The 72,089-nt window shown below is 40.5% G+C and overlaps 1 protein-coding gene across 2 annotated transcripts; it reads left to right on the forward strand.

Annotated features, from left to right (window-relative positions):
- The first annotated feature begins 5,070 nt into the window (after window positions 1-5,070).
- On the forward strand, window positions 5,071-44,341 carry Mfap3l (microfibril associated protein 3 like). 2 transcript variants are annotated; one of them, XM_027927009.2, is made up of 3 exons: window positions 5,071-5,131; window positions 26,742-27,168; window positions 40,153-44,341. In XM_027927009.2, exons 2-3 carry the CDS (start codon window positions 26,871-26,873, stop codon window positions 41,082-41,084), a joined length of 1,230 nt encoding a protein of 409 aa, XP_027782810.1. In that variant the 5' UTR covers window positions 5,071-5,131; window positions 26,742-26,870; the 3' UTR covers window positions 41,085-44,341. The 2 variants fall into 2 exon arrangements, with proteins under 2 accessions (XP_027782810.1, XP_027782809.1); XM_027927008.2 differs by lacking the exon at window positions 5,071-5,131 and adding an exon at window positions 5,142-5,313.
- The last annotated feature ends 27,748 nt before the right edge of the window (window positions 44,342-72,089 follow it).

Raw genomic sequence — 72,089 nt, forward strand, 5'->3', positions numbered from 1 at the left:
TCTTTACAAATGGGTCTCCTCCAGAGCTCAGCCATCTCCCTAGTCAGGATCTCCAGGGCTCTGTTCCATACTTCTATCACTAAAAGGAGCCTTATTCTAACCAGCCCATGCAAATATCCACCCAGTTCTCAGGAAAACCTGCCCTACAAGTGGAAGATGAAGTACTAAATGCATCCCTTCTCCTGCCAATAATTCGTGTCCCTATATCAATGAAGTCTGAGGCAGGGGAGCTCTACCGTGATAGCTGTTAGTGTCCAGGCTAGCAAACTGGCTAGGAGGGAAGGGCTTTGGTGTGATCTTAGAGGGAGGACAGGAAGGGTGTGACCCTTCAAGCTGGGTCTTCTGCCCCTCATGAGTTGCAGGCATGCCATTTGACCTCTTGATTTTACAGCTGGAGAGAACTGGTTAGACCACACACACACACACACACACACACACACACACAATCCCTCTTAAGGACCAACCTTGATACACAGTCTAAACTGCTAACAAGGAAGGAAATATTTTCCTAACACTGACTCAGGCGTTTCAAGAGGCTTTGTTCCTCTGAGCCAGCAAGTCATAAGACTAAAGAGAAAAGTGTTTGCTTCCTTCAATTCCTCCCCCAGAAAACCCCTTCCTAAATATGCTCTTTCAGACTTCCAGGGAAGAATCATACTCCTCAGTACTTTCTTCCAGGGGGGTTCAAAACTTCCTTCCTGCCCTGTTCACTCTCCATGGAAGGAGACAGAGTTTAGGAAGGATGTGCTGAAGAGTAATATTTGGCCTCTATCAGTCACCAGGTAAAATTCCTGTGTGGTTCTACAAGTAAATAAAAAATAAGAAGCTACTTCATTAGGTTATGCTTCTATCCTACAGACTCTCTTAATAAAAGCTAAAATTAATCAAAAATTACAAATATGGATAGTACTTTTTTAAAAATGGACTCATACTCCTGCTAGGCATATACAGCTCTCTACCAAAGTAAACCAAAATAGGGACTTTTTGACGTTTTGAACTAATAATTATTATTATTTCTTTTATCTACATGATGTAGAACTGCTTCTCAAATAGAGTTTACAGAATCACCTGGAGGGGCTTATTGAAGTCACTGCATCCTGGACCACTCTATCCAGGAGGTCTAGAATGGGTTCATCATCCCCAGGGGGATTCTGAAGCAGGTGATTGTCCCTCACAATTAGTTCTAGGTGTTGGCTGACAACATGAGCTGAGAGAATTGTAAAAATTATATTCATTCCTAAATAGTTAATCTGCCGCCCTGTAGTGCCACTCTTTCAACAGAAAAAAAACAATTACTCTGAGGAGTAACCACATAATTAGGAGGTTATAACTACATTGCAGAAGGAAGCATAGTGATAGAGAACAAAGGAATTTGTGGATTAATTAGCAATACAATACTGAACTTCATGCAATTACAGGCCAATTAGACAAGTACTTCAGATTGGTCACAAAACACTCCCTGATTTCTGAAGGTGAAGAAAATGCTTGGATTTAATGGAGTCAAACCTGAGATCTCACTTCTATTACTCAAAGGAGCACAATCACTCAGCAGGTTGCATCTGATGTAACAGGTTCTTGTATTTTTTTTCTTTGCAATATACTTACAATTCTCAAAAAGAAGTTTTAAAATTAAAAAAAACTTAAAATTTTATATGTGTACATATGTCTATCATTGATTTGTTAAGAAAAGTTCTATTGAGACTGAGAATTGAAATACAATTGTGACATAGCCTACAAGTGGCTTACACCATGGTGGAGGAGATGAAGGAAATCAAATTAAGGTCAGGGGCCATAATGGTGACACAGTACAGGGCATAAGTGAGGTCTTCAAGAAGGAGTCACCGCAGAAAGGTCAGGGAGACATGCAGTCTGAACTCATTCCTGAAGACTTAACATTAGCCAGGTGAACTGGAAAAGAGAGACAAAAGAGCAACCAGTACACAGAGGTATGGATTCACACATCAGGTAATTTGGCTTGGCCAAATTAGGGAACACCTGCAGGCAGCTAATCTAGAGAGGAAAGCAAGAGCCAGTTCATACTTAAAACGTGGACTTTATACTGAAGGCACTGTGAATTCACTTACGGAATTTTAGCAGACATACAGTAATATAGTTTGGTCAAAAAGAAAAGTCTAAGGAGGCATGAGGATGGGTGGGAGAAGACACAGAGAGGATCCACTTAGGAGATTCTTGCTCTGTGATTGATAGGGAAGATGGTGGGGATTTAAGAGGGTAGTGTAGGTGGTGACATGAGGGAGGGGAGGCATTCAGAGGTTGTGACATGGGGAGGGGAGGCATTCAGAGGTGCCTAAGTGCAAAACTGGTAATGCCAGGGACAGAGGAAAACCAGATAAATAATCTAGAAATATCCAGATTGGTGATCACCTGGTGGGATAGATGGAGGTACCAGAAACCAAACTAGGAAATACAGGCAGAAAAGCAAATCACAGCTGATGAGTTCTGTTTGAGGCATATTGGATTCACATTTCCTAAAAGTTCACACCAGTTATTTGGTAGCTTACATATAAAGAAAATGTGGAGAGGAAAATATGGTTTGGGATAAAGATAACATACAAAATATTAATAAGAAGTATGGACAAACAATAGACACTGACTAATCAGAACCGGTGCCTTATCAGCCAGAAAGGATTCCAGTAATAAACACAGCCATAAAGATACACAGCAACTAATGCCACCTTGGCACTGTCAATCATCAGAGGGATGAGAGACCACAGGGAAACAGAAGGGAAGAAACCAAAGAACACCTACAATGGCATGGTGCAAAGGAAGAGTTTGTGGAGAAAAAGGATGAGAGGGATAGTCAGACTGGAGAATCAAGAAAGGTCCTGGGGAGCAGAAAGCTCCAGACAGAGCACGGTGACAGGCCATTAAGAGATTATCCTCCCAACCCTTTCCCAGGCTGAAATAGGGCTGGTCTAAGATGAGAGAGGCTGAAATGAAGGGCAATTCACCCTGAGGATATTTTCTACTCTCTCACCAATCCTCACTGGGCAGCTGATCTGCCTGCTTGGACAAAACTAATCCCATTCACTTTCCTTGTCCAATAAAAGACCCTCTGGTAACTCTCTGAGTTTACTAAATTCATGTCGGTAAAATCTTTTCCCTATAACCTTTCTCCACTTTAGTATTTTCTTCTGTACCTGAAGATTAAAGGCAAGTTCTCTGCCCTGGTGGAGCATGCCTCCTATCCCAGGGGAGGCTGAGGAAGGAGCACCTCAAGGTCAAGGCCAGCCTCAGCAATTTAGAGAGGCCCCAAGAAACTAAGCAAGACCCTGACTCTAAATAAAACATAAAAAGGGCTAGGGATGTGGTTCAATCCCTGGTACCAAAAAAAAAAAAAAAAAAAAAAAATTAAATAAAAATAAAAAATAAAACAAAACCCCCACAAGCTCTCCACACTTACTGCAAGTGTTTCTAAGATACCGAAAGCATTCTGCAGTTTCTTTGAGATTCAAAGGGAAAGGGAGGAAAGAAAATACGTCTGAGTGAATGCATTAATATCTAAGAGGAAAAAAGAATATAATGCTACAGAATTATTTGAGAGCGGGGACATTGATTTAATTTAGGGCTTTAGTGCAATTGTAAAGAATACCTATTGAATAACTTGAAAAGAAAGATTAGGTTTCTTGAAAGAAAGCCCATGAAGTTTTTTGAGCTAAAACGTGTTGTTATTCGAGATGCTATAAAATAATGCTACAATGATCTCTAATCACAATCATCAGGTTTTGATTCGCTTGAATGTCAGATCCCGCGCACCCTCCCCACCAACAGGGACCCGGACATGGGTGACCTGTCCACGTGCCGATGTATTACAAATCTTTAAAGCTCTGCTTCCCACCTCCTGAGCTTCAATGTACTACATCACCCTTGGACAAGCAGAGGCAGCCGCGTGCGGCAGTTTGGCACTGCCCGGAGCATGCTCAGTTGAATCCCGACCCACTTCTGCAGGTGTGAACTCCGGAGTGCGTGGGTTTATTTTGTCAAGGACAGAGAGAAAGAGAGAAACCGAGTTGTTTAAAGCCTCATCTCTTTTTAACAGCAATCCCTGACCTGACGGCAGAACCTACCCAGTCTGGCTGCAGAAGCCATCATACGCTTTAGTTTGCAAAATCCACCTCTCCGCATTTTCACAGCAACCTACCGCCAAGAGGGAGGCGCTGGAGTAAAAGGGCCGGTTTGGGGCGTGACCAAGAGGCGGGCAAAGAAGAGCCGGGAAGGAGGAGCCTGGTCCTCGCCCCCAAATTCACTTGCTCTCTCACGTCTTTAAAAAATAAAAATAAAGTCACCAACGTTGCAGGATCGTACAGGCAAGAAACTTCTATAGACGTGTAAAAAAATTTAGAATTATTCTTAAAAAAAAAAAAACAATTGTTCTTTTGAGAAGATATAGAAACCACAAATAGAAATAAGGAAGAAGCAAATGAAAAAAATAAAAAATCCCTCGGAACCCCAACTCTCAGCAGTCACCAGTGGATGTCTGCCGTGTTTTCTTACAGCCTCTTCTGTGTGCAGGCTTTGCTATAAATAGCGTTTATTAATAGACAGCGCACAGCCGGGAAGGCCTGAGAAGCTTCCGATTGCCAGGTGGCAGGGCGGACTTGGAGGCTGGCTAGGTTTGGGAGTGTGTTCGTTGAACACCCTCTTCCCTTAGCGTCCACCATGGCACTCTAAGAATCTTAGCCTTTTCCGGGGTGTCCTTGAACACCAGTGAGTGCGACGCTCAAAAAAGTTGCTGTGGAAGCCCAGGTGGCGCCCTGCCCCCCGAAAATTACCAGTCACGCTGCCCAAGCACGACAGCGCCTAAAATAAGTGCCCTCCGCTGGGGTAAATAACCCTCGGCGTGCTGGTGCGGAGCCCTAGGGCCACTGAGCCCCGCCCAGAGGCTGCGCTCGCTGAATGAGGGACTCCGGGGCGCACAACAGCCTCTCCGTGGTCCTCTGCGGGTGGATGCAGCGGTTCCCACTGGCTCGCCCCGCGCCCCGCCCCCGCCCCCGGCCGCGGCTGCAGCGAAAACCCGGCGGCGACACCCCGCGCGGCCCCGCGCCTCCGCGCCGCCCGGCTAGCCGCACTGGGCATGCTCGGCACCGGCCGGCTCCGGCTCCTGTAGTTGGTAAGCTCCGCACTCCCGGTCGCCGGTGGCGCAGCCCGCGTAGCTGCGAGGCGCCGGCGGAGGCGGCTTGACCGCACTAGGCACCCCCGGGCATCGGGCTCAGAGAGCGGCGCAGCGGCAGCTTTCCAGCTGGCCATGGCGAGGGGTGCACGGCTACCACCTGAGTGGCGCAGCGGTGTCAGGTTAGCGGGAGCACCCGGAGTGCTGGAGCGGTGGGGCACGGGTGGGAGGGAGCCCCGCATCGGGTCAGCGGCCGAGCAGTCGCCGGAGCTGCGGAACTTTCGGGCGCCTGGTCTGGCAGAGCCGGAGGCGGAGACTGCTCGCTCCCTAAAGGCTCAGCGAGGTCCCAGCAGCCGGCTACTGAGGGTCTCAGGATGCTCGAGATCTGTTAGGGGCGGGGGCTGGCGGGCTGGGAACAGCCTCTCCTAGGCTTCTACTGTAACCTTCTGAGGGCAGGGAACGCGTTGTCCACTGTGCGCTGCCCAGGTCTCCTGGGGCAAGTGGACGCCGAGCAGAAACGGGGGACATCATCGGGCTCTGCATCACTCGGGTCACGGTGCCTCAGTTTACCCCGCACAGGGAGGAGAGTGAACTGGCTGTGGCACTGAAGGTGGTGCGTGCGGATTGTGCTTTAGGGGCCGAGAGGGCGCAGCGTCCTGGTGCTGCAGGAGTGCGGGAAACCGTGCGCGTGCCGCCGCCTCGCGACTGGAGCTCTCAGAGTTTGTCGCATTTGACACCACAGCAAGTTGACATCGAACTGCTTCATGGCCTAGAATGGGGAAACGTGCTTCCTTGGCTTAAAAAACTAAATATTAGCCAAACTGATTTATTGTGAACGTGAGCATTAACCTGCCTCCTCTAAAAAAAATATTATGCTTGAAAGTCGCGAGGTTTATAAAGCAAATTAGCATGAAAAACAAAAGAATGCAGATCCATTATCTGTTCACGTTGTAGAAAATAATCTATAACAGTTCAATGTCATTGTTTTTAAAGACACTTGTTAAGTTTGGTTACTGTAGCAGTCTTTATTTTGCCTTATCTTGGCATTATATGAAAAACTTGGAAACCTAGCACTGCAGAACTGTAATGTTTTTTGAAGTTTTCTCACGTTTGTTTCTAGATGAAACACATTTTTCCCAGTTACTACTATGCTAAACATAGTAAAATTGTTCAAGATGAAATACAAGATGGGAAAAGATTTCTTTTCAGGAGAGAGTAAGTTAGAACAATATAGTTTTGACGTTTTACTAATACAGAAAATGCAATTTGTAGACCCCACTGGGGCTTCTACAGTTGGTTCTTCCTAAAACCCCCACTGTTAGCCCTGTTGGTTCTAACCAGAGCAAGGTAAACAGTCTTTGTCCTACTGAGAACTAGTTTTACCTCTGCTTAAACCTAAATGCTCAAGCCTGTTTCCCTAAGTACTACTTAGTGGTTCAGTTGTTTATTTATTAAGCCTATTACAAATTTCTTGTTCACAGCCTTAATAGACCTTTAAAATGCATTGATATTTCATTGAGCTGTAAATAGCCTTTAAGGTAGGTTCTTGTTTATAATCTTGAGATGACTAGGACTCCGATTCCAGGTAATGTCTCCAAGTTGGCTGTATGTTATATTTATACATAAATGAGATGTAATAGCAGGAAAGACCTTGAATGCCTGGACAAGAGTAGCAAAATGATCACCATTTGCACAGACTAGACCATGGGTTCTCTACTTTAGCCAAGTGATGTTGATTATTCCTAAATGTATTTCCTGCTGCTTCTGTAGAAAAACTTAGAAAACCCCAACACAAATATTGAATAATTCTGCTTCCCTTTTCTATGAAAATGCACCAAGGTTAAAATCTGCTATGATGTAACTTACCCTGTACATCAGTTTTTATATTCTCGGTCTGAATTCCCAAGTGGAAGAAGGGAGAGTCTCCCCTTAGCCTTGTGCTCCTCCTGATCTGTAGGAATCAGCTGAACCTAATTTACCTTTTAGGAATGTGAAGTTTAATACAGATCCATAGGCCCACTACTGTATCTAAAAATCCTAAGTATTTTCTCAGTGCTAAGGGGGAAAAAAAAATGAAGTCTAACCAAAAGCTTATTTACATACTACCGTTGGCTTCAAAAATCCCGTGTGTTCTAACATAAAACTAATAAAATGAACAAAAGTTAGGTTAAAGAGAGGTTTAATTATTGCTAATGAAGACAAAATAACAAAGCAAACTTTGTGTTCAAGTTAAAAGACGGGTAATAATCTCTTCTTCTTTGTACTTAACTGTTGGGTTTTAAAGTTCAACTGCTAGGCACCTCATTTTTAGGTGACTTCCATGCGTTTGGATTTCTGTATTATTTGGTGTTAATATGCTTTCATAGCAAACCATTGACTTTTAAAATAGATCTTTTGTCCTTAATTTATTGAACTGCTTCTTTGGCTTGCAATTTATGTATTTGAGGCTACTTAAATTTTGCTTAATTTGGTTTTTTAATAATTTTTGTGTAAGAACTTCCAGATACTGAAATGTTAAATAAATATTGTAGCCAAATTATTTTTATCCTCTGACCAGCCCAGTGAGATTTGTTAGGCAGTGTTTTGTTTTTGATTCTTAATTCAGAAATCTTGTATATGATATCACTTCTCTGACTTGTCATTTGACCTAGCACTTGGGGTGCAAGTTACCTTTTCTAGCCAAATCCAGGGGGACACTTAAAACTTCTACAATATTTTGTAATCCACAGCAAATCACATTAAAGTTAGAAATAGACTTAGAATACAAATGGTTGATTTTTAAGTTTGCTGTAATACCTCTTTGGAATGGTTTAAATATTTAGGGGTTTGATTGATTATGTGATAATAAGCAATTCAGAGCTGTCAGAAGTAGTTTATAAGTCATACTCCCTAACAGAAGTTCTGCAGATATTTTATTGGTCTTGCCTCTACCTCCACTGAAGTTCTTTACCCATTAAAATATCACATTAATTTTTCTTCTCCACAAACTTTTATAGTTAGGCCTCTGAGGCTGCAAAATGAGTAAGACTGGGTGACTCATGATCTGATTCAGTGATATGCTTGAGGACAAATAAATTACAGTACCAGTGCTTCAGTCTGCATGCATGCAGGCCTGAGAAGGAGGAGAGGAGAGGGCCTCATAGAAGTGGTTACATTTCCACAGGATCTTAAGGAATGCCTGAGGACTGGGTCAGAGTCTTCAAGCACAGAAGTGGATCCTCTGGGCAGAAGGAACACAGTTATGGCAGGCAGAAAAATGACTCCCCGGGATGTCCACTCTGAGAGTTTGCAGATATGGTAAAGGATCTCAGGATGGGAAGGTTATTCTGGATCATCCAGCTGGGCCTACTGTAATCAGAAGTGTCCTTAGTGAAGGAGGGAAGCAGAAGCTAGTGTCACAGTACTGCCACGTGGGAAAGACTCGCCATCACTGGCTTTGAAGATGAGAAGGGGCTGCAAAATAAAGAATGAGGGCCTCCTCTAGGAGCTGGTGAAGACCAGGACGAGGATCCTTACCTTACCAACTCCTTGATTTTAGCCCATTAAGACTTGACAATAGGGAATGAAAGGAAGCAGGGGAGGGGGAAGACAGTGGAATGAACTTGACCGAACTTTCCTATGTACATATATGAATATACCATGGTGAATCTCACTATCATGTACATCCACAAGAAATTAATTAGAAAAAATAACTATGGGTAAAAAGCAGATCAGTAGAGGGCAGGGAGCAGGGGGTGGGGGAAGGAAGGGGAAGGAGAGGTACTAGGGACTAAATTCAAACAAGATATATTCCATGCTTTTGTAATTTTGTCAAAATGAGACTACTGTCATATATAACAAAAAGAACCAATTTTTTTTTTTAAAAAGACACATGTTAAACTTCTAAGCCTCATAACTGCAAGATCATAAATTAGTGTCATTTTAAGTCACTAAATTTGTGGTATTTGCCAAAGAAAGCAAACACAACCATATACAAAGAAAGATTTGGAAATGATGAAATAAGGGGCAGGGGCAGTATGAGAGGAGTAAAGTAGTCCTTTTGTGGTGATGAACTCAACCTCATATATGTGAGTTTGTATTTTATCCCATTATATGTAAATAATGACAAACCCATGAAGGATTTTTAAATAGCAATGCAAAATGGACAGGCTGCTGCCAGATTTGTTTTTCTAAAAAAGAATGTATGGCTAAACTCCAAATTTCACAGGCAGTCTGGTAAGGGGAGCCTAACCAGAGACAGTCAGTGGCAAATAGAGATCTGGAACCAGCCTATTATAATTCACATCTTTGAGATGATCTGAAATGATGTGTGGGAGTGTGTGTGTGTGTGTGTGTGTGTGTGTAATTAAAAGTTTTAAGAAGACTTTAATTCACAATTCCTAATAGAAGAAGGGCATAAAATTAAAACAGAAGGACCAAATCATATTTCAACCACAAATGGCCCCTGATTTAGAATGGTTGAATTTAGGATTTTTCAATTCAGAGTGAGTTATTGGAACTTGTCAGTTAGAGGGTCCTCAATACTTTGTTTTGGCTCATTGTCATCCTGGCCATAGTCATCTGTCCTGATGTCTACATCCATTGCCATGTGAGCAGGGAGCTGTGAAAGCTCAAATTTAACATAATTAACTTGAAAATGATGAGATTTCACACAGGCCCACTCTGACCAGTTGGTAATAGCTACTAGGTAGTCATGGGCTTGCCTCGGCTCAGCTGGAAGAACACCACAGTCAATTAGCCCTGTTTGCCTTGGGCTCTGTGTTTGGTGGGGGATGGGTGGCAGCTTTAAATACTAGATCATCTAATTTCCAAGCTTAAATATTGGAAATTTGGTCATTCTTCTGAAACATACACATTCAATCTCTTTTATGGACAAATCCTCAATATCTGCCCTCTAAACATTTAAAGTCTGCTTGAGTTGTTGTCTCTCTGTGTTGGGAAAATCTAAACTCAAGAAATCTTCTACTTTAATATTACAAGAGTAGCTCCAAATTGATACTGTAAGAAGAAAATTAGTACAGGAACACACAGTTTTCAGACAGTGTGGTAAAGCAAGTGCTGGGCTAGCAATATCTCATACTGAAAACAATGGTAAAATTTGATTAAAATTTATCTTAATAAAAATAAAATTTATTTATATTGCACAACTTTCATTTGCATAAATTCATAAGATTTTTACCCAAGTGTTCTTATAAAATGTGCAATAATTTTTGTTTACCTCTGTGGTGCACTAGCTCAGTATAAATCTGTCAAACTAAAAAAAAAAAAAAAAGAATAGTCTACAAAGAATTATGATATTTATTTGGGAATAGCAGAACCTCATAATGGGAATACACGAGCCATAGACAATCATGTGTATATTCAGAGAGATTGAAGCAAGGGAAGGTTTTTAAGGGCAAAAATGAGGATTATGTCAGGTATTTTGCAACAGTAATCTTCATCACAGTGACTCAAGAGCAGCATCAGAGGTTGAACAGATAGCTGCTTGTAGAGTTATTGCATGTAAGTTGTGCTGGCCTCTGTGCACACTGATGGCTCTGGCAGAGTCTTCTGTGATCATTACTATTAGGCAATCATGTGTAAGACCCCTTCTTTCATAACTTCCTAGCTTTTCACATATTTTGTTGTTGTTAAGGGTGACACAGTTACTCCATTATGACTCTTTCACATTTCCACAACAAACCATACTCTCGTTTTTTAATCTCCTCTGCTTTGATCATTGAGATACTGAGTCCTTGACTATTCTGCGGTCTTTTTTCCTAGCCCTTTCTCTGAGGGTTCATCCTCTGCTTTCCCAGCATTCTACCCTGGTCTTGTTTTGTAGCCCACTGTGTTCTTTCTGGGTGATTAGTTTTCCCCAGGACTGCATCAGTCACCCATGCACTAATGTCTCCAAGTGTGTGTTTCAAACCAGCGTCTCTCAAGTCCATATTCCACCCATTCATAATTCACTGATTCATTCAACAAATGTTGATAGAACCCAAGATCTAACAATCTAATGAAAGACAGATGTGCAAAAAGACAGTTGCAGTGAAAATATGAATATATTCTGAAAACCAGTGACAAGAGAGTGTCCCGGCTGCCAGAGAAGTCCTGGAGGCTTCTGGCCAAGACTTAAAAACTAAGTAGGGGCTTGCCTGATGTGTAAGGTAAGGAAGGCAGCAGAAGAGGGATGGAGGTGCTTGGGAGCCACTAGGACTAGGTAAGGATACCGGGTAGGTGGGGGGAGGGGAATCTGCAGAGGCAACATTAAAGGGGTGGTTAGACCATGAAGGATCAAGTGTGTCCTACATGATTAACGGAATGAATACATGGAATATGTTTCAGAACTTTTTAGGATCAGCCTACTTTAGCAACAACATGGCATGTGGGTTGTATGCAGGCAAGACTGGAGGCTAGTTAAGAAGGATGGTGGTGCCAGTTAGAGATGATGAGCACCAGGGGGAAACCAGGGACATCTTGGCCAGATAGTTAGAAGTGAGAATCACTAGAACTTGGTGACTGATTTACGCATGAGTCAAGGAAGGAAATGAGGCATTTTAAACAACTCTCACATAATTAATTAGATTATCCGTATCAGGTGCTACAGAAATGCAGAAGACACCCGACTTGAGGAAGTGTGGGCTTAGGGAAGCTCTCAGGTGCTCTCCTACCCAGGGTAAGACTTTGTAGGTCCAGAGAGACCAATTTCTAGTATGTACATGTACCCCAAAGGAATTAAAGCAAGAAGGGGCAATAAAGCCCATCCCCAGAGTCATGCGCAGGGAGGTTGGAACCTTACATTGCCAAGCACAGACTTTGAAAGAAAAGCATAAAAGAAAGGAATTAATTCCCTTATAGTTTTCCAACCTCTAGATGGAAGCATTTGAAGCTTGCTGATGAGACTGAAAGAAAATTGATGTGGGGTGGACTTCTCTAATTGTAGATTGGAGAACAACTTACTTAAAGGATGGTCTGAAATTGACTCTGTAATCAGTGGGAAAGAGGAAAGTTTCTTGAATAGCTGTGTAAATATAATCTTAGCCCATTTCTTCTTTAGAGGACTTGAGTTTGCTGATGGTGGGAGGAAGAGGATAAAGGAAGGGTTTGCTCCTTGAGAAAATAAATAGGTTGGAGTAAATGCTCCAGAATTTTCCATTGATGGGGACCACCCAGTTCTGACAGCGCTGGAGGGTACAGGCTGGGGCTACTTCAGACTGTTCTCTTTGGCTCATTAAAGCAGTACATGATGGGACACATCTCTTCTAGCAGCTGCCCCCTTTATGTACATTCTTGAAATTACCAAGGGCTCTAAATTTGTAGCACTAAGGACCATGCCAATGAGACCAGCTAACACTTTTCTTCCCCAAAGGCAAGATTCCCCTGGAAAGGATAAGGTGGACAAATAATGACTAGTGAAAAAACATGCAAATGCATTTTCCCTGGTCTTTAGAGAGGAAGGTATATGAGTGAAGCCTGAGTTGGTTTTTGGCCACTGGTTTAACTCAGGACTTCCCTAGAGGTCTTGATAGCCTAGGATGACTATGGGTAGCTTAAACTTCCAGTGACCTTTGAGCATTTTTGCTTGTCAGCTGCTGTTTTAATCTCATTTTGCAAACTTGTCCTTTGCTACTAAACTCGGGCACCGGGTGCCTTGTCCTGCTACTGGCCAGGCTGACTTCCGCTCTTACCCAACTTTCCACCATTTTTCCTGGCAGCCCCAAATTGGGGGGGAGGGTTTGGTCTTGTTTCTTCTTCAAGGTTTGGACAACCCTAGATTACTTGGTGTCCGAGTTTAGCTCTCATTAGACTTCCCAAAGGTAACCTTATTTTCTCCATTTCAAAAACACTTTTGAAGAGTTTAAAGTTAATTTCCAGAAAACATGTATTTACCAGTCCTTTGCCTTGCTGGGAGCTCAGCATTTCTCTGTGCACTTGTGTACCCAGAAGCTACTGAGGGCTTTTGATTCCCTCTTGAGTTTGTAGGGTACCTCATCTCTACCTCCACATTATGGCTACCCCCTCTTCTTTCACCAGTGTATTCCTAATACCCCCAAGTTCTCTAGATGTGCACACACAGCAGATGCAGTACATGAACCTCGCAAAAACATTAAGTGTCTATAGTGTTTATTTCTTCCCTTACTTGTCTCAACTAAGCCATTACCCCTGCTGGGAAAACTGTCTTGTCTCCCTTATTCACCCTTCAGGACATGGCCACAGGGAACATTGTGACCTTTTCAGACTCTTTCTGAACTCTCCTATGAGTTCCTGTGGTGTTTTACCTAGTGCAGATTTATTGCTTTGTATGCAACTAAAATGTATGTCACTAAAATGCTGAACACCTTTAGGGTAAAGAACTTTTTTGAATCCCCACAGCAATTGGTACTAAACTGATAATAGTGACTTCATAAATACTTGGAGTTCCATTTAATTGATATGTTTGGCTCCTAATTGTTTTATCACTCAAAGAAAGCTGACTGCCCAGCTGAGAAATCATTGGGAACATCTGTAAAGTATGCTCAGCCTAGCAGGGACTTTCCCCATCAAAGCTGGGAGAAAAGCAAAGTTTCTTCCTGTATAAATTCCTTATGGAAATCAGTGAATCCCCATTTTAAGCTATGATCTGGTTTAAAACACGACTGTGATCTTGCTTAATTATGATAAATTTGCCATCTTATCACACTGAAAAACATGCAGCTGGTGGAAAAATGATTTTCAGATGTATACTACTGTCAGTTGGGTTATTCAGATTCAACCAAATTCTGAAAAGTATTGCTCTTACGTATATAATTTTAAAATAACAATTACCTGGACATGATGATAATTTAGACAGTTTAGCATTTAGTTTGCCCAAGCTGGGGCGTGCACTCACTGATCACTGTGTAGGGATTACAAGAGCTGTGGGTTCTTCAAGGGGATCCAGGCATGGGCCAGCAGCTTGGCCCTGCTTTTTTTTTTTAATTAATTAATTTATTCTAATTTGTTATACATGACAGCAGAATGCATTTCAATTCATTGTACACATATAGTGCACAATTTTTCTTGTCCCTGGTTGTACACAAAGTAGAGTCACACCATTCATGTCTTCATACATGTACTTAGGGTAATGATGTCCATCCCATTCCGTCTTTCTTACCCTCATGCCCCCTCCCTTCCCCTCGCCTTATCTAAAGTTCCTCCATTCCTCCAATGCTCCCCGCCCAATCCCCATTATGGGTCAGCACCCTTATATCAGAGAAAACATTCAACATTTATTTTTTTTTTTGGATTGGCTTACTTCATTTATCATAATATTCTCCAACTCCATCCATTTACCTGCAAATGCCATGATTTTATTCTCTTTTAATGCAGAGTAGTATTCCATTGTGTATATATACCACATTTTCTTTATCCATTCATCTGCTGAAGGGCATCTAGGTTGGTTCCACAATTTATCTATTGTGAATTGTGCTGCTATAAACTCCTCAAATTATTTCATGAAATAGAAAAAGAGGGAACACTTCCAGACTCATTCTATGAGGCCAATATCACCCGATTCCAAAACTAGACAAAGAGACTTCAAAGAAAGAAAACTTCAGACCAATATCTCTAATGAACATAAGTACAAAACTTCTTAATAAAATTCTGGCAAGTTGAATACAAAAACATATCAAAAAAAAAAAATTGTGCACCACAATCAAGTGGGGTTCATCCCAGGGATGCAAAGTTGGTTCAATATGCGAAAATCAGTGAATGTAATTCATCACATTAATAGACTAAAGAACCATATGATCATCTCAATAGATGCAAAAAAAAAAAAAAGCATTCAACAAAATACAGCACCCCTTCAAGTTCAAAACACTAGAAAAACAAGAGATAACAGGAACATATCTCAACATTGTAAAAGCTATCTATGCTAAGCTTGTTGCAAGGCCAAAATCACAGAGGCCTGCCCTTATCTTAGAGTGCAGCGAGGGGATAACGCCTAAGTGTGACAGTGTTTTATACACCATAAATGCTAGGTGCCCATAAAGGAAATTATTGTCATGCTCTTAATACGAATTCAAACATGTGGAGTTTGAATGGCAGGATCTCCTCTGATCTGTTTTTCACTGAGATCCAGTTCTCACCGAACATCATAAAATTACTTCCCATGTGGGACCCAGAGGAATGCTGGTTATGCAGTTCCGCTTTGTGATAATGAGCTGGTAAGCAGGGAGAGAGCAAAAGCTATTAAACTGCCCTCTCCACTTATTGAGCACTCTTTTTTTTTTAAATAGACAAAATTTTATTCTGTTGAAAGAAGAAACCATAGTTGATCCAGCTCCTATGCTGTGAATCTGAATGAATAGCTTTAATCAAACAACCAAAGAACAGGGAGAGAGGGATGCTTGACATTTTGAAATGTAAATTAAGAACCTATGTGTCAGGCATAGAGAATGACCCTCATCAGCTTGACTCATCTTTCCACTGCCACCTCCTTCCACATCACCTTGAACCTCTGCCACCAGCAGGGCCACCTTCATAGTGCACCAGCCTCATAAGTTTCACTGAAAGGAAAAGATACTTTTCTGAAGACCTACTTTTAAGACATCTTAATTTATATTTTAAAGTTAGTTCTGTGGTGAAGATTAGACATATACGTAAAACTTATAAGAAATTGATAGAATTTGCAGAAAATTCAAGGTCTAGATGACCAGTAAATCAGCAGTAGTTCTGATTTTTTAAAGTAATAAATCTAATCTCAGCTGGGAGCCCAGTGGCATGTTCTTGATTCTGGCTGCCTCTTGGAACACAGGATATGTTCCTATTAGAAGTTACAGTGTCCTGATTGGATACTATTAATACTGTTCTTCTCCTAATGAGTTCCAGAGCTTTATTATGGGCTGTCACACTGCAAAATAATCAGCCACCCTTTGTAAGATCCTGTGGGAAACTGCACTCCAAGTTCCAGGCCAATGAGTTACCTTTGCCCAGCTGTGTGTGTACACAAAGGCTCTTTTACTATCAAGGCCTTAAGAATTAACAAAGTATCCAGAAGCAGCCAAAAAAAAAAAAAAAAAGTAAACTTTACAGTTGCTTCAGGCCCTGCATCATATTTAGGAAAGTGCATTGAGAATGTTGCTTTCTGATTTATAGACACTGTGCTTTGCAGGCTGCATGGGGAACATGGGTTCACCTCCATCCAGGCATAGTGCTGGGCAGCCTGGACTCATGGACAGGAAGCTAGGAGTCAGTGCTTCAGTAAAATACCCCCTGACCTATGGGATCCTCCAACGATTTTTCCAGGCCCTGAGAAGTGTCCTGATTCACTGATATATGTAGGCTTCCAGATACTCATAATCTCCTTCCTGGCTTCACTCTTAATATAGGAGCTTATATACTAAATATATCACAAACTTCTTGGGAAATGGGCTTGAGATCTAATTTAAAACATTAAGTGAAAATGGGCAGAAGTAGTGTTATAGTTTAGCAGAGGACATAAGAAATTACTGGGACTCGAAGGAAATTTTAATTCTCCCTATGTACATATTCCAGATGAGTGTTCAAAGGACACAATTGTTTTTCAAGGGGGAAATGCAGATAATAATATTCTCATGGTAGAGAGAGGCAGAGAAAATCAGAAAACAGAGGTGCTTCTGAACCACTTTAGGTTCAATATGGAATATGGCAAGAATTTTGTCAGAGGTTAAAAAAAATGCTAAAACAGAAGCCAAGTTTTTAAAAAAATCTACATCATAACCTGCTTGGGGGATTGAATTGGCTTGAAGGCACCATTGGCCTGTGTATCCATCCTGTTTGTAGTCAGTGCCTAGGTTTGGTTTATTCCCTATCATCAGATATCTGTAGAAGTGTATTTTGGTCAGTTAAGGATTTTCATTAATTGAGCCCTCAATTTTTTATCCCATTTATTTGGAAGGAGAATTTATGGAAGTTAAAGATGTGCTAAAACACCAGTAAGCTCTTCTAAAATATATGTGTATGCTGGGCACAGTGGCACACGCCTGTAATCCCAGTGGCTAGGAAGGCTAAAGCAGGCAGATCATGAGTTCAAAGCCAGCCTCAGCAAAAGCCAGGCACTAAGCAACTCAGTGAGACCCTGTCTCCAAATAAAATACAAATAGGGCTGGGGATGTGACTAGTGGTTGAGTGCCCCTGAGTTTAATCCCTGGTACTCCCCCCACCAAATAAAATAAGATATTCATGTATGATTGGAATACCTTTCATCACTCTGGAACAACTTAAAAATTGCCTTTCTAGAACTAAGAGATTTTAACATACTCCCAAGCCTGTCTAGGTATGAGCAGTCACAGACTTTTTATTCTGGTTCTAAGCCACTAAATTAATTGCATGACCTGGGGAAATCACTTACCTTCTCTGGATGTCCATTTCACATATAAAGAAAAGACATCCAAGTTTTTGAAAAGACATACAAGTTTTTCCAGGTCATGTGTTTCCAGGTCTAGTAATTATAGAGGAAAACTTTTAATAGAATATTTTTCTCTTCCTCCTAATAAAGTTTTCTGATTTTTCTTCTCTATAAAAGACTGTAGTAACAGATCCCTTGAGCATGTCCCTTTCTGAGGAACAATCTTAACTGCCATTTGCTTTTAGTTGGATACCCAACAATAGCTCACCTCCTTATTAAAGTGATTTTTTTTAAATGATTGTATGACCCTGGATAACTTAAGCCTTATATTTCTAAGACATTTATTTTGTATCATTCTTATCTTTTAATCAGAACAATATACCATGTGGGGAAAAAAAATGTGATAAAGATCCAAGAATGATTTCCTAACATGCACCATTAAAGTATCAAAAAGGTGGCATCTGGGTCTGTAGTTCATTTATTAGTTTGAAAAACAGTAATTTAAAACTTCATTTTTTAAAAAAAAATATAAACTTTTGTGTATCAAAACAACTAACATAGTATCAAACTCTCTATAGGCTGTTAATATTAGTGTAGTTGGTAGAGTACTGAGACCCTATGTTTTTCCCTGGCCATCTGGTAAATCTTCACAGCAGCCCAGCAAGTTGGGGTATGTATTTTATTCTACCCAACAAGTGGCTGGAAATTATCCTAACTCTGCACAATTAATAAGTAAATGGCATACCAACAATGCCACGAGGTTGCTCCTTGGTCTCTTTTTCTTCCTATGTTCTGAGTACTCAATAACATAGACCCTGAAATTTCTCATGATGTGCTGCCATATAGCCCTCATTTTGTGACAGTTCAACCATGTGAGTGTCACTACTGCTATTTGTCCTTGCAACATCCTCCATCAGGCAGGTTTTCAGAAAGAAGACACCAGTGAAGTGAACGTGGATGTGAGGGGACCAGGCTGGAGCTACTGTGGACGCTGCATGGCTACTGCTAGCACCCAGGCCTTCTCCCAAGTGTGGAGCCAGTAGATGGTGCTGCCCAAGGGGGTTGTAGTTGAACGGTGTCATTCACATATTCATGTGCATTCCACTAATAGCCCCAGGCTTTGGTTTTTGGCAAATGAGACATTCCTAAGAGAATTATTGGTATAATTCCAGACACTGCTGCTTGGGAAGTCTGATGTAAATCCTGTATATTCTAACTCCTGGGTCTCTTTTTCTTTCTTTCCTCTTCCGCTCTACTTTTAGTTCTGGGTCCTGCTTGGTATTTCTCTTCTCTTCTTCTTCTTCTTCTTCTTCTTCTTTTTTTTTTTTTTGTATTAGGAATTGAACCCAAGGGTGTTTTATTATTTCTTTGTTTGCTGAGGCTGACCTCAAACTTGTAATCCTCCTGCCTCAGCCTCCATAGTCACTGAGATTACAGGAGTACACCACACCTGACTCTCTTCTTTCCTTCCTGGATACTGTAGCAATTTCCTAGCATTGTCAGCCGCACTGACCTTCACAGGGTGTTGTATCTAAGCGGAACTAGACATATCTCAGCCTCCTTGCAAAGCCTGTGCGTGAACCACATGCATGTGACATCCATCATTATCTCCACCAGCCTACTTCCTCCTCTATTCTCCCACACACCATTGAGTGATGCCTAATGATACACTTCTCTAGTTGCACCAACTTCTCCCTAATCACCATTTCTTTGAATATATTGTTCCTCTTTGGGGGCAACTTCTCTCTCTCAGCCCATTTGGTGACTCCTTTATAATTAAAGTGTCAATTCTAAAAGGTTTTCCTGGCTCTTCCAGACTACTTTGGTCTCTCCACTATGCTCCAGTGGATCCTAGACACCCCTCTGATGAGGCAGATGTCTCACCATCCTATAATTGTTGACTAGATTTTCAGATGACCAGGGCTGAGGACTGGTTTACCTTGTGCTTTTGATCCCTGGGGTGTGCCTGGCACAAAGCCCTTTCTCATTTGGTGTGTGTTGATTTTGATTGAATTGATCCCCTTTCTGTGCTTCTAGAAGGGACCTAAAAGCAGTGCACTTCCTTCCTACCATCTTAAGACCAGTGATGATACCAACATTGAAATAAAACACGATCAGGTCCTTGTTCCCTTGGTGTTGAGATTGAACAACCTGGAAAGGCCACGGCAAGAGCAACAAGTTTTAGTTAAAGGATAGAACAGAGAGAGGAGAGAGACAGAGACAGAGACTCCTCCACAGAAGAGGGGGTCCAAAGCTGGTACCCGAGGGAGTAGGAGTATCCTGCCCCTTTTATCCTTTCTTTCCATGCCCTCTCCTCCTATCTTGCCTACCTGGCCAAAAGGTGGGAAAGGAGCCTTCCAGGGGTACCTCTCCATATCTGCCCAGGAAGGGAGGAAGGGAGCCACACAGGAAGTACTTCATTAACAACTCCTTATTGGGAGGAATAATTCCCTGGAGGCAGGTAACCTTGGCAACAGGTTAGAGGCGGAAGTTCTCTGGAGGTATTGGCATTTTATTTCCTTTTGAACCAGCCCCCATCTTCCTGACCCAGTCATTCATTATCTATGTGGACCATCTGTCCTTTTGCCCAACCCCTTAATCTGACTTGGATATTTGTAGGATCAGAGCCATTGGGAATCTCTGTACCCAAATAAACTGGAACATGTCAAAGAAAGGAAGAAAGGACGGAGGACCTGTCTTCCTATAATACGACTGGGCATCCAGAGAAAACATAACTAGATTTGTGCCGCCCCTGGGGTTATTCATTGAAATTCCACAAATGTCTTGGCCTTTGACTCTGATTTCCTTAGTCCATATTCAGAGATCACCTTAACAACCTAAAATTTTAGTATATGTTGGTCTTGAAAGAGAGACAGAGACAGAGACTCCTCTGTCTGTTAAGTGAGACAGAATGAGCCAGTAAGAATTTTGGTGTTACAATTTTTTTTCTCTGAAATGATTCAAATCATTTTTAATTTTAAAAGATCTGTGTGGATGTTTGTAGTGAATTGTGCCATATGAGAAAGAAATTTGAAGTTAGCTGTTAGTCATGACTTTGTATTTTAATGCCTCTAATTCCTGTGAGGTTGCGTGCGTTCCCTCCTTTCTTCCTCAGTGGAAACCTATCAAGAAGTGTCTTTAAGCCAAAGGCCATTTTTGTGTTTGAGCATTGTTCATGCACAGAAAATCCTGGTGACTCTCAATATGTTGTGACAAAATCCAGTTGTGTAACTGTGTAAGTTATTCATCATAGTGGATGGGGAGATGCCAGCATTAACACTGCCAAGAAAAAACAATAATGTATATTCATGTAGTTCAGAACACTTGTAAACAAGAAGCCCTTTCTCTACCAACTCCAGAAATGCATGGGCAGTGGATTATAGGTAGAGAAGCAAGAAATAAGACTCAAGCTTTTCATTAACCGTCTTTAGGTAAAATAAAGCTGTGGGGAGATAAGGAAGAGGTAGAATTAAAGAAGCAACATTGTGGTGTTTGCTGAATATTATCTCTTTGCCCGGTTTGTAGAAAATATTCTCTGAAAGTCTTCCCAAAGCCCATGAGCGAACACATCAAGCTTAACAATCTGTCCATTGTAGCTCTTGCTAAACCTCGCTTTGCAATCTGTGGTCTTTGTTCTTGAATTTTGAAGGAGTGGGATTTAAGCAGCTGGATCACAGTACTCAAGGTTTTCTCTTGGGGGATGAACCAGTGTTAGAGTGCTATTAACTTTATACCGTGCTGTCTGTTGTAAGATCCCAGACTGAAAGGCTAAAATAAGGTCACCTGTAGAATATTCCCCAATATCCAGAGTCACACCGTGTCCTATGTTCTTCAGGCAATGCTTTGTAATTCACTCTACGCAGTTGCCACTGGAGTCCACGTAAGTGTGGCATTGTGTAGCACGTGTGGCAATGTCATTTAGGTGCCTCCCATTGAGGAAACCCTGCAGAACTGTATGAGAGTTTCTGCCAGCCAGGGGCTCTCCTTGAAGGTGAGAAGATGTTTCCTCAACATTAAACGTAAGTGCAATATCACATGCAGGGAGGATTATCAGAAGTTCGGGACACTCTACAGATGCCATGTTGCAGGGCGGGGGTGGGGGGGCACCAGAAGGATGAGACCCTCTATGAGCCCCGGACTTGTAGTAGGGGGGAAAGGTGATGGATACTGGGTAGGCCTTCAACAACCTAATTGTCCCTAATTATCTCCCAGGTATCCAGTGTCCCTTCCACCTGCTCATCCCCAAACCCACTCCTGGAGATTAGGCTGAAATGTTCTGTCTCTCTACCCCTGGCTGGATCATGAGTGGATGTGGCCTATGAGTTACTGAGCTCTGTAGCATTCCCCAGCCCCTAAGTCCCTGGCAGGGTGCCCAGCACATAACAAATGCTTTTTTTTTTTTTTTTTTTTTGAATCACAACTGAAAGGGTATGGTACATGATACAGTGAATTCTTACTAAAGCTATTAATTCATTTATGGTAGTCAATTCAATGCTTTATTTTAAAAAATAGATATTCACAGTTTTTAGAGTTAAAAATGCTTCAATACAGTCTGTAAATTGTGCATCATTTTCTATCCCTTAGTAACTTTAAAATGGTACAGGATGGGAGTAAGAATGGAGAAGAGAGGGGAAACCATTTCCCACATTAAAATGAGCACATCTCTGTCTCTGTACCTCTTGAGGATTCTAAGAAACTAGTTTCCACTTCTGAATAGTCAGTATTCCAGCCCAAAGTGCCTACTGACATTATTAAAATATCGTAGCACAGCAGTAACCCCTTCTTTTTATTCTTGCTAGCACACTGTATTTTAAAGTAAAACACCAAAACTTGAAAATAGCTCTTGACTTATACATTTTAAAATTCAGTTTGATCTTGCATTTGTTACATTCTCCCTAATGGTGAAAAAAAAAATGTGTATTAATTCCACGTATTTGCTAGGACCTATCTCCTACGTGTCTTGTCTCTGATTCTCTTTCCCTCAACTCGAGGTACTTAGTCAGGCATCTTCTCTGGCCTAGGCATCAGGAGTCAAAGAGAAGTGACCCCAGCTCTTGCCTTCAGGATACTCACTGTAATTTGAGCTCAGAGGGACAGCTCACACTTTTTCAGACTTGAGTCCCTGCAAAGAACCCTGTGCTGGATATCTGTAATGACTTCTGGGGGTGGGACAATAGTCAAGAAAGTATCAAACAAAACCCAAACAAGGTATGTCTTTTAAATGACATAACTTAAAAATAGACTGAAGAAGCCCAGTTCCGGTAAAGGATGCTTTGTATTTGCTGCTAATAATTCTTGTTTATCAAGCCAAGCAGTAAGTATTTGATGTACATTTGATCATGAATCTTTATCATTATCCTGTGCTTGGTTAAGTACTTAACCAAAATACACACAGCCAATCAAAGTGGTTAGGACCCCAATCCTGGCCCTTTCTGTCTAAAACCTGGGGCTGTGCTCTTGATGACTCTTCTATATTGAATACGTCAGCTTACAGCCGCCTGATAAAAGGAAACCACAAGTTCAGCCAAGTAAAGAAATACATTTCCAGAGTCACAGCAGTATCTGGGGTGCAACCGCAGCTTGTGCTATCTCCCTCTGCCAGGGTTTCTGCTGGTAGGGAGATGTGCTGGTCACTAAGGCACTCAGGCAGTGAAGTCAGGAGGGGAGTATGGAAATCCACCCACCAAGGAAACTCTCTTCTACTGAAAAATTATGCAGTCTAAAGCTAATTTATTACCACCAGGGATTGCATACCAAATGGAATCGTCCTTTCTGCCCTTGGATAGATCTGTGTTCATTCAGCAAGTTCATGGAACATCCTGTGTGTTGGGAGCAAGGTCATGTAGTTTTGGCATGAGGATGGACATACACATCAGCAGAATGTAATAATGAGTTTAGGGACAGACCTGCCCATCCATGGTGGTTTCTGACAAGAAGACAACATAGTCCATTGAGGAAAGAAGAATCTTTTGCACAGATGGTCCTGAAACAACTGGATATCCATATGGGAAGAAAATGAAACTTAACTCTTTGGGAGAATACTCAAAAATAACAGCACTGGACCCATAGGAACACTGAAACTTGGATGGGGCGCCAGGGGACTTTTAGTGGTGATAGGAATGTTCTGCATCTTGTTGATGGTGGTAGGTACATGATGTGTAAATTTGTCAAGATTCATTAAAATGCATGCCTAAAATAGGCATCTTTATTATACATAAATTATACCACAGTCAAGTTGATTTTTAAAAAGAAATAATACCCTGTAACTCCCTGGCATAGAATTTCCCAGTGATCATTGAATAAGATCCAAACTCCTTACTCTGGCCTACGGAGTCTCAGGTGATCTAGGTCTGTCCACTTCTCCAGCCCATCCTGCAGTGCTCCTTCCCTTGCTTGCTTCACCTGGGTATTTGCTTTGATTGTTCTTCTCAAAGCACTCCTCACCCCAGTCTTAGTATCACTGGTCCTGGCTCAGGGGCCACCTCCTCAGGAGAGTCCTCCCTGACTGCCTCACTCAGCACTGAGCACATTGTGGTGTGTTTTTCAAAGTGTGCATCACTAACTGAAATCCTTGTTGACACATGTACTTCATCTGTTGTCTGTTTCAAGGTCTTTCTTGTCTTCTTTTGTCTCCTCAGGACCAAAAATATTGATATTCAGTAAATATTTTTGAATTGATAAAAAGCAAAGAAATTCAGATTTTATAATGCAGGCACTGTTGCCAATTTTACCACGGTAAAAAAAATCCAGGTAATAGATTGGTACCTCCAGCAGTGGTTATAGGGACCGGATGGGAAGCAAGAAAAACTGAAGGTGGGCAGATTATGTGGAAGGCTGGCACATGGTTTCCCGTGAGAAGATGGGGAGACCTGAACTGAGGTTTACCACCACACAGTTTTTGATAAGAGGAGATGGCAATGATGGAACAAATCCAAGAAGTATTTAGAGAGTGAAATCAACAATGTGTGATTCAGTGTTCTGGGAGCATACAATGGAGGAATTGAGGATATACCCAGACACGGCACAAATGGTGGTCCCTAAAACTAAAAATAGACATCTGAGAAACGTGGCACGTTTTGTAGATGATGAGTTCAGTTTTGCTGGGTGAAATTGTCAGTAAGACATCCAGGGTCCAGGTAAAGACAACCAATGGGAAATTGTCACATCAATCTAACATCAGAAAGAGGACTGAGAACGTGGACTTGGGCATTGTTAGGTTGTGAGTGGAGCAAAGGCTTGGGATGGGAACCTGGAAAGGGCTGTGGGTAAACACAGAAGAGGCCAATGAAACTCTGGAGGTAATGAGAGCAATCCGGAAGGTGAGTGAGGAAGCCTGGGAGAGTTTTGAGAAAGAATGGTTAACAGTTTCAATTGCCTCAAATATTTGGTAAGGAGAGGATGAGAACTTGGTAACTAGGAGTGACAGGTAGCCCTGAACAAGAGCTGTTGAAGGAAAAAGCAGATAAAATTCTGAAAACGGTAGTTTGAGGAGTAGTGAATGGCAGGTGAGGGATTTAACATAAGGCACAGGATGCTTTCCAAAAGGTAGGAAGATGGAAGAGGGAATTCATGCCTGCACGTTTTAGTACAGAAGAAAGGGGGTGTTGGTTTGTTTTGAAAAAGTAGGAATACCACTGTGCCGAGATGGTTGATTGGCAAGCTGAAGATGCCCATGCCAGTAAGGAAGCAGGACACTGAGCAGGCTGAGCACTGGCAAGCAGACTGCCAGATGTCACTGAGGGCCCGGTGAGGTCGGAGATCATTCCTTCATTTTGGAAATAATTACTTGGTTTTACGGATCTCTCCAGTGTGTTCCAGCCTCTGGGATGTAGGAGCTAGGATAACAGGTTTGATCAAAGTCATGGACTGACAGAGTACATGTGGCATGAGGACAGGAACTGAGGATTTGGGGGATTGTAGTCTATATGATTTGAGTCTGGACTGAGACAGAAACAAAGTTTACAGATCAGGAGGGGGCAAAGAGACAGAGACTGAGAAACACAGAAGTGCTAGAAAGCATCAGGCACACCTGTTAATTCCTGCTACAGGAGGCTGAGGCAGGACAATCACAAGTTCAACGCCAGCATGAGCAACTTAGGGAAACCCTGCCTCAAAATAAAAATAAAAAAGGCTGGGGATGTAGCTCAAAGATAGAGCACCCCTGGCCCAGTACCAAAACGAAATAAACAAACACATCAAAACCTGGAAAGCCTAGGGAGGGGAGTAAGATCTGGAAGGATGGCCAATTGCAGTTAAAAGATGATTTATTTAGAACTTCATAATTACTTGGAACTTCAGAACTTAGAATTTGTAGACTAGGTGTGGCTGCAGGATTAGTGATTGGAATGGAGACTTGAGTAGGTGAAGGTTAGCTCTTTGACATGGAAGCGTAGCCACCCAAAGTGCCACCCCACACATCCTGATGATGCCCCCTGCCTCAAGGAGGCAGATGAGTATTGAAACCAGGGGATTGTGTGTGTGTGTGTGTGTGTGTGTGTGTGTGTGTGTGAGAGAGAGAGAGAGAGAGAGAGAGAGAGAGAGAGAGAGAGAGAGGGGGAGGCAGAGAGTTCACATGTGCAGGTGAAATTGCATGAGTTGCAGGGAAGGAATGTCCTGGAAGTCATAATGGCAAGTTCTGAGAATGGCAGATTCATTCCAGAGAGTCCTTCCAAATGCTGGCTGACCTGGAGCAGGAAGCAGTGAGATAGGCTGGAAGCCATGTTTACTGGAAGAGACTAGGAAACACCTCCCGTGATCAATAAGGTCACAATGAAGACAGGTGACGGGTTAGAAAGAAACCTTGTAATGCTGTATGAAAGAAGCCTCAGTTTTTGAACTCCATGAAATAAGGTAACATCAATGTAAAAGGAATATATTTGTTCCTACTAAGAGCTATATTTTTTTAAAATTTTTTTAGTTGTAGATGGACACAATATCTCCATTTTTTTATTTATTTATTTTTATGTGGTGCTGAGGATCAAACCCAGGGCCTCACACGTGCAAGGTAAGCGCTCCACCACTGAGCTACAACCCGAGCCCTATAAGAGCTATATGTTTTAACAGCAAAGTTATACTATTAAGATTTCTGTGAAAAATAGAACTTAACATTGGAACACCTTCTGGATTTGTGTCTTGTTTAAAAATGATGTGGGTTTGTATTTTAGCTGGATTGCTAACTTTTTATAAAGAGTATCTTTTTAAAATGTTTTATCCTTTTACAAATAGCATTTGAAAGTATAAATGCTAATATTTATGTGTGTGTGGTTTTTCCTATTTTAACAGGTTCTTAATCAAGCACCAACTCCATGGATCCAGGACAGGTTTGCCCCATGGCCCATTCTGAACAGTGTGCTGTCTGAGACAAGATTCCATTGGCAAACCATCTATTGCCTTACCGAGCAAGCAAAGAAGATGGATCTATTGAAGAGCCATCTGACTTTGTGCTTTCTACCTTCTGTGCCCTTTTTAATCCTCATGTCCACTCTAGCAACTGCTGAGAGTGTGACTAACAGCACTTTAAATGGCACTGACGTGGTCTTGGGCTCTGTGCCCGTAATCATCACCAGAACCGACCATATCATAGTCAAGGAAGGGAACAGTGCCTTGATTAATTGTAGTGTTTATGGCAACCCTGAACTGCAATTTAAGTGGTATAACTCCATTGGCAAGCTGCTGAAAGAAGAAGAGGATGAGAAGGAGAAAGGAGGAGGTAGGCTTTGAATATCATAAAATATAAACATAGACTTGCAGGCCAGCACCCTTCATGCTAGTTGTTCTCATAGAAATCACTTAAAAATACTATTTTGTCTTGTTTTTCAGAGGCAAGAGAGAGAATATATATTCTTAAAAATTCAAAGCAGTAATTAATTCATTTTTTCACTCATTGATGAGAAAACAAAAGGCAAACATTGAAGTCTTTTGAAGGCTTCTTGGAATTCTATAACATAATGAACTTGAAACCATTATAGAGACCCTAAGTACATGTTCCATTTGTAAGGGAGTCTTGTTTTCTTTCATGGAAATGGCTCGTATAAACAATATAGCAGTTGTTTATCATTGAATGTCAGTTTAATTCATCCACTGTGGATCTGAAGACCACACTTCTTAAAAGAAATCTCTGTGCCAATTCTCAGCCACTGGCAGTGGTCATCTCGTGTTCCTGGGAATCTGTCTGAAGTTTCCAGACTGAGGCCAAGAGGGAAGGGGGATGCAATCCTAAGAATGGCACAGGACAGTAGAAGAACCCTGGGTTTTTAATGAATGAGTTTCTGTCCAAAAAGTGTGAATGACCTTCCTAAGCCCAGCCAGAGAGAGGATAGAGTCCTGGGGAATCGGTACACTTCTTGTTTTAGATGTGAGAAGTAATTGTCTAAAAACCCAGGCCTGATCTGATTGACCTGAAGGAGTTAATCTGCTTTCCTCAGCATTTGCTGTGTGATAAAGTAGGGCAGGGGGGTGGGGGAGTAAAAAGATCATTGTTCTGGAGTGGCAGATTATTCCTTTATTTCATTCCTGTTGGGCCCTCCCCTTTAACCAGTGAACAATCCCCAGAAGAGCTTCTGCTCCAGGAAAACCTACATTTTTAATCTCTTTCCTTCATTTTATCTTAATTGCTCCAAAAAGAATCAAGGCTAATGCCTCCTAACTCCTCAGGAGTTAAGTGAATGGAATTTTCTTGCAATTACATACTTCTGTCACAGCCTGCCGTGTTCCCAATGGTTAAGGCGGCCAGAAGTCTAGCTGCCTGGGATGTGGGCTTTCGTAATGCTGTAACTGACATTGCTTTGGGTTAGCTATCCAAGACTGCACAATATAATAAAACTTCTTTCCTTAAGTCAAAATATTATATATTATGAATCATGGATGTTTAAGCTGAGGGTGGAAATCTTTGCTCTTCGAGTAAAATTGTAGGACTATAGGAATTTCCAGCTAAAAGGGCCTTGACCAGACACTACAATTCAAATCCCCCTTTACTGACATTTTTCCCAAGGTCCTGCTGTTAATTAAGTGGGTATGACTAGAGCCATAGCTAATGAGAGCCGAATGCTGAGGGAACACCCCACCCCCCCACACTGATTTCCATTTCTACCACCCCTTCCTCCACGACTGTACATCAGAAGGATGTGACATCACACTTATGAAAGCTGGGTGGTAGCTATGGTTACAGGCACACTCAGGCCTCTGTACCTTACCAGATCTTTCTGTAATGTAGGGCCACTGCTAAGATATCAGGGAGACTGAATTGAGGGGAACAAGGACTCCAAGCCTGAATCTACCTTTCACATGGACCCTGAAGCAAAGGTTATCCATGGGTGTTGAAGAGTTGGGTTGGTTGCTAAGTCAGAACAGCATCATGCTGGGGCCTAAATTTTACTCACAACTCTTTGAGCATTATTCCAAAGTTGTACCTAAAATATGTGAAGTCTTCATTGAGAAGGTCCTTGTAACTGTGGACTCACTGTTGGCAAGCAAATGCTATTCGTTGCCTTCGTCATCTGTATATTGAGGGGTTGAACTAGATGGTGGTCATATTTGGCTCAGTTTTCTTCATTTGTGGATGCTCAGATGGTCGTTAGTGGCAAACTGTCAGTGAACTCAGAGCTCTTGGTTGTTCTTTGAAAGCCTTTGGCATAGAGAACTACTCTATCCAAACTTAGCACTCTTGTAGCCAGCAGCCTTGCTGTGTTAACCGTTTTAAGTCTCACAAGATACACTTTTGATTTTTAAAAAGCACTCACAATACTAGTACTTGATGTTCCAGCTCAGCTTTTATAATTATAATGCATAATAATAGTAATTTCAAGAGCAGAAATGACATCAGGTAGTACACAAAGCATTACACCTACCAACCAAGCAATACATAGAAAATAGCAGAAATGAGAGTTTAAATATTAGAACTCAGAGCTCGAATGGCCTGTTAAAGAACCCATAATCCTTAACTTTTCACTACTGATGTAGGAACTGTCAATTTCATAACACAGACATAGATCTCAATTTTCAAACCAATAGGCTAGAAATTTAAATGGAGCCATATTTAACTTATAACTCAACAGAGTTGAATATGGAGTGAAAAATACTGCTGACATCCCAGCACCTTACCTAGGTACACTAGGACTACCATTAAAACCAAACTAAAAAAAATCAAGGTAATCATCATTAACAACTACTGTCACTCACTAGGCCCCTGTACTAAGTACAAATACTGCACTAAGTACAGTATTGTTTCTAATCCTTACGACAAGCATGGCAGTGGGCGTTATTAATCCTCCCATATAGAGATGAGAAACTGGGTCAATGGGGCAGACATTACACAACCAGAGCATGGCCAGCTGGTGTTGATTCTCCCTCTGTGCCGCAGTATCTGCTTGCCCCTAAGGTTGCAGAAATACTGTAGGGCAGCTAACCCAGCCTGAGGAAATGTGGGAGGAATCTATGGGTGGAAGAGGCATCATGACCACCATCAAAGTTAGACAGGGTGAGAATTGGTGCCACAGTGTCTGCACATGGCGCGCGCGCGCACGCACACACACACACACACACACACACACACACACACGACAGCATTTAGAATCACCTAGTGAGCTGCTCAAGGAACACGCTACCACTCACTCACTTGCTTTGTGATGATCCAGGAAAGAAATACTTCCATTTCTCGTTCATGCTGAGAAAGTAAGATAGCTGTTATTCATGCCAGTCTCGCCAGTCCTAGACAGGGTGGGCTATTTCCTGTCACTGGCAGGAGCAGCAGCTGGTTTACTTGGCTTCTCTGGTGCCTATCACTTCACTTTCACAGGGTCAGGAGGGGCGAATGTGTCATCTACATCTGGAAGGAGATTATTTTTGGTAGCTCACCTTCTGGAGTTGTTGGGGGTGGTCCATCATCCATATTACAGAAGTAGCTCAGAATTCAAACAACAGGAATAACCCCAAATGGCCACAATACCTGCTGTTCTCTGTTTGCCTTTTACTAGAGGTAGAGTAGAAATGTGTAGCTGCCAGGAAGTATTATGAAAAAGCCCCAATTATTTCAAGTACTAGTAAGCCACTGTATTTTTGCCACGGCTTCTTACTGTGACTTTAAACCATTGAAATTTACATTAGCACTTTTAATGTATGATAAGTAAGTGTTTCAAGAAAGCTGGCTGGAGCCAGAGCAGTGGTACTGGCCTGTTAATACCAGCAATTCCAGAGACAGGGGCAGGAGGATCACAAGTTCAAGGCCAACCCCAGCAACATAGTGAAACCCTGTCACAAAATGGAAAATGAAAAGGTCTGGGAATGTAGTTCAGTAGTAGACACCCTTGAGTTTAGTCCCCAATCCCCAGTACAAAAAGGAAAGAGAGAGAGAACAAACCAGCTAGTATAGACCCTTATAAACACATTTGTCTTATTAGAGATTAAATTTGAAATTTCTTCCTTTAAGTTAGGCTTTCTGTGAATTTTTCATACTCCTGTAACATCCTGTCACCAAAAATAATTAAGTCCTTTGGGGGTGCGGGGGGGCAGTACCAGGGGTTGAACTCAGAGGCACTCAACCACTATGCACATCCCCATCCCTGTTTGGTATTTTACTTAGAGACAAGGTCTCACTGAGTTGCTTAGCGCCTCCCTTTTGCTGAGGCTGACTTTGAACTCCAGATCCTCCTGCCTCAGCCTCTGGAGCCACCACCACTTTAATGAAAAGGCACATGAGTCAGCTGAGTTGTATAAAGTTCACAGTGGTCAGGGCTGCTGCTCTGGTATTGTGGAATTCATTAGTATCAATTTTACCTTTAGTTTACATTGTTATTGTGTGTGTGTGTGTGAATTTTTTAATAAGCTGTGAAATGCATTTTAAATGGTTCTGGGAGAGACAACGAGCCACAGTTTTCTCATTCATGAAATATAGATAAGACTTTTGTACTACCTCCGGAGTGGGGTTTTGAGTCTTGAAAAAACTATTGTTAATACTTAGCATATAGTATTTGGAACATACCAAGCTCTCAGGAAATGTCAGCCGTTGTTATTATTCTAATGGTAGTTATTATTATTCTAATGGTAGTAATGTTTTATGATATCCTCACAATAATAGATTTCAAATGCTAAAATCCCAGTTTCTTAGTGTAGCATGTTTTATAAAGAAAAGAAATTGTTTTCTGGGTTATTTCTTAATTCTCAATCTCAATTTCTCAATCTTTTAAAAACTTTTAGTAAACACCCAAAAAATCAATAACCCTTACATGTTATTTGAAATTTCAAAATAATGGTATAACCACAATGGTAACAAGTTTGTAAATTGCTCCTTCAGAGGACTCCTTTCCCAGTGCATCACTTTTGAGTAAAAGGTGCCCTTTGATTTCCAATATCCTTCCATCTCTGAAAAGCAGAGTATGTGGAAATTTCAAAGGATACACAGCTGACACAGGATAAGCTTTATATTTGCCCAATCCAGTGAGTCTGAACTGGAACCTGTTTTCCACCCAGAGCCCATAGGGCCAAATCTGAAGACATTTCTGGTTATCAAAATAGAGAATGCTGTTTGGGGGGAGGGGGATGATGTTACCATGTAGAAGCCAGAGATGCTGTCGAACAGCCTACAGTGTACAGGAGAGATCCCTACAGTGTACAGCAAAGTATTATCCAGCCCAGAATGCTTCAGTGCCAAGATTGAGAACCCTGCTCAACCAAAGGAACACCCTTTGGCTAACTAAAAGGAAACCTTCCAAGTAGATTTTCAAGTCAGATGTTTGAACCCATAATGTAGTTTTCCATAAGAAGGGTTTAACTTATGGTATGGTTTGTTTTCAAAATTCAGCCATTTTAAGGGCTAACCTGGGAACTACCACTTTGTGTGTTTCCTTAGAAAGTTGTGCTCCCTTTTGGATGTGAGCCCATATAGCTTCAGTCTTAGTAGTAAAAAGAACCCTCCAGCTCCATCTCCAATACAGATAACAGCAGAGATTCCCAAAATGGAAGTTATTCCGATGAAGCAAATACAGGGTGCCCTTGTTTGGGGAGTCTGCCTGTAGATACCATCAGAAAAGACTATTGCTAACCCACATGGAATTACATGCTTGGCACTTTTTTAAAAAAATTAAAACGACTAGATCAAATTAGCTAGAGGATCCGATGTTTCCTTTTCCAGAATGTAAAAAGGCTTTAGGTTCTTTTCAGATATTAATACCTTTAAGCATAACAGAACTGCAGGTTCTAAACAGCAAAATTCTTCCACCCCCACCTTCCTGAGCTGAAAGCTGAGCCGAGCCTGTGTTGTCCCAGGCTACCTCTGCTCCACATGACATAGAAAATAGCTTGTTCGAGTTGCCCTGGTATTCTCTGAAGAGGTCTCTTAGGAGGCTTGGTGGGTGCAGGTGGGAGCGCGAGAGTCCTTGCAGCTTGTGGTATTTACAACCTGACTCTTTGCAGTGGATTCAAGGAGCTGTCATCTACTGCAGAAGCCTTGAAACAGGTGCAGCCATGCAGTACTAAATTCGTTTTCAATTCTGTTTTGTAAAAAGGCATGGATCCTTTCTCTGCAGTAGTCTATATTTCACATAGTGCAAAACATGCGCCACATTTATTGGCACAAACACCATTTTTTTGTGCCGATTTGAAGAATGTCAATTTGAAGAATGTCAATTTAGTGTGAGAACTCGTTCAAGTGAATATTCTGTTTATGTTTGCATAAACATGGGTCAGAACTCTCACCACCTGAATATTTTTATGTACGTTGATTTCAAGAAAACAACACATTTGTTATGGTAGATCGAACTCTCCTCCTTGGAAAGCCAGGGTAATGTGTAACTTAAGAGTCCAAGCATCTAAAGGAGATTGTGAACAGAGTTTTAATCTGTTTATCCCACTCCTTGGGGATCTAGATAAACCATGCGTTGGTTTGTTTATACATTCATATTCACCAAGTATATGATATCTCTGAGGACAAAAATCCTTTTCTTCAAATAAGTAATTTGTGGAAAGTTCTACGAGCTTGGCATTTGGGCATACTGTTAATTTTCAATGCTTAGTGATTCTCCAGAAAAGCTGGGACGATTTAGGATTTCAGTAAACATGGTTTTGGGAGAAAAACTGATTGCAGAGTCTCTGTATAGTCTAGACTGTCCCTGTAGTTCTTCAGTTCCTGTGTGTGTTAATTAATATTGCTCATTTCTATGCAGCAGTAATCTGGTCAGAAGTTGTTTGCATGAGCAATAGATAGTTCTGCTGGTGCCATATATTGGTTGCGTATTGAGTCACAGTAACCCCTATTGCACAGAATTCCTTGCTATTTTTAAGTTTAGCTGCAGCCATGTGATGCTATTAATCTTTTTGCTAAAAGGTCTATCTGACACTGCTCTATTGGTATCACACTGTGCCATAATGTGTGCAGGCCACCATGCTGAGCACATTTATGCCAAGTTAGTCACCTTCCTGGTATGGGACAGAGCTATGGCTTCTCACAGAGACATTTGGCAGGGAAAGAAAGCTCTAGAACTATGTCCATAGAGAGAAACATTATTTTGAAAAGGAGATTATTTTTCATTATCTTGATTTTCTTGCATTCATTAATGTATGAATTGCCAGTATAGGCTTGCCTGATTTGATGAATTTCAAGGAGTTTTAAAGTGAGTCATAAGTTAAATTCATTTTAAATTTTGTTGGATGCCTCCAAATCAACCTTCCAAAGGTTTGACCAGCCTATCTTCTTCCTGCAATGCCTGGGAGTATTCTTTTCCCCACAGTTTCAGCAAGATAATGTGTAATCAATGACCTTATTTTAGCAATATGAAAGGTCAACTTTACTTTGACACCTTTTAATTTTAATTAATCAGTAGTAATCTTGTATACTTTGACACCATTTGCATTCACTGTTTTGTGAATTACCTGTTCATATCCTTTTCCCATTTTATTTTTTTTTCACATTTCCCCAATTCTCTCTTATTTTTTTTTTACATTTGAATCAAATGGGGTATAATTTCTCATTTTTCTGAGTGTACAGGTTTCAGAATCACATTGAGGGGAGGGGAGGGGAGAGGAAGAGGGGATAGAAAGGGCAGCAGAATAAAATAGACACTAGTATTGCTATATGTATATATGTGACTGTATGACCTTTTCCCATTTTCTTCTTTTGGGTTTTTGTCTTGCTTAATTCACAGGAGTTCTTTAAATTTTATAGTCATTAGACATTTGTCTGTCAAATATTCTAGAATTTTCTCCCAGCCATTTGCTTTTAGCTTTTCTGTAATATGGTGTTTTATAGTGCAAAAAAATCTTGATTTTGGAGGAAATCTGCATTTTCCTATATAGCTTCCGAGATTTTTTTTTTTTTAAAGGCACTGGGGATTAAACCCAGGAGCACTTTACCACTGAGCTACATCCCCAGAGGGCCCCCCCCCTTTTTTAATTTTGTCTTGCTAAGTTGCTTAGGACCTCTTTGAGTTGCTGAGGATGGTTTCACTTGAAGTTGGAGATTTTCTGGCCTCAGCCTCCTGAGGTGCTGGGATTACAGGCATGCACAACCATGCCTGCACACTTCTGATATTCTTCAGATGCTTAAAAAAAAAGGTTTTTCTATCCCAAATTTATAAAAAATTTATATCTTCAGAGTACTTGAAATTTGTTATACATTTCATAAGATAGGGGTTGACCTTTAGTTTTTGTCAAGTGACCAGACTGTTACCCCAGTAGTGTATCCATCCCCACTGATTTGAAATGCTGTCTTCCTCATTTAAAAAATCCCCATACTTAGCTCCATCTGCTTCCAGACTTTCAGGTTTTCCTCACCAACTTAAGCAGGGGTCAGAGATAGCTTTCCTGGGGATCTAAGGGGAGATATGATGGTGGGGCTTGAACTGGGCTAATGGGTCAGGCAGGGACTTGACACAGGGAGGTAGGAGAGGCAGAGAGGAAGTGGGTGGGAAGGTCCTGGGACACCTTTGGACAGGGAATAAGACAGATCTGTCTGGGAAAGCTCATGGCAAATGAGGTACAAAGGGAGAAGGGGCAGCTGCCCTCCTCCCGGATAAATACAGAGCTCCCATCATGGGGACCTCCGGTGACCTGGCCCTGCATTCCTCTCCAGCCTTGTCTCCATCCAACCCCCCCCCCCCCCTCAGTTTTACACGTGGTTTGTCAGCCGCAGCAGCCCCCACGTGTTCCTGCTCCTGCTCACATGCTCCCTCCCTCCGCCATCCCCCTCTGGACTTGAGTCCTTGCACTCCCATCCCTCTTCTCCCCGCAGGGGCTTAGCGCCGCCCCCTTCTAGGAAGCCCCTCCCTTCTCCCACCCCATCCTGGTGCTCACCCCCAGCACAGGCACTAGACCTGGCTGCGGGAATCTGTTCCCCTGTTGGGCTGGGTGGTTTTTGTAGTCAGGAATCGCTTCTTACTCATCTTTGTACTCTGATCCTCTAGCGTGGAGCCTGGTACACGGACGATTTGTTCAGTGATATCCATTGACTGAGCGAACAAGATAAAAAAAAAAAAAGATCGCTGCCCTTCTAAAAATGTCAGCTTTGTAGTGTAGAATAGCGCGGGCACCGCAGTTACAGCTCAGACACACATCTACAAGGAGAGATTGTCTCCACCGCTCACATGCAGGGGGTTTCTGGGGGGAAGACTGACAAATTCCTGGGTGATCTCCTGTTATGCAACAACGCACATGTTTACTATGTGCCTCACCTTACAAGACAGCAGCGGGGAGAGAAGGGGTGAGGAAGGAAGTTCCAAGGGACATTACAATTTGAGCAAGGCGTAGGAAGTGAATAAGGAGCTGATGGGAAGAATGCGTTACATACAAGTCTACCTTGTTATATTCATGGTTAAGTCTACCTCTTTTATTGCCTCCAAAATCGTCGCCTCCAGAAATGACTTGGCATGAGCTGCTGGCGGTTCAGGTATTTATTTGAACAGAAGCAATGAAGCTTCATGAAAATTCAAAGCATAGCTTTGACATTCCTATTCAGTTACAGTTTAAACTAGTTGGGAACATCAAGTTGTATATACTTGCTTCATGTGGGTATGGTTATATATATATATATATATATATATATATATATATATGTGTGTGTGTGTGTGTGTGTGTATTTATTTATTTATAATATATATGTGTGTGTGTATTTATTTATTTATTATATATATGTATGTATGTATATATATATATATATATATATATATATATATATATAAAGATAAAATCTTTATCTTTTAATGTCTGGCAGCCAAAGCCAGAACCCTTCCAGAACGAGTCTCATGGCAAGATACTTTTAGACTGAGCTTCCAGAATGAGTCTCATGGCACGGTACTTTTAGACTGAGATGCATGTGCTCGAGATGTTCCTGGCTGGGCAGGTACAGTGTGGAGATTCGTCTTAGTCTGCCCCAACCTGGTGGGAGAAGACCCAGAACAGAATGTGGGATATCTTACTAGTCAAGTTTTCAGAGCTCTATGCAGTAGTAGAGCATGCAGATTCGTTTTCACTAATCCAAGAGGAAGCTGAGGCTGAGAGAAAGTATGTAGAGCCTTAATTTCTGGAAGGGAATGAATGTATGTATCAGCATGGAGAGACAGACATGTATAACCTTTGAGGTTAGAAGGTCAGAACTCTGGTTTTTCTGACATAGTCCTTGGATGTGCATGTGTATGTGTGTGTGTGTGTGCTTGTGTGCGCACGTGCTGTACGTGTTTTGCCTTCTGAAAACTTTAGACTTGTTTGATGGTCTGGAATAGAATCTGTAATCCAGGTCACATACTCATTTCACAATATCTCACATGAATAGAAACCTAAATGACATTCATAATACCTTAATCCATCAAATAAGAGAGAGAGAGAGAGAGAGAGAGAGAGAGAGAGTGTGTGTGTGTGTGTGTGTTCTAGAGGAATCTAGTAAAGGACTGAATACTGAAAAGAGTTGTTTCAATGCCTTTGTCCTACATTAGAACAAGAAATTGCTGGCAGAGAACTGTGATTTCAGCCATTTGACTAGGGTTTTGATAATAACTGTTGTAGGATCATAGTATGTGAATTCATATTTGTCATGGCTTATAGTGAAGTTAAAGATGCATGGCTGGTCTTCAGACTTTAAGAACAAGAGAGAGTAAGTGTGGGATATAGTATCTAAGAGGTGTTGTTCTAGGGATCCACAGTCCTGGGCTAAGAATCAGAATATGCTCCCCAAGTCATTCTTCATCTGCCAAACATCTCACACTCTTCCCAGAATGGACCACTGGTATTGGCTAGTTAGACTGAGTTTGATTCCAAACTATGTCCTTTTTAACACTGTAACTACAAACTTTTGAAGTATCTACAAGTTGTTTGAGTTCAACTGCTTGGTTCCAGGTTAGATACAGCTCAACAGACAATTAAAATCATCTTGGAAAAGAACTATGGAGGTCAAGTTCAGAAACATTTTTAAATATTCAGTAGAGAAAAACATCCATACCTTGTAACCAGTATGTATTTTTGTGTTTTCTTTTTCTCTAACAATTAGATAAAATTACCATTAAAACTGTTATTCAAATATAGGGAAAAAAACTTTTATGTTTCTACCAGATGCTTCTTTTATTTAGTGTTCTCTTCTGCTTTTCTTCTTTTCGCCCAAGAATACACCACTGTGTCCTTGTGTTTACAGGGTTTCTCCATAAAACGGTTTGGGGATAAGGAAGAGATAAGCAAATTGATCCTAGTCATTCCCCACAGAAGTAACTGCACCTTCTCAATGTCCTGCACCCTATTTCCTACTTTATTTCCCAACAAAAGGAGGAAGATAAATATGAGAAATTCCCACAAGTCTAGTCTGTAAATCTCTGGAATCCAGTTCCTTCCATATAGAATAAGCTTTCCATCAACCAGTGTATGTGTGTTTCCCATTCTTGCCATGGTCTACTTTATAAAACGTGCAAATATAAAATAAGACAATAGTAATTTCCCTGGCCCAAGTCATGTATATTTGAATTAATCTGCAACTGAAGAATCAAAATTCATGCTCAGGGAAGAAGAGCTGTGGAAAGCTCACCCATGAATGAGAGAGAATGTCACAGACTAAATACTGGGTATGTGTAGCCTTCCCAAACCAGTGTTGTCTATTCCTGGGGGCAGTACACTGGCTGAATTGTTGGAAAGATGTGACTGAGGGGGACACCAGGAGCCACTCTTCACTGATGTCCTTTCAGAAGGCAGAGTAATGTGTCAACATCTACCAAGAGGCCTCCTGCCAGGTTCACCACAGCCAGTGAGCCAGTAGCACAAGTAGCTACAGGAAGGTCCCTCGCTGCCCCTTTGAGCCTCTTCAGGAATGTTCCTTGGCATAGAGGACATTGGAATAGAACAGGCCTTCTGTTGCTGCATTCCACAGTTGTGTGAGACCCTGGTCACTTACGTGCTTGAGAGTTTTTGGGGTTTTGTTTGTTTGTTTTTAAGCGTGCTGATTTGGGGAAGCAAGAAGCTTTTAATTAGAAGTAAAAGTCATTGCCGTAAGGGAAAGAAAGAAGTAAAATAAAATGCAGAGTAGATACTTTTTTAAAAGCTGTGTGTTAAATTGTCACGACTCTCAGTAGAGGTTTCTCTGGTTGGCTCAGGGAATTACAGTGCTCTTATCAAGAAATATGTGCCTGCTCCTTAGAACTCCCAAGAGGCCTGGTGTGGAGACTCCTTGCTCTATTGGACAGCCCAGGGAGGTAGATGGATTTCATCTCTCACTCAGCCCCAAGACCCTGGAAGTAAACCTAGTGTCGTGTTTCCCAGGGTCTCCTGAGCTTCAGGTAAACTAAGAATGAATGTAGAACGTCGCTGGATTCAGAACCTCACTCCCAAGGCAGCACAAGACCTTTCCAGGGAGGGGATGGAAGAATTGCATTTTTCAAAGTGCATTCTTTCATGTCAGGCTGATTTTCATTGTCATGGGCCTAATTTATTTGCAAGGCTAAAAGCAGACCGATAGGAATTCATACCCAGCCTCTGAACCGTCACATTATCAGCCTGTAACTTGAAGTCGTCTAGAGTATTCATTGCAGATTGTCAAAATTAATGACATAAATTGTGTTCCAGTTAACTGAGATTGTAGAAGGATAAGATCAATCTCAAATATGAGAAACCCAAGTAAACAATTATAATTGATTTACTCCCGATTCGATATTGAATCTTAAATGCTTTATATTCTGAGAGGCATTAAAATCCTCAGGGAATATGTATTCAGTAGTCATGCTCACAGGCAGTCCAGAAAATCAGATGCTACGGTTAAGGAGTTCTTTTATAAGAGCCATGTTTTCCAGATCGTTCCTCTCATTTTCCACTAGGATGTGGAGTTGTACCATATTGTGTGGTAGTGAAGAATACAGCCTTGTGACTAGAGCCCTTGCCTGGCAATGCGTGGGGCCTTGAGTTCAATCCCAAGCACCACAAAAAAAGAAACAAGAAAAAAGAATACAGCCTCTTCATTGAATACACGTTCGCTCTTCTAGTTTTTACTACTTCCAAACATGTAGGGAAGACTGTTTAATGGGGGCCTTGTTTTCTTTATCCTATAAAGTGGGGCCAGTATTAGCATCGCCTCACTGAGCGGGTATAGAGATGAAACGAATTAATACGTGTCACTGGCACATGGTGAGCACATTAAGTCAGTGTTCCTTGTTACTGTTACGAGATGTTTTTGGAAATCCAGTGTATGTCTGTAGTAACGGGGACTCTATGTCCTTGGTTATAATCTCTTCTGTCCTGACAGGAAAGTGGCAGATGCTCAGTGGCGGCCTCCTGAACATCACCAAGGTGTCCTTCTCAGACCGCGGAAAATACACATGTGTGGCTTCTAACATCTACGGCACTGTGAACAACACGGTGACCCTGAGAGTCATCTTTACCTCTGGAGACATGGGCGTCTACTACATGGTTGTCTGCCTCGTGGCCTTCACCATCGTCATGATCCTCAACATCACCCGCCTGTGCATGATGAGCAGCCACCTGAAGAAGACGGAGAAAGCCATCAACGAGTTCTTTAGGACAGAAGGTGCAGAGAAGCTGCAGAAGGCATTTGAGATCGCCAAGCGGATCCCCATCATCACCTCAGCCAAAACCCTAGAGCTTGCCAAAGTCACCCAGTTCAAAACCATGGAGTTCGCCCGTTACATCGAAGAGCTCGCCAGGAGTGTGCCTCTGCCTCCTCTCATCATGAACTGCAGGACCATCATGGAGGAAATCATGGAAGTGGTTGGGCTGGAGGAGCAGGGACAGAATTTTGTAAGGCACACACCAGAAGGCCAGGAGGCCACCGACAGGGATGAGGTGTACACGATCCCCAACTCTCTGAAGCGGAGTGACTCTCCCACTGCTGACTCGGACGCCTCCTCGCTGCACGAACAACCTCAGCAGATTGCCATCAAGGTGTCTGTTCACCCCCAGTCCAAAAAGGATCACGTGGACGACCAAGAGGGGGTGCAGTTTGAGGTCAGAGATGAAGAGGAGACAGAACCCTCAGCCGAGCGTTCCCCGGAGACTGCAGAGCCTTCTACAGATATAACATCCACCGAGCTCACATCCGAAGAGCCGACACCCGTGGAGGTGTCAGACCGAGACCTGCCACCAGCTCACCTGGAAGTAACAGAGCCAGCAGTGACACATGACAAAAACACCTGCATTATTTATGAAAGCCATGTCTAATAGCAACTCCGAAAAGCTATGCATATCGAGAAAATCAGGGGCTGCTCCTTGTAACACAGATGTAGTAAGCACTTGCCGCTAAGCCTTACCAGGAGACTCATCCCTGTAGGTAGGAGTGAGACCATTGGAAAAGGGGAAACAGCTGCGCACAGGTTACGTGACTGGAACCTCCTCCGTAGAAAGGATGCGACAAAGATCAGGGTGCAGAATTTATAGTGTCACACAGAAGGTATCCGTCCTTGTGATATGAATTTTAGAATTGGCCATTTTCTGCCAAACCCCTTAATTGGTGATGCCCTTCTGGCAAAGAGTACACTACTGTTAAGATATTCCTGAGTTCAAGAGCTCTGTCCAATGCATCAGCATTGCTTTTCTTTTTAAAAATTATAGGTCTGCTACAATAGCAAACGCACGTACATGGGTTTGTTGCACTTTCTTCTCAGTTTTATTTATGTTCACTGTTCCTTTATAACAGAGTAGTTGATATTATATTAATACTAATTGCTCTTTCTGATGGAGTCCTCTTTATCACCTTCATTTTTATTTTTCTCCGGAAAGGTTTACCTCAGAGGCTTTGGTATCAGTCACCCATTCCAGGGCTGATATCTACAAGTCATTTGTAATGTTCCAAAGTAGTTGCTAGGATCATTTTTTTTTTTCATTCCCCAGGTCTGTTTTCATACTTTGCTTTTGTTTGTTTGTTTCCAATGAAGCTGCTCTAATGAAACTGAGAAATACTTTGCCCCAGAATCGCACTTTAATAGTCAAATAAAAAATGTGTTTACCTGTCCAATTCTGAGAGCCTTTTGGGGAACTCAACCGAGGTGTGGAGGGAGATTGTAAAAGGTTAAATATACCCACTCTGCTCATGAAAACTATTTACACTGAAGTAACATCATCCTCCAAACCAAGACTGGTTCTTTACCTGGAAAATTTATCGCTTCCAAAGACAGAGGCATTTCATGAATTCCTGTAGGTCATAGGGTCTTGGCATCTCAGAAGGGTTTGCAGGACCATGCACTGTCAGTCAACTAAAACACTTGACTTAGGGCAACAAATACAAGGATCTATGAAGTGCATAACCAGGTCCATTTGTGTAAACGACCTACTGACTTGCTGGTTCTTGAAAGGGAGTGTGAATGACTAGGGTGATGGCATAGAGAACCATGCCATCAAGTTTTATGCCAAAATTATTGAATTATTAATCCCACACGGCAGTGTGATGTTATGGAAAGAAGATAAAACTAGTCATCCAGAGGCTTATTATTTCCCTGACTGTGCCAATAACTGGCTGCCTGGCATGGGGCAAGTCTGGGCCTCACTCTCCCTGTCTGTAAGAGGGGGCAGACTAGATGAGCTCTGAACACCACCACTCTCTCAGAGACCAATATTAACATCTTCAGTCTTTTTCACAATTACTCTAAAGATTTTTTGCTTTCATCCCTGGGTTCTCCAAATATTTTTATGCTGCATTACTTAAATAAAGAGAATTAGTTTTTGAAAAACCATAGCATTTTAAACAAATTGTGGAATCTCTCCTCCCCCACCCTACCCCCCAAAAAATCATTAGGACCACTTCTATAATTTAGATTCAGTCTTAGGATGAGTGGTATTTTACTACATCTTCATGTAAAGCAAAGGAGTGAGTCATGGCCGTATCAAGTGTGATGAGCATCTGGGGCTGTGAAGTCAGAGGTTAAATGGGCCACAGTGAGAGAGCAGACCCACATAGTCTTCACTCTGACCATCTGGGGAAGTGATCTTGGAAAGGTCCCTTCTTCCTTGGTTTAATCTTTTTTCATCTGTAAAACATGCAGGCAGTATTCAGTGGTCCATTACATCCCTAAGTTCAAACAGAGTTTTATGGAAATGTTTTCAATCCTCAGTAATCCCCATTGCACAAGAAAAGAACAAATGGGAGCAAAAATGGGTACACGAGACTGGATGCTCCTGAGATCCATACTTCACCTTAAAGGTGTCTGGCTCTGTAACTGAGGTCAGTGGGCATGGCTTTAGGAGAGGTCTGGATGATGGGTTTATTTATAGGTAACTGATATGGAAGGTGATCTGGCAAGGCACGGTTTGACCAGACATCCCTTTAAAGATCATCTAGTTGGAAGCATCTTGCGGTGGGAGTGGGGGTTCACCTAAAGAAATTAGTAGTGAGCAATCAAAAGACCATCATTCCTGTTTGGGCTCTCTGGATTATGGTTGGGTTTTTGTTCTTGTTTTTTTGTTTTGTTTTGTTTTGCCGATTTTTAAAAATTTTTTCTTTTTAGACGTACAAAGACAGTAGAGTATATTTTGACATACATACGTGGGGTATAATTTATTCTAATTAGGATCCTATTCTTTGGTTGTACATGATGTGGAGTTTCACTACTGGTGTATTTATATGTGGACATAGGAAAGTTATGTCGGATTCATTCCACTCTCTTTCCTATTCCCATCCCTGGGTTATGGTTTTGTTTTTAATTTGCAGGTTAGTTTTTTGTCTCCCCCTCTTAGAATATAAAGGTTTCCAACTGTTGTGGAGATTAACAAACTCTTACCTTCAAATTATTAGCCCAAAATAGCAACAGAGACTAGGAAACTCATCTGTGATGTCAGGTGAACTTGTCCCCATTCTATCCAGTTCTCATTCCACCAAACCCCATGCTGATTTCCACAAGAAAACGACAGAAGGCATCCATTCCATATAGATATTTATTAGGGATAATAAACTGGGCAGCTTTTTTTATGAAACAAGAGCTGAAATGTGTGACCAAAGAATGTTTCTCGAATGGTCTGGTCTCTCTTCTTTGGACTGGTGGGGCAGGAATAATATAGATTTTCAAAACTCCTTCTTTAAGGCATCAAAATGCTCTTGATAAAACAGCCAACTTACAGGGAGTTTGGCTGATAATGAAAATTTCTCCTTCCAGAAATCCTACACGGTTCCTCTCCATCCTACAACATTCATGAAATGAGAGAGGCCCTTATGCTAGAATATGAAATGTAGACCTCATGACTTTTCAAAAATAAAGTGAACTGTCAAGCTTCTTAGGAATTCTTAGAAGTGTGGCTGAATTATTGTACAGACACACACTCATACACTGGACTTATTTGAGCAGTTTTAAAATTTCCAATGCTAAATCCCAAGCCATGTCCTCTGGGTCTTATGTAGTCATTCTTAAAACCAAACAAATTCTGGTTTCTGAGTCCTCTTGGTCATATCTCTAGCAATTTTTTTCTTGAACTTCTAAAAATGATTCACATATGTGTGCATACTTAATTCACTTAGATGATCTATAAACTTGGATGGTATTTATTCTAAATGGGAACAAAACAGAATTTTATATGGGAAATCTATGTAATTTATAATGGTTTTCTTTTATATATTATATTTTCATATATTTAGGGCACATCTACTGCTATTCTCATCTTTTTGTACATCATACTTGACAAAAAGAAATACTTATACTTGACTAAAATCTCTAGGAACCAAATGTGATGTATGTAATATATAACATAAAGGAATCATTCTAAAATTGCCTGAGTGTTCTCACCCACCACATTGTCGTGCCATGTCATTATATCCATCTCGTTGGGGATGCTTGTAAGCCTTTCTACAACTAAGGCTGAAAGGCCCAACATCCTACACAATGGATTCTGGGATTCCCTTCCCTCGTCTTTTTAATTGTTTGTCTCATTTTCAATTGCACAAGTCTGAGTGTTTCAACTTCCTTTGGAAGGGCACATGTGAGATTACAAAAAAGCAACTTGACAGGTAGACTGAGTGCATTGGATCATGGCTATGTAAATTGTTTTAATAGATAGCATGTTTTAAATCTAATGCTTGGGTTGTTATTCACCAGTGATCTAGGATCTGCTCAGCTCTGTAGCATGTGAAGAAAATGTCAGGCACAGAGAACACCTGCATGTTTTGAACAGGGACACTGACCAATGCAATGCAGCCAACACAAACCACCTTGACTATAGAAATACCAGCCCCCACTGCTGGAAGAAATATTTTAGGAAGGCAAATCAGTCACCTTTCAGCATTTAAAATATGGTATATCAGTGCTAAAACGTAAATAGCAATCCCTCTGCTTCTGTTAACTGGAGATTTCCTTTCAGTGTTTTCAATTGGTAAGAAATGGAGCATTAAATTATATTTCAGATACTGTTTTTTTTTTCTCAGCACAATTCAGCTACTATCCTTTACCTATTTTCACCTATTCCTTTTGCATTCCCCAAAGTAATTCCTATTTCTAGTCTTGCTTTTTAAGCTAACTAAATATCTACCAAACCTCATTGTATATTCACCCATATATTTTGAACACCTGTTATCTTCAAGATATTGGTCACTTCTACATTCACCTATTCATTAAAAAAAGAAACCCTCAACATAGATAGCAAAGTTAATCTTCCTAATGACATTTTTATAATTATGTTCAGTGATGAGCAGGTTTGGATTAAACAGATCAATTGTGGGGGAAAATAATCAAATAGAACAGAATTGCTTATTATATTTCCCAAAGAACTCAGTGTTTACCTGTTATACAAGAAAATATGTGAGGATGATGACACTCTTTAAATGACTGTTTTTTAAGAGGTGGAATTTATTAAGGGGCTAATGCTAAGAATCTTACAATCAAAATGAAAGCTATTAAAGGAAATGTAAAAATAGAAGTAGTTCTAAGACTATTCTGGCATAAATTATTTTCATTTGACCAGTGATAAAAGCCTCCCAATGTAACTTTCCAGCACCATGTAATAGCTAATAATGTTATGATCAAAGAAGACACTTTCACCTATGTTTGGGTTGCTGTATTTCAGTAGTTCTGAATGTCCTTTGTTAAATTGGAAAATAAGATGAAAAATGCGGGCGGAAATGTCAATCTGATGATTTTGTGAACTGTAAAATGTTCACTTTTAAAAATATATTAAGGATGTAAACAAATGACTAATATAAGTTGTCATTACTGTAGCAAAAAAAAAAAAAGATCTATCTTGTATCTTGATTGTTGCTTTAATAAAGGGTTTGCGCAGGTGTGTGGAATGTATGTCATGTCCTACCTGAAGGGCATGTCGTCGTAGCCTGATTTACTCTTCCCAGGGATACGAAATCTGTAGTGGATTCATATCCCCACTTTTGGCATCTGCAGTATTTCTTGGGAAAAGAAAAAAAAAAACGAACCATTTTTCTATGTAAAACTGCAAAATTATATCCTACTTCAGAAGATTTAACTCTTTCCTGACAAATTTCAAAGAGATTTTTATCTATATCACAAAATCATTTGTAGCATGCAACATCAAACTTGCTCTTAAGTTTGCCAAAATGACTGGGAAACTCTCAGAAGAGTTCACAGAAAGAAGGTATCAGGAGCAGAACCACCATGGATTACCTGAACAACACCAAATCAAAGGTTAAGGCCAAGTAGGTACTTTGAGGATCAGTGAGCTGCAAAAGCTTGATTCCTTTTAGAAGAGGTGAGTGTCCTGGTGGGTAAGAAAGGAGACTTAGCAAGTGGAAAACTAACCAAAAGGACAAAGTCAGTATTCTTCTGTAGAGCACACCAAACAAGCAAGCAAAATAATTGAGTGGTTTCAAAAAAAAAAAAAAAAAAAAAAATATATATATATATATATACACACACACACACACAGAGAGCATTCATATATATATATATATATATATATATATATATATATATATATATATAAAATTTTTTTTTTTTACTTGAACATCTCGCAAGTGAAATCCTAAATGGGGAACTCATGTAGTAGACTATTCTGTTGTTGATAGATTTTTAAGTGCTGAGTCAAAAGTCTTAAACACTGTCCCTGGTCTTTGTTGAGCTGGGAACCTAATGCACTCCTGACACAAGAAAATTGTCTGCTTTCCTGTCAATACAAACTAAAATTATATCCATATAAAAGGTTGGGCACTCCTGCTGCTACTACACTAACTACGCCTACCACTGGGAAACAGGAGTGAGCCAAATGGTTTCTGCCAATAGGGATGTTGTGTTATTTTTTTTTTTTTTAATGACTATGATGGTAGTACCTGAGACAGGCTAACTTTGTAAGGAAAAGAGGTTTATTTCGTTTACAGTTTCAGATGCCAAAAGTCCAAACAGCCAGGCAAAGCCTCTTGCCAGGGTTCCCCTTGGTTGCATCCCTCCATAGTGGATGCCAACATCGGAATCCAGGATTGCAGGTGAGAGGAAGGGATTGAATCTTGAAAGGGCCCGAGAGGGATGAAAGCCCCACCAGTCCTTGCAGGTGGCTCATGGACCTTCCACTGGGCCGGTCTCTTAAAGGTCCCACCACTATACTGAGGACCAAGCCTCCCTCACATGAAACTTGGGGGACAAATCACATCCAAACCATAACAGATGTTAAAGGCAAAATCAGGTTCTTTCTCCACCTCCCTAACACATACCCAGAGCCTGAGACTCGGTAAATAAAAGGTGGTTCAAAAGCCAGAAAAAAAAAATGTATATATAAATCAACTGATTCATTACCTCAGTAGATTAATGTGGTAGGTTTTTTATTGTTGTTCAATCCCTGTTGTACCAGGGATTGAACTCAGGGGCACTCAACCACTGAGCCACATCCCCAGCCCTATTTTGTATTTAGAGACAGGGTCTCACTGAGTTGCTTAGCATCTCACTGTCTCTGAGGCTGGCTTGAACTTGCAATCCTCCTGCCTCAGCCTCCTCAGCTTTTTCACTGCTGCAACTAAAGGACCGGACCGGAACAATTGTAGCGGCTGGGATTACAGGCGTATGCCACTATGCCCAGCATGTTCTTGTGTCTTGCTTAGTTACCTTCTCTCATTCTCTAATGAATTTGAGGTGATTGGATTAGGTGTATTTTAGTATCTGTGAATTCTTTGAAATTGTTAATTGTTGTGTTTCATACAAAGACACAGATTCTCAGTAACCAGACTATATTAATCAGACATTCCACACCCAATCATTTTGAATCAATGAAAAATTTACAGTGTGATTATAAAAGCAGAGCAGTTGTAACGGTTTATCTGCAGCTAAAACTGGAAGGCTTTCTGCTCTAACACATGACTATGACTATTACTAAAGAGGGTGAACTGTGGACAACAAGAACATGGGAAACATTCAGTGTGTTTTCTTCAAGTCCCTACATATGCATTTGGATTTGCCATTTTAGATCTTTTTCTTGGAGACTTTTAAAGCACTTCTGTGTGAAAATACAAATTAAGAGTTATACACCTTTGAACTATTTTCCTTTTTCATTAAACATCTAATTCACCAATATAGAAAAATTCTGATATGATTTTCGTATTTATGTGAGCTCTAAAGAGGGTGGCTATGCTTTATGACGCCTAAATTAGATTCGGTCCAATACCCAGTCATAAAAGTGTCTCCATCCAATCAATAACAAAAATGTATACATATTCGCTGCAATGGTCTGAGTCTAGATGTGTATGTGTGCACACGTTTTCATACATGGACACAGCATAATTTGGTAGATTTTGTACCACAGTACTTCCCCCTTATCCTCCTCTTCCCAATCCTTCTTTATCTCCTTCCTGGATTGGTCTCCCTTCTATTTTCATGAGATGGTGTTTTAGTGAGCTTTTTCACTGCCGCAACTAAAGGACCAGACCAGAACAATTGTAGAGGAGGAAAGGTTTACTTGAGGACTAAAGGTTTCAGGAGGTCTCCATCCACAGACAGCAGGCTCCATTCCTCAGGGCTCAAGGTGAGGCAGAATATCATAGTGGAGGGAAGAGGTTCAGGTCATGATCAGAAAGCAGACAGAGTGCACTCTCCAGATGCAAAAAAATATACCCGTAGCCACACCCCAATGAATTACTTCCTCTAGTCACACCCCATCTGCCCCCAGCCACCGCTCAATTATCCCATCAGGGATTGATCTGCTGATTAGATTATGCTGTGACACAGTCATTTCTCCTCCAAACCTTCTTGCATTGTCTCACATGTGAGCTTTTAGGGGACACCTTATATCCAAGCCATAACAGATCCCTTTTTAAAAAATTTCCTCTCTCCACACATGACAGAAAACATTTGAGCCTTGACTTTCTGAACCTGGCTTATTTCACTTAGCATGATGTTCTCCAGTTCCACCTATTTACCAGCAAATGCCATAATTTCATTTATGGCTTTTATGGTTGAATAAAAGTCCATCATATGTATATATACCACATTTCTTTATCTGTTCATCTATTGACAGGCACCTGGTCTGGTGTCATAACTTGGCTATTGTAAATGACACTGTTATAGACATTGGTATGCACAGAACTCACTTTTTTAAATCAGTAATCTGCTTAATTAGACAAGTGGAACTTCTTTGGAACCAACTGTAATAAGTATGATTTTCCATAAAAAATATGTGCCAATTTATCCATTTCTTGGAGCTTGATTTCCCAGCACTTTAGAATGGCTTGTACAATGAAGACTAGGGTAGATTGCAGAAGAGAGGGGACATTCACACACTTGAAATCCTAGAGAATTCTTGAGAGGCCTTGAATCTGAGGTAGCATTAGGTCACAGTGTAGGAACTCTGGAACAGCCGGTTCATACCCTAAATTGCCCTTGCAGCCAAGACAGGCAGAATATAGAAGAAAGACGTAGTTTCTACATGTCTAACCAAGTCCCAAGTCTCAAGGAAAGAAGATTACTCCTGGATCCAAAATGTCTAGTACTCACCACTGCTCTAAAGTCCTACAACTGAAGCTACAGAATGGAAGGAAAAAAAAAAATCTTGGGTAGCTGGTAGCCCTGGCACATGGCTGTATAATCCCAGAGACTGGGGAAGCTATAAAGGACTGGGTAAAATACCCCTTGGTTAAATCTCCAGTATTTAAAAAAAAAAAAGAAAAAATCATGAGCAAAAACACAAACAACCTCTGTGACTCTGGTGGTCCTATGTTATCCTCACATTCTTGTCCTTGAATAAGACAAGATCTAACTTTAACTGTACTGCATCATGGCAATAATGAGATATCTGTCAATTATGATATTACATTAAGAAGGCATTACAGGGGCTGGGGATGTGGCTCAAGCGGTAGCGCGCTCGCCTGGCATGCGTGCGGCCTGGGTTTGATCCTCAGCACCACATACAAAAAAAAAAAAAAGATGTTGTGTCCGCCGAAAAACTAAAAAATAAATATTAAAAAAATTCTCTCTCTCTTAAAAAAAAAAAAAAGGCATTACAGGTCTCAGTAAGACCCTAATGCCAATTGCCAAGTACTAAAATTAAGACAACTGGTCACAGTGTGTTGAGAGAAAAGAGGCCTGATCCAAACCCAAGGAAAGTGCAGGGGGCCTATTCCTGCACAGAATCACTTGATGAGTCTGCAAAGGTCCTCATTCAAAGCCACAATGAAAGATTCATTCCCCTGAGTAATATTTTTATTATGCAAATGTCCTAGGCCTGTGATCATCATTAACTCTTGTCAGGATCCTTAGTTCCTAGTATGAACTGGTTTCATGTTAATTCTCTACCTGACCCACTGAAATGTGAGCACCTAGAGAGACAGGACTATTGAAGAGGGCAGAGGAGAAGAGAAATGTTGACTCCCAGCAGATCGGCAGGACTGGACTGGGTGGAGGTTCCTGAGTGGCCAGATAATACCATGAGTGCTGGCTTCCTGGAAGCATGTCCATTGGAGGCATGAGAAAATTGAAAAGCAGTTTTTTCATATTGTCACCCAGGACCAGCCACGCCAGATATCAACGAATTGGTAAAATATGGCATATGGTAGGTGCATCAGTATATGTAAATTAATTACTAAAATCACAAAATATTGTACTCATTACATAATTTCTAGTTAAGAAATTTCTTCAGTCTTACTCATGGTTGTCTCCTCAATGCTTAAAGCATTTGGATCTAAGTTAATTAGTGTTCTGTTTTAAAAATAAAATTGTCAAATCATTTTTGAAAAATAATTCCCACTAATAGTGAAAGGCAGACTTTGGTGGAATAGCATCATCCAAATGCTCATTTATTTTGAATATGATGAATTAATTAAGATTCTTCCTTTTCAACAGGTTCAAAAGGTTCTTTATAATCACAACATCAGTAACATCTATATATTCCACTCAAAATTCAGATTAAACACAAAAATCCATGCAATAAAACAACTTCAACTATGATGTTTGATTTCCTGTTTTTATTCTAAATTTTATTTCTGTTTTCTCTTCATATGATGCATTTTACAGTCCTATAAGATTGTTTCTACTCATCAATAGCAGCAGGAGGTAAATATCCTGGCCCATTTTAAATTTTTTAGTATCAAAGAATATTTAGAAAAGTGAGTAAACCCTAAGCCTTTTCATTGGTTCCCCTCCATAAAAGTACTCACTCTTCTTCTTCCCTGTCTTACAGGTACTTTAACTCAAGAAACAGAAATAATTTTCCCAAGACCATAAAAGCAAGTCCATACAGATTCTGCATGAACTAGACTTTGAGCTCTGTAAAGACCAGTATCACATCCATATCTGCATAGAGCTTCCCAGGAAACCTTAAAGACTACTGGCATTTACTAAATATTAATTAAACAAAAAAGGTATATCTTGCAGCTAATTAGGATTTATTAGGAATTAAATTAGACATGTGGTTCTAATGAAAGATTAAAAAGTACATTTTTTTCTTTGTGCTAGAAGTGGAACCTAGGGTCTCGTGTATGGTGGGCAAGTGCTCTACCACTGAGATCTACCACTGAGCTCCACCACTGAGCTCCACCACCAGCCCAAAAAGTACATTTTGAAGAATCTCTTTAAATCTGAAACCATACTTGTACAGAGCCCCATTCCCAAGATGGGTGCTTCAGTCCATGTTTCTGTCCCCCTAAAATTCATACGTTGAAAACTAAAACAGTGCAATCGTATTTGGAGGTGTGGCCTTTAGAAGGTAATTAGGTTGTAAGGGTGGAACCCTTATAAGAGGCCCAACATGGTCCACACCTGTGATCCCAGCAATCTTAGAGGCTGAGGCAGGAGAGTGGCAAGTTCAAAGCTAGCCTTGGCAACTTAGGGAGACCCTCAACAACTTAGTGAGACCCCGTCTCAGAATAAAAAATAAAAGGGCTGGGATTGTGGCTCAGCAATTTAATTTCCCTGGATTCAATCCCCAGTATAAAAAAAAAAAAATAAGGGGGGGAGGGGCCAAGAGAGTTCATTTGCTCCTTTCAATGCATAAGGACAAAGTGAGAAGGTGCCATCTATGAGAAAGCAGACCCTCACCAAACACTAAATCTTCTGTAATCTTGATCTTGGACTTCCCAGTCTCCAGAATTGTAAGAAATTGATTTCTGTTGTTTATAAGCCATCCAGTCTGTAGTATTGTTGTTACAGCAGTCCAAACAGTCTAAGACAATGATTTTTCTTGGTAGATTCATTTTATTCAAGAATAGAATATAACTTTAAAAATTTTCCCCCATTTTCTTTGTCACTTTAACCCAATATTTGAAAAGGCTTTCGTCCACTCTAGTTCTATCATGGTGAGACAATTTTCTACAGTAAGAAATCCGTGGTGAATTCAAGAGAAATAAATTGTGACATTAAAATTACTTCTAGGCCATTACATGTCATGTTCTTTGCAAGCACTTAACAGTCACTGGAGGATCAGGTGAGTAAAACCACCTCCTTTCTATAGTGTAGATATTGGTGGGGACAGTAAATGCACCCCTGGTATAGGTGAACACAAGAACTGTGCAGAGTGGTGCCCTGGCTTAATTCCAAGTTTTTTTCCCTCAAAAGAAACAAACAAAAAGAATTCTAGTGAAGGACAATTGGCCAATTCGGTCTCTGGAACCTATGTTGCCTTTTCTATAATCTTCACCAAGGTAAAATTTCCCCAACTGAAAACTCGCCCACGAGCAGTAAAGAGCTTAATTTTTCCTTTCCTAAATAGGAAGGTGTGTTTATCTTTCCTGATTTGCTTTTAGGACAGTGCTGCCTGTGAATCTCCTTGTTGTAGGAGCAGGAAAATATGACTCATGAAGTGAGGGAATTGTTTCAAGATTGAGGCTGGAGAAAGTAAAAAGTTAAATGGCTTGATATTTATGTATGTATGTATTGACTGTGACAACCTGATAATGCACTTTTTTTGTAGCTCACATACATTTGCTTTTCCCAGCCCATGCCTGCATCTGGGAAGGGCTACCATTCACACCATTTCTGGAGAGAGGGAGGATTTCTGCCACTTGCTGCAACTTCATTGTTCCAAGAAGTCACCCTTCATCCTCAGAGAAACCAAAGTCTGGTTTCCTCTTGTCTTTCTGTGCCTCTGCATCTTGGTCTTGTCACAGGGAAGCTTAGACCATTATCAGGCTTCTGGGTAATGAACACCTTGTTTTCCTCTGGCCTAAAGGTTAGCCAGATGCTTACCAGTAGACTGGTACTTGAATTTACATAAGCAAACATACACTTCAGGAGATATTGACTTTTTACTGGTTCTCATATTTCTGCCATTGTACTGTCAGGGTTCTTTAGAAGAACAGAACAAATAGAATGCATATGTACTTATAAGAGGATATTTGTTAGACCGGTGCACACAATCAAAGGCTGGATATTTGCACAGTGGCCATCTGCAGGCTGAAGGGTCAGGCAAGCCAGTAGCTGCTCAGTCCAAGAAGCTAGAGCCTCAAAATAAGAGGAACCAATGTGCAGGCCCAGTTCGGTGCTGAAGGTGTGGAAACTCCCTGGAGAGTCACTAGTATATGTCCACGTTCAAAGGCTGAAGAACCTGGAGTCTGGTGTCTACAAGTTGAGGCCACCAGCAAAAACCCATACTGCTCCAGAAGAATCGTGGTTGCACAGGGGAGCTTCCCACCTCCACTTTTCGGTTGCACCTGGGCCCCCAGTCTACTGGACAGTGCCACCCACATTCAGGGTGGGTCTCCTCCCTCAGTTCGCTGACACATGTCAACTGTCCCTGGAAACACACTCACAGACACGCCTATAACTGTGCTTTACCAAGTGTCTAGGCATCTCTCAATCCAGTCAAGTTGACAACCACGATTTACCATCACAGCTCTGAATATCTCTGGTCACTTTCAGACATTTTTGGTCACCATACACATACACTAACATACATAAAATACCCAAATGTTAATTGTTTTCAATTAATATTTGAAAGGGGGTTCACTTCCCCCTTATTTTATAAGGGTCACTGAAAGATAAACATGTATACCTCCTTAATTCCGCCTTTCTTTCCAAATGTCAAAATGGTCAGGCCTGATTTATTTCCACTAACCTGACTGCTCTTTGCTATCCTGATCCCTGCACTTCACAAGGCAATTTTCCCTCCCTCCTTTTAAAGCCACCCTCCACTGACAGGGACCTGCCACTGTCACCACCATCAGAATATTGTCTGTTCACCCTTATTCTTCAGGACGCAGATCAAACTCATCTTAGAGGCCTCTAGGTCAGGAATTGCTTCCCTATGTGACAAACTGCTTACACACCCATGTGCCGTCCTTCCTGCACCCTTTCCTACATACAACCCAGCACTCCACTGGCAAAGAAGCTCATGATCCTTTCTGATCATTCTCAGAAGTAGTAACTATGGGAAAATCAAGAGGGCTGGTCTTCTAGTAGCAGAATCACACCACCATGTGACACACAGAGATCTTCCAATGGCAAAAATGACATCTGCAACCATGAAAATATACCTATCCCCCTCACATCCTCCTTGACACCATGCAGACAGAAAGACTCTCAAAACCAAAGCAGCTAGTTCTTTGTCTTACTCTAACACTACTCTTCTTTCCTGAAGTTTAATAACAGTCTAGAGGCCCTGGTGAGAATGGGACTCAGAGCCACATTTCCAAACTTATTCCTGCCAAAGTTCATTTGTAGCTTCTGTGTCATGCTCTCCTGAATGGCTGAGCTCTAAAATCACTGCCTCACAAATCTGAGAATGGCCCTGGATCCCGGAGCTCCCCGCTGACCTGGTGTCTGGCAGTGAGGCCCAGTTGCTGCCTTCTTATGTAACAGCAGCTCTGCTCAGCCTCACTGTAATCCCTCATTTCCAGCATTTGCACAATCATGAGAAGCTGGACTCTAGGTACTGTTTAACTAAGTGGTAGAAATCTTTCTGAACTCTCTTTGCAAATAACTTCAGCTGACTTATTTACTAAGTTTCTCTGAGCACCTCTTGACTTCTTTATAACCACCTAATAAAGGACCTGTGAGATCCAGATAGAGGCAGAAAGTTGGCCCTCTTGTTTTTCAATGTCCTCAAAATACTGTGTAAATAAAATCTTAATTGTTCCTGCTAAATATTCTGAAACTTACTTTTACCAGTTACGAAAGTGTGCATTTTATAATCTGTCCTTAAACTGAGTCAGAACAAATTCTACTGCAGTATAGAGTTTATTATCTTCTTTTCCCCAGTAAGCACTATCTTCATGGAAATGAATATGATGTTTTTCTAATCTAATAATCTCTGTGTTTACTTCTGTTTTACACTGTGCATTAAATTTAAGATAATCAGATGGGGAAAAAAATTAAAGATAAGAAAATGTGAAGCCAGGCATGGTGGCACATGCCTGTAATTCCAGCATCTCAGGAGGCTAAGGCAGGAGGATTGCAAGTTCAAAGTGAGCCTCAGCAACTCAGTGAGTCCCTAAGCAACTTAGGGAGACTCTATCCAAAATAAAAAATAAAAAGGGCTGGGGATGTGGACCCGTGGTTAAGTGCCCTTGGTTTCAATCCCTGGTTTAAAAAGGCGGGGGATGTGAAGAGTAATTCTATAAATATCTCAGAATTCCTGCATACCTAAGTGTGTTGGACTGTTTATCTGAAGAGCAGCTGATTCAAGATTCCTGAGGTTCAATAGAACTCCCTGTGTTAACTGATAACTAGATAATCCTGTGGCTCATCAGGATTCCTGAAAAGGAACGACCATGCCCTAACCTTGATAAGTCAGCCAAGGGGGAAAAATGACTTTGTTCTTGTAAAAGTTTGTGTACTCTTGATAATAGTGCATATACATTCTTGGCTCATCAAGAAGTGGTAGTGTTCAGTAAAGCAAAATAATCTGATTTTTTTTTTTTTTTTGGTAAAGTTCAAGTAATAATCATCAGATGAAAATCCACAAAGGACTTATATACTTAGAAAATAATCTTGAAGCATTTGTTGGTTTTTCAAAATCTTTTTCACATGAAGAATATTTCTGGAATATATAATTAAGAAATCAATCCTATTTTGCAGTTGACATGACTCTGAATTCATCACCCCTTAAAGCCTTCTCCCTCAGGTGGTCTCTGACTAACCTGCCTAAACAAATGATTTCCCTTTCATTCCAAAATTTTATTACATTTAATTTAATCAGAGGATGATAAGGTTTCAATGCACAGAAGATGATCTAATATCTAACAGACAGCCAGTCACTCTTCAGTAATTCAACTTTATGTTTTGGGTGTTTGTGATGTAGTCTCCAAGGAGAATAGAAAAATGGTTGCTGTCCTCAAGGACACCATGGTTTTTTGTTTGTTTAGTTTTTTAAATTTAATCTAATTTTTTAATTTGTTCTTTTTAGTTATATATGACAGGAGAATGTATTTGGACATATCATACATATATCATACATGGAGTATAACTTCCCATTCTTGTGGTTCTACATGATGTGGAGTTACATTGCTCGTGTTTTCATATGTGAACGTAGGAAAATTATGTCTGATTCATTCTACTGTCTTTCCTAGTCCCATCCTCCCTCCTGTCCCCTGACTCCCCTTGTCCAATCCAGTGACTCTTCACTCCCCACCTATTGTGAGTCAGTATCTGCATATCAGGGAGAACATTTGGCCTTCAGCTTTGGGGGATTGGCTTATTTCACTTAGCATGTTGATCTCCAGTTCCATCTATTTACCAACAAATGTCATGATTTCATTCTTCTTTATGGATGGTTAATATTTCATTATGTATATATACCATATTTTCTTTATCCTTTCATCTGTTGAAGGGTACCTAGGCTGGTTCCATAGCTTAACTATTGTGAATTGAGCTGCTGTGAACATTGATGTGACTGCATCACTATAATATGGTGATTTTAAGTCCTTTGGATATATGCCAAGGAGTGGGATAACTGGGTCAAATGGAGGTACCATTCCAAATTTCTAAGGAATCTCTATACTGCTTTCCAGAGTGGTTGCACAAATTCGCAGTCCCACCATCAATGTATGAGTGTACATTTTCCCCCACATCCTGGCCAACATTTATTGTTACTTGTATTCTTGATAATTGTCATTCTGACTGGAGTGAGATGAAATCTCAGTGTCATTTAAATTTGCATTTCTCTAATTGCTAGTGATGTTGAACACTTTTTCATATATTTGTTGACCATTCATATTTGACACTACGTTTTTGTATCATATGTAAGATAGTAGTCGGTAACTGTTAAGGATGGTAAAAAGTAGTAAATGCCTTCATTGATAAAGAGATAAAATCCTAGTGAAATTCAAGGGAGAAACAGCATACTTTTGACTGGGAGAAACAAGGAGAACTTTGAGAAGAAAATTTTAAATAATCTGTGAAGGGCTTTCCTCCGCATGTGAACAGATAAAGGAAAGGCAGAAAGACTTTCCAAGAAAGAGATTCAATGTGGAATAAGTGGTCAAGGCAATAAAGGGCAAAGGTCACTCATAGGCTAGAACATAGAATGCAGGACAGGCAGCAGGGAGACTGGAGATGAGAAGGTCCACAGGAGCCAGCTCATGGGATCCCGAATGCCTTTTCTGGTTGTGTCTTTGAGCAACACAGGCTCACTAAGGAGAGGGCGAACATGAGAGGCCCTGCTTTGGAGAGATGGATGGAGAGAAAATGGAGGCACAGACAGCAGTTCAGGGGACTTTTTTTTTTTTTTTAAGTTCCTGGAACTACAAGAGTTACAGTTTATTGATGAGGGTCTGAACTCCGCAGAGCAAAAGAGGGGATGTAAGAGACATTTCTAAGAAGGCATCATCAGGGGCTTTCGACAGATGGTTTCCAGAGCAAAGAGGGAGAGGAGCCAAAAATACACTACGGGATTTTAAGCCTAGATGACTAAGAATGTGAGTGCCATTAGCAGAAATAGGGAGGAGAACACAAAAATGAGGAAACACGTAGAACAATGATAATTCATTGGTTCTGATTTTGAGAAATACATCTTGGCTACTTAAAATTTATACACACACACACACACACACACACACACATATACATGCAATTTGGTAGTAGTGTTTTTTCTCTCAGTATATTTGGGATTGTGAAATATCTTCTCCCTGGACTCCCTCACATGACAGGCTTTTAAAAACCTACTGAGATAATGAAAATACGAAATGAAATTTTATATATTAAAAATACAATACAAAAACACTGAATTTTCTAGCACTGAAAAATAGATTTAATAGCCTTCTCTTGGAAATACAGACTTGCCATCTTTGATATTGTGGCATAGAAATTACTAGAAAGTCTTACTCTTGTTCAAAAGTTCCCAAGCCAGCAAAGAGAGAAGAATTACAGAGACATGTTGGGCAAACATATAGAAATAAAATAGCTGAATTAGAAGAAATTAGACAGTCAGTAGGAGAAAACCCAACTCAAATAGATTTAAACATATTAGGATTTTTAAAAATCTTGTATAGGAACTCTGGAGGTGAAGAGGTTCCAAGCCTGGTTAAATCATCAGCATAATTAAGTACCAAGGATTTCTCTAGTCTTGGACAGTCCCATTTGCTCCCTGTTCCTTCAACTAGATTTCCTAAGAACCTCCAGATGGCAAAGGCAACTGCACATCACCTGTTCATTCAGGCCATTTGGAAATAGAAAATATGAGAGGGCTATTTCTTCTTGTTCTTGTTGGTTTGTTTGTCTTGTTTTATTTTGGGGAAGGGAAATGTCTCATAAGTACACCTAGTAGACTTCCCCTCACATCTCATTACCCCTACAGAGCAAAACACCCATCCCAAAATCAGTCACAGGAATAAACACTCTGTGATTAGGGTCAATCTTCTCCCGGAAATCAATAGCTACTGAGAGGGATGAAAAAATCAGGATTACATTAGAAAAGAAGACAGTAGAGATAAATTTAGTTGGGGACTAACCAGTGGTATTTGCTATAATCCCAATGGTAGGAGAAAGACACACACACACACACACACACACACAGGGAGAGAGAGAGAGAGAGAGAGAAAGAGAGAATCAGCATGAGAATAAATTTAGAGTATGGATTTTTAGATTTAGAGTATGGATTTTTAAAAAACATTTTATATCAATGAATTCAGAAATAAAGAACAATCTGCCCTTATTATCTGTCACTGTTTCAGGGGACTTTCGTAGCCATAGAAACTAGGATTGATTGGCACAAAGTTCTTGGCCTCTCCAGCCGCAGTCATCATTTGGAAGGGAATTCTAAGCCACCAGAGAGCTAAGGCTTATTCTTGAGAGAATGTGAGAGCAAACCCTCCTAATGCTGCCAAACTGGCACGGGATCACCAGCCACTCTGCGAATAAACAGGACACAATAAACAAGGCGAGGGAGAAAGCTGTAAATTCTAAATGCCCTCTTGAGGGAAGAGAGAAGGCAGTTCCTGGGAACAACGAACAACCAACCGCTGTCAGAAAACGGAATCATTGATTTTCATCTTGAATGATAATAATCATGATGGTGTGGTTTAGAACAGAAATACAGCTTCTGAAGCCCAAAGAACTGCTGCCCTTGTCTCCTGTGACGTTCCATTTACACTTGCTTGATAAAAGCATCCTGATAAATTAGACCATCTTGGGTTTGTTTGAGTCCATCCATCTCAGATTCATGAAGTATTTATGCATGAATCCAATTTTCATTCCCATTTGTCATACCTCCAGGACTGGCTGATACATGGCTAAAGTTTGGGTAAGAGAAATATTACACACACAGCAGAGCCTAGTATCCCCATGTCGACAATGCATGTGGTATTTTTGATGTGCAAATTTATTTGATTTGTGTATTTCCCATCACAAGGCAATCTAAGCACCTTGACAAAGTCATGCCAAAATATCTAAATCCAATTGATCATCCATCTATCTTTACCCAGAAAATTGATAGAACTCCATTCTGGATTCTCAATTCATTGTGCCTTATGCAAGCGCTATCATAGCCCAGGGGTCAAGGGCACTTGTTCTATTTTGGTTGCACTGTTGTCCATTCTCCTCTATCCACATTCCTGCAAATAAATATGAAATATATTTATTATTTTATATATTTATAAATATAAATATATTATATTTATATTTATAAATATAAATATATTATATTTATATTTATATCATTTTATATATTTATATATTCATATTTATAAAATGAAATATATTTATTATTATATATTTTAATGTATAAATATTAAATATATATATATATATATTTCAGACATGTTTTAAACATATATATATAGAGAGAGAGAATACTATATATATATAGAGAGAGAGAGAGAGAGAGAGAGAGAGAGAGTATAGATGTATACTGCCATAGCAAATGATAATATTGATCATGAATAAAATTGTTATTTATTCAAAGAATGTTGTTGGCTGCTTACTTATGTACATGCTAGGTAACATTCTGGTTGTTGGAAAGGCAAGAGTAAACAAGGTAGAGTCCCTGCCCTTTTGGAGCTTATGATCTAGTCAATATTGACAGTTAACAGATAACCAATGAAAGAAGATAGAAAGTGATAAGTGCTATGAAGAACAAGAAATCAGTATAATGGTATAGAGATTTATAATAAGAAAAAAAGGCATAACCTGTCGTGGGTGTGTGTCTCTTCTTCACCTCACACACAACGCACATAAACATGTTTTGAAATCATTAGTAGAGCCCTTGTATGCATCCACACAGAAACCTCCCAGGTTGGCCACAGGCCAAGACCTTATTTTACAATAATAACCAGTTGCATCAGAACAAAGGCATTAAGGCTAACAATTCTCAAACACAGCCAATAAATATTTACTCACTGCTTTGGCACTAGAGATACTGTGCCTGGGGGCGGAAAAAAAGTCCCTTCCCTCAAGTAGCTAACATTCTAGGAGGTGAAAACAGACAATAAGCAAATAGATAAATACCTAGTACATTGGTTGGTGATAAGTGCTGGGGCCAATAAGGATGCAGGGTAAAGAGAAAAGGATGGTGGAAGGGGGCATATCCCAATTTCATATATAGTGTCTTATTATGAAGGCCTCCATAATAGGAATAAATTAAAAATCCTTAGAGAGGAGAACTCTTGGAGTTTCCCAAGAAATCAAGAATCCACTGTGAGTTAGGGAGAGGGAAGCAGCAGGAGATAAGGCAGGGGTGGGAGAGAGGCTCGTCAGCACTGTAAGAACTGAGCCTTTAATTTGAGATGAGCAACCTTTTGGAGGATTTTGGTCATGGGAATGGCATGACCTAGAAAATCTGAAAAATGAGGAAAACTTAAGTACTAGTTAAAGTCTAGGGATTGAAACAAGATGGTGTTGGATAAGAACCCTGAAGTCTTGTTACACAGGCCCCAGTAGGGGATAGCACCTCCTTCCTGGAACCCCATCGCTGTGTACCCCTGTCTCCAGTCTGTGCCATCTAAAGAGTCTTGCCAGGAGGAGTGCCCATTTCCACACTGGCTTTGGCAGTGCACCCTGTGATGGACATTTGCTACTCTTTTTAGGTAGCTCGGTATCTAAAACCCTTTCCCATGTTTGAGAAATCCTCCCTCCCATGAGACAGAGACTGTTTCTCACTCTGGAAGCCGAGAATGCCAAATATTCTACCAGTTTCCCTTGCAGCTCACACGTGGCTCCACAAATAAAACACATCCTCCTCAGAAGTTAAATAGGAGGACGGTGACCTGGGAAGCAGGGGCCACGCAGCATCCATTCTCCTACGGGGGTGGATTGGCAGCACCTCCATTGCTCCTGGGCCAGCAGTGGTCGAGGTTCTGTCATCTGGGCTGACATATGTGGTTATAGTAGGACTAGCTGCAGGGTCTGTAGCCAGCCACTGAGGCAGTGCCATGTTCTGATTTCCTATCGCTGTACAAAGGAACCACCCTATAACAACAATGTTATGATATTCATGGATTCTGTAGGTCAGGAAATTGGGCAGAGCCCAATGAGGATGACCTTTTGGATGGGATTCTAAACTGTCTGGGGATAACTCTAAAATCTGGGGATTGGAATTATATGGAGGTTTCTTCATTTACGTGTCTGAGGCTGGGGGGAGATGAATCAAAAATTAAGAATTCATGGAACATAGTTCTCTATGTAATTTCTGCAAAACTGGGGAAGCTGGACCTTGCACATGGTAGCTCAGGGCTCCAAGACCTAACCTAGAAGTTACAGAGCATTATTTCTGCCATATTCTAATTTTCAAATCAGGAACAAGCCCACCCAATTCAAGGAGAAGGGACATAGATGCCAATTCTTAATAGTAAGTGTGTCAAAGAATTTGCAGCCATCCCTTAAAACTTGACAAGTTTTAAGAGGGAAGAGAAAGGAAAGGTACTGGGGAATGAAAAGGATCAAATTATGCTATGTGCATAAATGAATGAATATGACATAATGAATCTAACTCTTATGTATAATTATGATGCACAAATATATATATATATATATATATATATTTTATATGTTACCAAATATATATACATATATGAATATGTGCATATGTATGTATTTGTGTGTGTGTATGTACAAATTTTCAGACATGTTTTAAACTTACTGGCTGAGCAGTCTCTAAGCCTCTAAGCTTGTCTATTTGTGGCTATTTGGCCATCTTTAGAAAGTCTATGAGCTACCCAGTATCCATTAATAAACTTTATGGTGAAATTATCCAGCACTCGTTTCTGTTTCTTCTAACAATTTTGATTAGTACACATGTCAATCTCATCTCAAGATATATTCCCCACCCCAGACAATTCCATAAAATTAAACATTTGGAAATGACCTGAAGGCAGTGAATCATTGCAAACCTTCTCATTCCGGGAAGCCATGCTTTTGCATCAGGGCCAACCTCACACCTTTTCCTTTTCCTTTTATATCCTAAGTGTAGCCCCACCCCCTGCCCCCCTCCCCCGCCCTCCTTCTCTTAGCTCACTGCTTATAACCTTGTACCTTTCAAATTGGTTCTCCAACTTGCTCACAGAAAGATCTACCAATTTCCTCATTTGCCATGATTTTTTTCTCTACTTGAAACCCTGGCCATTACAGTGCATCCAAGAACTGTGCTGCCCTCACATCTCCTTCCCCATCCTGTCTCAGTCTCATCAATCCTCTCTCTCTCTCCCCAGCCTTAAGCATTGCTATTCCTTATCAGTTTTATGCTTCAAGAAAAACAAATAATTCCCTGCTTGCTCCCTTTGTGTCTTTGCTTAAGGGAATCCCTTTATTGGAATGCCTTTCTTCTCCCTTTTCTTTTGAGCCCTCCCCTACACATTCCTACCTATCTGCTATTCATTCTGCATCACCTCTGGAATCCTTGGCCTTCTTTCCTAATCTGTTCCACCTCCTTTGATTATCTCTGTGCTGCAGTTAGCATACTGAATCTGCCCATAAGTCTGACTTTCAGCATTGTCAAGAGGTGGACTTTAGGCATCTATGCATGCTCAGGTGTTAGGGTTCATATCAGCTCACAGTAAATTAATGTTGATTCAATAAATGAAAGAAGTAGGCCATGGGTTTTTGTTAATTGGATTTGTGCTCAATTATCTCAGATTCCTTTATGATTAAACAGATGCAAAACACAGTGAAACCACCAAAGTCCATCAGGCCATTGTGTCTTAGTCTTTTATTTATTTATTTATTTATTTATTTATTTATTTATTTATTCATTTATTTAGAGATAGAATTTAATAAATAATGACAAAGTGAGATTCTACCAAGTAACAGAATGCTCCTTATATGAGGAAACCGCTGCTAGGGTACCCAGGGGATTTATTTTATTCCAATGACTTTCTGCTGTGTTCTTGTAGCTTTGGACACATTAAAATGTATATATACATTTTTCCTTCTAGACAAAATGATCTAACATTTTGTCCACTTCAGTTGCTGTGAAGGAGAAAAAAATTTCCATAAGTCTCTGCCAGATTTGAAACCTCCATCCATCTTCAGTAGGTTAGGCCACATAAGCAAGCCATCTCACCAGTGCTGTCAAACAACAATTATTTTGCAGGCTACTAAGTCTAAGGGCACAGAAACTGACAGAAGTAAAGAAAGGAAACTCAAGAGTACCTGCTTCTACACATTTTGACCATTCATGGAATTTACAAGTTGAGAGTTGTCCATACAAAAAGCAACGTTTTACAGTGAGGCAGGATTTCATATCTCACCTACCTACAGATTTATTATTTATAAATATCTTTCCACTTAAATGGTCCACGTTTTGTCTGGAAATAGAATCTTGCCATCATCTCGTACTTCTTAAGAATAGCTGCCTTAAGATTGGGGAACATACAACACTCAATCATCATGAGCTCCTCAGAATATTACAAATATAAAGCATTATCAAACCCAATTATGACCATCAATATAAAATGCTGGAAACATGCTTTTTGTTTTCCAGTGAAGTATATAAACATAGAATAACAGGGTAAAATGTACTGATTCACCAGGTTGAAAGCTCTCAGAGGTAAAATACATTTCCAATGGTTTCCCATGTAACTATTTTAGACCACAGTATTTGTCATAGATTGGACTTGTGCCTAATCATACGATGAGATTGCTTCAACCACTCAGATGCATATGGGCAAAAATAGTAATTCCACACAGTGTTATTATTAGCTTTTGCTGCCTGAATCATGGCTAAAACCTATTTGGTTTTGGAAGTGATATTGACATAATCAAATTATGATCAATTTAAATATATATATTTTTTTAGCTCATGCCCCTTTTTAGCAGCTCTCAGTTAAAATCCTCTAATAAATGAAGTTCCCTTCCCTGAGCCTTATCAGTTTACCCATGAAACGTGAAACTTTAAGGTAGTCTGATCTCCTCTGTGTTATAGTAATGTGCTTTTCCTTGGTGTCAGATAAAGCCACTGTTTATTATTTTAGGTCTTGGACTCCGAAGCTAAAGCCAATCACCCAGCAGGGTAAGAGATTCTGAAATATTGAGCATTACATATTACACAAAGTGCTACAGTTGAAATGGTCAAATCCATAGTGACAACATTAGGATGCCTTTTCTCTATCAGGGAGCGTGAGGAACAGGAATCACTACCTAAATGTGAATGTGTGTGTGTGTGTGTGTGTGTATACAGGTGTACAACTGCAATGACCAGTTGGGAAGTTTTTTGTCTTGCTGGCTTTGTGCTCCATTATCTCAGACTCCTTTATGATTAAATGGACACAGAACTCAGAGAAACCACAAAAGTCCATCAAGCCATTGGGCCTTAAGTCTTTTTTTACAAAGAGAAAATTTAATAAATAATAACAATGATAGTTTACTAAGCAATGCCACCTTCCCTATAGGGAGAAACTCTGTTGGAGTATATGAGGGATTTATAATTTCAATTGATTTGAGATAATCTTCAAGGTCTAATATAGCAATCCTAAGATACCTATTAGTAGACATAATACAAGTGTATTAATTAGAAATATAGCTATAATATCAATAGCTGCTGCTTTATTCAGAAGGTGTGAGCTGGATTCTTTTTTTTTTTTTTTAAATATACTGGGGATTGAACCCAGGGGTTTTTACCAAAAAGCTACATTTTTACCACTTTACCACTAAGCTACATTCCCAGACTTTTTTATTTTTAAAAAAATAAAAAGTTGTGGGCTGGGGCCATGGCTCAGTGGTAGAGCGCTCGCTAGCATGTGTGAGGCACTGGGTTTGATCCTCAGCACCACATAATAATAAAATAAAGATACTGTGCCCACCTATAACTAAAAATAAATGTTTTAAAAAATAATAAAATAATAAAAAGTTGTTTCAAACCCCAGCACCACCAAAAATAAAAATAAATTAAAAAAATAAAAAGTTGGGCTGGGGTTGTGGCTCTAAGGTAGAGTGCTTGCCTAGTATGTGTGAGGCCCTGGGTTCGATCCTCAGCACCAGGTAAAAACAAAATAAAGTTATTGTATCCATCCACAACTAAAAAACAATGTTAAAAAAAGAAAAAACTCTCATTTAAAATAAAATAAAAATAAAAAGTCTTGCAAAGTTGCTGACAGTCTCACTAAATTGCTGAGACTGACCTCAAATTTGCAATTCTCCTGCCTCAGCCTCCCAAGTCTGTGCCCAGTGTACCACTGTGCCCAGCATGGGTGTTACTTTTATAAACAACATTTTGTGCTTTCCCAGACCAACAGTTAGGTTTAACTGAATGACTAATTAATCCCTTGTTAAGAAGCAGCTCTTCATGGAAATCAGGATAAATCTAAAGAGGGGGCAGTGCGGGCTGTGGGGGGGAGACCAGTGAAAACCATCCATACAATTGAGTCAACATTTAGGGATTTTATGAATTTTATAAAACAACTACTATAAAAAATATTCTGGCTACATGAGGAGAATAGAATCTAGTTATTCTATTCACAATTTCCCAGCCTTACCCCATGGGATGTGTCATGGTAAGGAGAGGTAGTAGTAGGCTCATGTAGGTTTGACTTTTCTCCCTTTTCTGGAAGCCAATTACTCCCCAGCCTAAGGCCCAGGCCTGTGGGGCAGCAGGAGGAGGGGAGGAGTAGTCCAAATATGTAGTCTTTGTTTTTGTCTCTTTTTAACCCTCCCTTTCATCCCCACTCTCCTGATCCCTTTGTGCTTCTTGATGGACCTCACTTCAGCTGGGTCTTATACTTACCTAATTACTGAAGTCTCCAGGTAAGTTTGAATCTGATAGCTTAGCAAGATTAAGGTGATATCCCTGATGGTGGAATTTCAGGTGATGGTGATAAGCAACTGAATGCAGAAGGGATGGCTGCAGGAATTTGGTAAAGAAGTTTTAACCCTTACCATTCTTCATTCAGCCTACCCTTAGATTCTAAGGGTCAAAGGTGAAGAAAGTTTTTTTTTTAAATCTCATCACTCCTGTTTTTGCTCGCTATAAATTTCTGCTATACCAACCCCCACCCAATGTCCTTAAAATAGATAAGCTAGACATTGGCTCACCCTGATCTATCATCCTTCTGTCAATAAAACATTTTTAATAACTATAAATAACTTAGAACACGGTTACTGGAAAACAGCAAAGCAAAGAGCTCATTTTACAGTGACAGATAAAAGTCACATTTTAAATCAGATCAGATGAAGCACTGACAACATTTAATAAAATGTTTCTAAGCAACAGGGTAGAAAATCAAAGAGTTTCAATAGAGCTGACATTAATAGAATTTTTAAAAATCCAAAAATAGTCCCTTTTTCTTATAAGCAATTCTCTCTGGAAGGTAAAATAAACTCTTTCCCCAAACTCCTTCTATTGAATAATAATGTCTTTCCAAACATACCATGTATGGTCTCAGCATGGAAGACCATCGCATTAGCCAAAGTTTGATACGCATGACAAACTGGGAAAGTAAGTGCTCAGAAACAGCGACACAGTTGAATATCCTGGCCATGGAACACACCCTTCTTCAACCCTTGGAATCCATGTAACTTACAAATAGGAATTCTCAATATTCCCTTTTTTGTATGCTTTGAGCTTATGTTAAGTAGAAGTTTTCATATTCCATTGCTAGTGACACACTTGGCTTTAGCTGGAAAGGTTTTCTAAAGAGAAATGAGTGTCTATAATAGACTCAAATAAGTACTTAATAGATTCTGGTCTAGAAGAGAATATGGGATCATTTTGTGTCAACTTAATGCTACAAAACCAAAAACGCTTTAATACTTGTAGATCAATTTCCCCACCATGTGTCTTTGAAATGACAGCTTAGAGATCAGTGAACAGTCTTATTTGCTTTTCCAAGAAACGCATACAGAGTGTGTGAGTGTCTGTAGAGAAGGCTGTGGCATACCAATGCGTGTACCCAGCTCTCTTTCACTCTGAACACACACACAATACCCAATAGGCTCAAGAAGGGAAGAAAGGGGACTGGAGCTGCAGCTCAGTGGTAAAGCACTTGCTGAGCATGTGTGAAGCACTGAGTTTGAGTCTCAGCACTGCATATAAATAAATAAATAAAAATAAAAGTCCATCAACAACTAAAAAAAAAAAAGGAAGAAAGAAAGGAGGCCCCAATACTGGCCATTGGTCTGGTTTACAAACCAGTATTGGATGCTTTCATTTCTCTATTCCTGCTACCAGCTGGAGGTGGGTGTCTAGGAAGTCAAAGTAGGAGACGTGCCAAGCACCTCATCAGAGAAAAGAAGTTTGTGTAAAATGCATAGGTAATTCAAATATACATACATTCAGGAAGCATAGTTTTAACATATATACACACATATATTAAAGATATTATATACAAATACATGATATGTATTAAAGGTATTGTATAAAGATATTATATATAAATATATATGATATATTAAAGATATTATATATAAAAGATGGATTAAAGATATATGTATCTTAAATATATTTGCACACCTCCCATGCTGTGTCTTTATATATTGCATATATCAATTCTAGAAGTATTGCTTTGCTCTTTAAACCACCTTCAATTTCACAAATGAACCACTTAACTCACTTCGATCTTTTTTCCTAAGTCAGCTTGGCGGGCATTTCTGAGGCAAGGGTTATTATCGTTTCCATTGTTTCCATTATTCCTACCACTTTCTAACATATCTTAGTGAAAATGCACAGTCATCCCAATGGAAAATGTTTAGATGTCTTTTTTGGAAAATGACTAGCACAGCACAAGGTCCATTTAACATTAATTCCACAAAACCTGATATTAAGCTGCCAACTGTTCCTTTTATTTCTCTGAGGCAGCCCCCCCACCCGCCGCCGCCACCACCACCACTGTCTTTTAACCATTATGGATCTTTGGTTCCATAAGTACACACGGAAGTGAAAGATGTAAGACTCAAATTGAATGCAAGGTTAATGTTCTTTGACTCATCCTCTCTCCCCAATGCTTCATTTGCTGACATAGCCATTTTGTACTTGAATAATGTACTGGTGTTTTCAGTCAGTCATATTGCTACATTAACGCTGTCTGTCCTGACTGGTGTCAGAATGTATGTTTAAATGACACCACACCATGCAGCAAAATATTCTATCGGCTTCAGCTCACAGCCATAAAAAAGAAGTTAAATTGATGGAGAGGTTGAGCTGCTTCTAATTACATACCATGTTTCATCTTGGAGAGTCAAACCACAGAAGCCTGCCTTGTGTGCTTCTAACTTAGCTTTGAAACAATTATGTAATAAGTCAACTAATTTGGCTTAACTGATTTTGGAGTACCCTGTTGATAAAACCTAAGTGGCTGGGCATGAGTTACCAATGATGTTTGCTTTTTTTTAAGAGTCCAGATCTTATGTTATCATTTAAGAGATTCAGAAGTGGTGTAGATCCCCAAAATACTATCTCCAAGCATGAGAGACTCAGGGACTAGTGAAGAACACTGAACCAAAAAGCCAGAAACTGGTTTTCTTTTCTCCCTGGTGCTGGGAATGGAACCCAGGGGCACTTAATCACTGAGCCACATTCCCAGCCCTTTTTTGTATTTTATTTAGAGACAGGGTCTCACTGAATTGCTTAGAGCCTCCCTAAGCTGCTGAGGCTGGTTTTGAACTCAAGATCCTCCTGCCTCAACCTCCTGAGCTGCTGGGATTACAGGTGTGCACCACCATGCCTGGCCAAAGACTGGTTTTATTATCTGGCTCAGCCAATAAGTAGCTATGTGAACACAATTTAGATTATATTTATTGCTATTTGAGGTGCAATCAGCGGCTCCAATTGTCACACAGATCAAATTCAAGGTCCTAGTGTTGCCTTCCACTTTAGCCACTGTTCAGTTCCAGTTGTCTAAGGGCAAGGTATCACATCTGGGTGGTGCCTAGACTCAAAATCCAGGCTTTGAATCCTAGGTCTGCCACCAACCAGCTGTGTGACTTTAGGCAAGTTAGTTAATCTCTCTGGGAGTCAATTTCTTAATCTGCAGTTGAACAATAACAATAGCTACCTGCAGGGCTGAGTTGAAATCGGCATGCTTTGTATAGGTTTGTTAAAGAAAAAGTAGTCCTTTCACTTTGGGGACCAATTTTAAATCTATCTGCTTCACAATGCTCTCCCAAATAAATACACAGTCATGCATTGCTTAGTCATCACAGGGATCCATTCTGAAAAATTCATCATTAGGTGATTTCACCATTATGTGAACATCAGAGAGTACTTACACAAACCTAGATGATATAGCCTCCTACATCCCTAAGATATGTACTAAAACCTATTTGCTCCTAGCAATACTGTAGCAGTTGTAACAAAATGAAAAGTGTTCATGTAGGTAAACATATCTAAATATAGAAAGGTGCAATGAGAATACAGTATAAATAGGCATGGTGGGTGCACGCCTGTGATCCCAGTGACTGGGGAGGCTGAGACATGAGGATGACAAGTTTGAGGCCAGTCTCAGTAATTTAGCAACAACCCCAGAAATTTAGTGAGACCCAATTTCAAAACAAAATTGAAAAGGGGCAGATGACATAGCTCACTGGTAGAGTGATTGTCTAATATGCTTTAGGCCCTGGGATCAATCTCCACTACCACAAAAGAAAAACAAAAAGGAAGAAAAGAATACAGTATAAAAGATAAACAATGATTCACCCATGTAGGGCACTGCCATGAATGAATCCTGTAAGACCGGAAGCTACTTTGGTGAGTCAGTGAGTCAGCAGCAGACGGCATGTAGAGGTCTAGGACCTGATTGCTCTACAGGAAATTTTATGATGCTCTATACTTAGGTTACACTAAATTTTTTTTTTAAAAGTTCTTTCTTCAATAATAAAAGAAATTTGGCTTATTTCATAAACTTTATAGTTATTCAAAACTTTTTTACTCATTTGTAATAATAGGTTAAAAAGCAAACACTTCACAACTGTACAAAAATATTCTTTCTTTAGATCCATATTCTATAAACATTTTTACATTTAAATTTTTAAAAAATATTTATTTTTTTTGGTGTAGATGGACACAACACAATGCCTTTATTTTTATGTGGTGCTGAGGATCGAACCCCGGTCCCACCCGTGCTACGCGAGTGCCCTACTGCTGAGCCACAATCCCAGCCCCTACATTTAAATTTTTATTTTGACTTTTTAAAGATTTGTGTTAGAAATTAAGACGGAGGCTCATCTCGGAGTCTCTGCACACCTTTCCTCTTGTAGCTTGGATATCAGCCTAGCCCAACCAAGAAGGTATGATGGATACCTTTCTGGGCACTTGGAAGCCAGTAGATAGCAAGAATTTTGATGACTCCCTGAAGTCACTCAGTGTTGGCATTACTACCAGGCAGGTGGCCAGGCTGACCACAGTCATCAAAAAGAATGGGGACATGAACTCCATGAAACCAAGAACATGGAGAATTCCAGGCATGGTGGTGCCTGCCTGTCCCAACTACTCTGGAGGCCAAGGCAGAAAGATTGCAAATTCAAGGCCAGCCCAGACAACTTAGTAGGATTTTGCCTCAAAAATAAAATTTTTTTAAAAAGCTATGGGGATATAAAATAGATATAGAGTAAATACAGAGTATCCCTAGGCTTAATCCCCAGGACTGCAGAAAAAAAGAAAAAACATGAAGATCAGCTTTCAGCTGGAGCTGGATGCAATAACTGCATCTGACAGGAGCATCGAGCCCTCGGTGATGCTTAATGGAGAAAAACTTGTCAATGTGTAGAACTGGGATGGGGAAAAGACAAGAGCTGTGTGGGACCTAGGTGATGAGAATCCCACTCTGATGCGCACCCACCTCAGGGCAATGAGCACTTGAAGCACTTTAGGAGAATGAGGCATGACCCGCAGGGACTGTCCCTCACAGCTCCTCTGCCAACCCCTGGCCTCCGCACCACATTTCCTCATTTTGTTTTAATAATAGTGCATTTTCTGGGATACCTCTTGAAGGGCCAGCCTGAGGCTGTTTTATAG

Source organism: Marmota flaviventris, chromosome 3 (genome assembly GCF_047511675.1).
Source record: "Marmota flaviventris isolate mMarFla1 chromosome 3, mMarFla1.hap1, whole genome shotgun sequence".
In the NCBI taxonomy this organism is placed as follows: domain Eukaryota; kingdom Metazoa; phylum Chordata; class Mammalia; order Rodentia; family Sciuridae; genus Marmota; species Marmota flaviventris.

What these genes read in the sequence shown, in the direction of transcription:
- Mfap3l (XM_027927009.2), top strand. Translation starts at nt 26,871, where the DNA reads ATGGATCTATTGAAGAGCCATCTGACTTTGTGCTTTCTACCTTCTGTG. An exon ending in TGAGAAGGAGAAAGGAGGAG is followed by an intron (nt 27,169 to 40,152) that starts GTAGGCTTTGAA and finishes CTGTCCTGACAG; the next exon opens with GAAAGTGGCAGATGCTCAGT.